The following is a 72,089-nucleotide window of genomic DNA, read 5'->3' as shown; positions in this document are numbered from 1 at the left end:
TGCTTCAACCCACTTCGTCAAGTAGTCAATAGCGACTAAAATGAAACGATGTCCATTTGATGCTTTTGACTCAATCATGCCAATCATATCAATTCCCCACATGGAGAAGGGCCATGGAGAGAAAATGACATTCAAGAGTGTCGGAGGAACATGAGTCTTATCTGCATAGATTTGACACTTGAGGCATTTCTTCACATACTTGCAACAGTCATATTCCATTGTCAGCTAATAGTGACCTGCCCTCAACATCTTCTTTTCCATAGCATGCCCATTGGAATGAGTACCAAAGGAACCTTCATGGACTTCCCACATCAATAGGTCTGCTTCATGCCAATCCACGCATCTGAGAAAAACCATATCAAAATTTCTCTTGTATAATACATCACCGTTTAGGTAGAAGTTACCAGCTAGTCTTGTCAAAATCTTCTTATCTTTCAAAGATGCCCCAAGTGGGTTAATATGACTTTGGAGGAAACATCTGATATTTTGGTATCACGGTTTATCATCCTTGATCTCTTCAATAACAAACACATGAGTTGGCCTATCAAGGCGCATCATAGTCAAATTAGGGACTTCATTCCAATCTTCACCACGATCATGAAAGGTAACATTGAAAGAGCATCTTCCATCCGATTTTCATCTCGAGGAATATGATGAAACTTAACCTTTGTTAAGAAAGTTGATATCCTCCTCGCGTTATCTCTATATGGTATCAAATCATGTTGATTCGTCTCCCATTCTCCTTTGATTTGATTGACAACTAAAGTTGAACCTCCATAGACGTCAAGATATTTAATTCTAAGATCAATGGCTTCTTTGAGCCCCATAATGCAAGCTTCATACTCAGATATATTATTCGTACATTTGAAGGTCAATTTAGGTGTAAATGGAAAATGAGTGCCTTAAGGTGTAATAATCATTGCCCCAATGCCATTACCATATGAATTAACAGCTCCATCAAATACCATGCCTCAACGGGAACCAAGTTCTGGCCCTTATACAAGCAATGATTCATCACAATCATTCATCTTCAAATACAATATCTCTTTATAAGGGAAATCAAATTGCACTGACTGATAATCATTAATAGGTTGGTGAGCCAAATGGTTAGCCAAGATACTACCTTTAATCGCTTTCTGAGTTCGGTATTCAATATCATACTCAGATAACAAATCTGCCAACAGGAAATCCTCCCAATTAAAGCAGGCTTTTCAAATATGTACTTGATTGGATCCATCTTGGATATCAACCAAGTAGTATGATTCGACATATACTGGCGCAGACTTAGCAGCCCAAGCCAAAGCACATGTTTTCTCAAGCATAGAATACAAAGACTCACAATCGATGAACTTCTTATTGAGGTAGTAAATAACATATTCTTTCTTACCAGATTCATCTTGCTGACCAAGAACACAACCCATACTCTCTTCAAGCACAGTCAAATACATGATCAATGGTCTTCCTTCAACAGGCGGAGACAGAATCAGAGGCTCAAGAAAATATTCTTTAATATTGTCGAAAGCTTTCTGGAAATCCTCTGTCCAATCACAAGACTGATCTTTTCGAAGGAGCTTGAATATAGGCGCGCATGTGGAAATCATATGTGATATAAATATTTAAATATAGTTCAAGCGGACGAGAAAACCTCTGACTTGCTTCTTAGTTTTTGGCGCAGGCATCTCTTGTATTTATTTGACCTTGGCAGGATCAACTTCAATACCCTTATCACTGACAATAAAGCCCAACAGCTTACCAGAGAGAACACCAAATATACACTTATTGGGATTCAAGAGGAGTTTATACTTCCTCAAACGCTGGAATAACTTCAATAAATTCTCAACATGCTCATCTTTAGATCTTGATTTGGCAATCATAACATCAACATAGACCTCAATCTCTTTATGCATCATATCATGGAAAAGAGTGGTCATGGCTCTTTGGTATGTTGTACCAGCATTCTTCAAACCAAAAGGCATCACTTGATAACAAAATGTTCCCCAAGGTGTAATGAATGTGGTCTTCTCCATATCTTCGGGTGACATCTTAATTTGATTATAACCGGAAAATATGTCCATAAAAGAGAAGACATTGAACTTAGCTATATTATCTACCAATATATCAATGTATGGAAGAGGAAAATCATCTTTAGGAGTAGCTTTATTCAAATCTCTGTAATTAGCACACATGCGAACTTGTCCGTCACTCTTCGGAACATGCATAATATTGGCCACCCACTGAAAATACTCAGATGTAACAAGGAAATCGGTGTCAATCTGCTTTTCCACTTCTTCCTTTTTCTTCACTACCATATCAGGATGAGTTCTTCTTAACTTCTGCTTGACTGGCGGATATTCTGGTTTCAACGGAAATCTATGCTACATAATATCAGTATCAAGACCTAGCATGTCTTGATAAGACCAAGCAAACACATCAGAGTATTCTCGGAGAAGTTCAACCAAGCCCTTCTTAATCTCTGGACGAAACTGCGACCCAATCTTGACCTCCTTGATATCATCTTCGGAACCTAAGTTGACCAACTCAATTTTCTCTTCAAACGGATGAATAGTTCTTTCCTTGTGCTCAAGAAATCGGGATAAATCCTCAGAAACATCTTCATCATCATTCTCTTCCTCGGCTTCGAACGCAAGGAAATCAAAGTTCGAAGAGGGAGTAGGGTCATTATTTTCAATGGGTTTGAGAAGCAACCTGCATAATGATTTGATATTTTGTTTTTAGAAATATGAAGTGCAACCAAATATTATGCAGATATGGGAAAAATTGTTGTTTATTTATGATTTTTTGTGATTACCATTTTCAGAAAAAGAAAAAAGTAAAAACAACATAAATGTGGATGAATAAAATTGCATTTTATTGATGATAGTTTGAAAAGGCTTGATAATGTTTCACTTCTCCCTTAGGCATAGGAGAAGGATTTTTCTATAAACAATAAGAAATATTACTTGGAACGACGAATAATAACAGGAACATCAACAACAATCCAATTGTTGCAAATTTGTCCATGCGTTACAAAGTTGGCATTATTCCCTTCTTCATCTTCGTCTTCAATGATCGCAGTTGAGTGTTGTTCTTCTTTGTGAATGAACCCTCCACTACGGAAAATTTGTTGTATACCTTGACTTCTTCTTTGAAAGACCCTTGCTGAAATCCCAGATCCGCCATGTTTTTGTTCTCGACGACTTCCACGATACGACCCCACTTATATGTGCCACCAACCTGAACAATTTCTTATGCATCTTTCATGGAAGACATGGATGCCCTAGTCTCCTGAATCTCACCAGCTACAGATAAAGTTTGGAACGGAGTTCCAACAGCTTCTTCAACTTTAACATATGTGAAAGACGACAAATGGCTTACCAACAGGGCTTTCTCACCTCCCATAATAACGAGCTTGCCATTCTAAACAAATTTGAGTTTCTGATGTAGTGTCGACGTGAAAACACCATCCTCGTGAATCCACGACCTACCAATAAACAACTATAGGCTGGGTGAATATCCATTACTTGGAAAGTAATCTGGAAATCACTTGGACCAATCTTAACTGGGAGGTCCACTTCTCCAATGACAGTTTTACGAGAACCATCGAACGCTTTCACAAATACACCACTATATCTCATGGGTGTGCCCTGATAAGATATATTTGCCAAAGTAGACTTGGGTAGCACATTCAAAGACGAACTAGTGTCTACCAAGACATTGGACAAAGCATCTTATTTATAATTCATAGATATATGGAGGGCTAGATTGTGATTCTTGCCTTCCTCGAGAAGCTCTTCATCGGAAAAACTAAAATTATTGCATGAAGTGATATCATCCACGATGTGATCAAACTGATCAACTATAACATCATGTTCCATATATGCTTGCTCCAGCACTTTCTGAAACGCCTCTTGGTGTGCTTTAGAATTCATCAACAAAGATAAGATAGAGATATTCGAAGGCGTTTGGAGTAGTTTCTCCACAACATTAAACTCACTCTTCTTAATCAATCGGAGAACCTCATCATCATCATCCTTAACCTTCAAACCGCTGGATTCACCAGACTGACGGATTGGAGCGTTGATAGGATTAACCAAAGGAACGTCTGACTTCTTACTAACCATAACATCCTCCATAACCTTCGGGGATATTGGACTAGATACTCGACCGCTTTAGGTCGCTTTAACAACATCAGTAATGCTCACTACTGAATTAGCTACGGGAAGAGGAACCTCTTGTCCATCTTTAATCATAGTAGAATTATATTTTTAAGGTACAACTTTATCGGATGCATACGGGACTGGGCTCGCCAACCATATTACCAACGGCGATACCGATCTATGACTTCTTTTGCTGGTGTCAAACTAAATTACTACTCGCTCGGGAGTCTTGAAAATTGGCATAATTACATTCACATCATTACCCAAATCTCTGTCTTGGTTGATATGAATCACACCTTCATCCATCAATTTCTGAATGTCCCTCTTAACAATCATACATCCACGGGAATTAACACTGCAAATAAAACAACCATCATGATCATTCTCACAATCACTGATCAGACACAAAGTTCTATACAGCTCCACCAAAGATCTTTGAATACGTCGGACATCAAAAACCATATGCTTACCAGGACAGCCATCTACCATATTCACAGAAGAGTTACCATGAGCGGGTAACGGGTTAGCTTTGACATTTGGTGCACGGTCCTCAAAGGATATCGTCCCACTTTTTACCAATTTCTGGACTTCATACTTCAATGGATAACAATTATCGATGTCATATCCAGGATCCCCTTGATGATAAGCACAATGTTGATCGGGCTTATACCACCATGGCAGAGGTTTAGGTGTATGCGGAGGATTCTTCGGCTGGATCAAATTCTTGACAACAAGAGATGAATACAGTTCAACATAGGTCCTTGGAATAGATTCAAACATGACCTTCCTTTCATAATTGTTATGCTGATTATTGTTGTAATTTTGATTGTTATGAGTACGCTATTGTTGTTGTTGTTGAACGGGTGCTGATTGAATTGCACGATTATTAGTAAACACTAGAATAACAAAGGATAATTGATGATGATGTTGTTGAGATCTGGAATTCTTCCTCACATGAGGCCTCCTTTGCCTCCCCACAGATACTGAATTGGTTTCTCCCTCCTTATTCTTAGAGAAACTTTCCTCATACTTCTTTCTAGTATATGTTTCCTCTTTAGACAAACAGCCATCACGGGCACCTTCTTCTAAACGCATACCCATGTTCACCATTTCGGTGAAGTCATTAGGAGCGCTAGCAACCATACGCTCGTAATAGAATGAACTCGGAGTCTTAAGGAAGACCTTCGTCATCTCCTTTTTCTTCCAATGGGGGACTAATTTGAGTGGCAAGCTCTCTCAACCTCTGTGCATACTCTTTAAATGTGTCTTTATCCTTCTGAGACATGGACCACAACTGGTCACGATCGGGCGCCATATCTACGTTGTACTTGAACTGCTTGACAAAAGCCTCACCTAAGTCATTGAAAGTACGAACGTTGTCACTATCTAAACCCATGTACCAACAGAGCGCGACACCAGTCAAACTATCTTGAAAATAATGGATGACTAATTGATCATTATCTGTCTGGGTAGAGATCTTGCGGGCGTACATCACAAGATGGCTCAAAGGACAAGCATTCCCGTTGTATTTCTCGAAGTCGGGGACCTTGAACTTAACAGGAATTTTCACGTTGGGTACTAAGCAAAGTTCAGCGGCACTTTTCCCAAACAGATCGTTACCCCTCAGGGTCTTCAATTCCCTTTTCACCTCTTGAAATTGGTCATTCATTTCGTCCATTTTCTCATACATATCAGGGCCCTCAGACGGCTCAGAATAATAAATGGTCTCTTCAACACATGGCAAAGCATGCACAATAGGAGAAGGAGTTGAAAAGACCAGGCGAGATGTCGGCATAGGAGCAACAGTATGAGCATAACCTTCAGTCACAAAATTTGGAGGCATTCCCCACGGGAATCCGGCAGGAATAGCTTGTGCAGGCTAGCTGACAGGAACCACAAGCACTGGCGTTGAGACGACCTTTGAGATGACAGTCCTTTGTTGCGGAGTTGCAGGAGTTAGATCCGCTTGACTCTGGGCTTCAATCAGAGACTCCATAAGAGAGGTGAGTCTAGCAACTTCTTACTTAAGCTCACGGTTCTCTTGTTCCAAATGATCCATCTTTCATTGACGATTAGTGCGAGTATCGTATTGATGAGTCAGCTTTTCTGATACAAAGATGAAGAACAATGAGACATCTGGTCGAAGGGCTAGAAGGCAAGAAACCTACGATGCAAATGATGCATGAATGCAATGTTTTTTTGATTTTTTCAAGGAACATACAAAGTCTTACTTGCAAATATTTCAATAATAATAATCAATAATAACATTTTGAGTTGACCTTAAAATCTCTTTTTATTCATAAAATTTGGAAGGATTACACTGAGTACAATTTCAGAAACCAAAATACAAATACAAGAGAAAAGGAAAATAGCATCCTAAAGATCCCTGGCAACTGAACCAGATGAACTGGCCAAGGGAATGTACTTCCTTCGGATGCATCTGATCTCTGACTCATAAGCGGTCTTTATGTGGGCTTTCTCAATGACAAGCTGATCGACGTTCTTTTTCCAAGCACCGGAAGGTTGAGGAATAATAGAGGAAAATAAAGCTTTTGGATCTCTTTCTCTCTCTTTACTACATGCTCTTCAAGAATCTCGAAAAGTGCATCTTTGTCTTTCAACTCAAGCTACAACTCCACTTGCTTTTGATTCAAAGCATGGAACCGTTCTTCCCAAAGGTCCCTTTCTTGTTTCATCTTAGCTAGTGCGTCTTCCAACTCCTCTACATCTTGGTTCGGGAGAGTTGATGGCTCAGCCACAACCATAGACATAGGTCTTTCGCGGGCATACAACATCTTAAGCTCCAAAGCTCACTTCTTCACCTAACTAGTGTAAGCTTCCAAAGATACACAATTACACGGTCCAAGCTCGACTCTTCCCTTTCTATGAACACTATGCCAATCATGCACCATTCTTCCCTTAAAATGTTTGGGATCTTTACCCTATTGATAAAATAGACCTTCTAACTTAAAGTTATTAGGTTTATCCTTCAAGGGGAACCCAAGCTAGCGACGAGCCAAAGTAGGGTTGTAGTTGATTCCTCCTTGTGTACCAATAAGAGGCACATTAGAGAACTCACCACAACTGTCAATAATCTCCAAGCCATCACATGCAGAATCATACCAAATAATGTCATCATTAGTGAGAGACATAAGTCTCTGAGACCACCATAGACATTACTTGTTCTCCAAGAAGACCGGTGTCTAAGGCAAGTGCGAAATAAACCACTTGTACAGAAGAGGGACGCAACATACAATGGTTCCACCACCCTTAAAATTCCTTATATAGAGAGAGAAATACATGTCACCCAACAAAGTCGGAACAAGATTCCCAATTAAGAAGATTCTAATGGCGTTAACATCAACGAAGGTGTCAATGTTAGGGAACAATGCTAGACCATAGATGAGCAAGACAAAGATGGATTCGAAAGCATCCATACTACCAACTTGAGCAAAAGCAGTAGCTCTCCCAATCATAAATTCAGAAGTCAGACCTCGGATCCCTCCTTTCTTCGTCATATTAGCATTGATCCCAAACTTCTTCAAATGAAGAGCATCAACTATGACTTGAGATTTCAAAATCTTCTCTAATCCACTGAAAGGCACCTTGTCTGATACGGGTATACCTAAGAGATAAGAATACTCTTCCAACATAGGCATAAGTTGATAATCAGAAAAAGTATAGCACCCGTAGAGAGGATCATAGAACTGAACCAATACACTCAAGAGTCCTTCAACCACCTCAGTAGATAGCACAGACAAAAGCTTTCCAAGACGTCCTTTGAAATCCAAGGGATCAACTACAAAGGATGCTAGCTTCCTTAACTCTTTCAAATATGCACATTTGAAACTTTACTTCTTAGTGTTTCTTCGTCCAAAATCTATGGTCTAAAAATTTTTGCAAATATAACCTTTGTTCCTTGAAATTTTATTTTTGTGATGAATGTTATGATGCGTATGTATGCATGGATGCAACAATCACACACAAGGGATCATACACAAGGCAAACACAAACAAAGGTCAAGGGACGGATCAAGTCATCATCAAGATCAATCTTCCATTTTTGTGGATTATGGTTTTCACCTTATCAACACCCAAGTTCCATTGATATTGACGATAACTGATCGGATCAACCGAGAATCAAAGGGTTTTTTGCGAGTCACGAGCATGGAGTCGTGTTAAGAACCATCCCAAAGGAGTGTACTAAGTATAAAAACCTGTAGATCATGTTCTAAAGAGTTCCCAGAGTCATGATCCCATCTATTGGATATTATAGGTTTAGATGACTAGCTCATTAACCCATAGTATTCTCAAGAGAAACTCGTATGAGTGTAGTATTACGTAACAACTGTTATCAAGTCTACACTTGAACAGTCTCCGCACTACGTCCTAAATAGGCCAATTTGGGTTAAATTTTCTACGGTCCTCAGCTTCTCGGACTCCCAAGTCGGAAAAAGTAACGTTTATCCACGACTTACTCGTGTGACATCAGTAATTCCAAAGGGGTTTCCACTGAGTGGATGAATCTCAAGCCAACTAGTTAAAGACTACTCCACATGAGTTGAACATGACTATACCATCCTCCTATCTTAGATTGCACTCAAGGTCAGGTTAGAACTTATCTCACCATACAGAGATCACCAAGCACAACAGATAGAAAGTATCACACATATAATATATACAAATACGCAAATATCAATAATCAACAAATGTAATACACACAAAAGGAAGTCTAAACCCACAGAGGACTACTCTCCAGCAGAGTCGCCACTTTCTTTCTGTAGCGGTAAATTCATAACCATTGAGCTATTGGTTAGCTCAATGTCAATAAAAAAAGTGTCGTCACCGTGCTTTTATTGTTTCCAAAGGAAAAGGAAAAATGTATGAACAAAACCCAAAGATAAGAAGTTTTCAAATTAAAACTAATAAAATGTCAGAGATTATAGGTAAGGGGGTTGGTTACACAAAGGAACGGTATTAGCACCCAAAGTGTCCTAGGTACTCCTACCTTTTTGTGTGTAAGTGTTTTGGTTGAAAAAGATGTTTGCTAAAAAATAGAATGAGGGGATGAGAAAATAATTCATTATTTACATTTTATGTTTGACAAGATCTTTGGTCTTATGCCTACGTACCAACATAAAAATGAGTGATCAAAACCTCGTATTTCGTGGTAAAAAATTCAAAGGTGGGTAGATTAATTTTTAATAAAAGCTTAAAGATATTTTGTTATCAATGGGAGAATAATCAATCAAACATCCACCGATGATGAGGGCTTTACAACATTTAAGAGGGAGGGCTCCAACTAGGATCCAATCAACAAGTATGTCACTAACCCTTAATAAATGGAAAGTCTTACAATCAATATATCATGTAATGGGAGAATCCTATCTGAACCAAAGATAACTCACATCTAAATGCCTTCTTTTGAAAAGTTTAAAAGGAAAAGGTACGAAATTGCCAAAATGATTAGATGAGATTGTTAGTTCTTTTTTTAGTCTCTTTGAAAATAAAGTCAATATGATTAAGTTCATTTACAAGTTTGATTAAGAAAGTATTTTGAAAATCAAAGGCATAAGGCCAAGGTTTCTACTCATTAAAACAAGTATAAGTTGAAAAAATACAAGCAAAGAAATTTTAAAAATGAGGGGGAGATTTTGAAATTAAAGAAGAAGAAGGATATGAAGGGACTATCCTAAACAAAATTTAAAAGTTTAGAGTTGAAAAGATCTAACCAATGGGAAGCATCCATAAGACAATAGTATCAGATAGAAACTCATTTCCTTTGGATTGTTAAGAAAGCAATAAAGCCATAATCATCCAAGCAATTAATAAGAAGACAAATGGTATCAAATAAAGATAACCAAACATCCAAGCAAACACTTAAAAGCAAGCAATCCTCAGTGTCCTTTAGATGTATCATATGAAAAGTCCCTCGAAACATACTCAAAGAGAAAGCATCAAATGATATCAATAAGATCAGAATAAGAATTCAGACAAAGAGAAAAAGTATAAAAGATAAACCAAAGGAGTCTCTTAAGGCTTGTATCAAATGAATGATATTGGCTAAGAAATAATCTAAAATTAATGGCATTGGCCAAGTTCTTCCATAGCTCAGGGATGTTGCCTACTCTAAGTCCATAGGTCCAAATCAAGTCATAGACATAGGTCCAACAGTCCACCAATGTATTTTTTAGGGTGTTTGTTTTTATTAAGTATTTTAAGGTCCTAAGACCACAAACAAAATAAAATCACAAGCACAAAGTATATCACAAGCACAAATACAATGGCTCAAGTGAGCAAAGTGAAAATGCTAAAACATAAACAATTTGCATGAATGTAAATGGAAATGAATGATAAAGTGAAAGAATTTAATTTGCATTAAAGTAAATGACATTAAAATAAAGTCAATGCAGAGAGATGTTAGTGAATGTTAATGGAAAAGAAAAGATTGTTTAAGTCATTTTTTGGAGAAAACTCAACCATCCACTCACAAGCATGAAGATATGAACCTAGACATCATTCATGAGAAGGGATCCAACTTGGATAAAATAAAAAAGTATGCCACTAGCTCTCACAAATGGAAAAGAGGAAAAACATTTATACAATACCATGAGGAATAGGAGACTTACAATCTCACTTACAAAAATGCTATTTCTTTTGGGAAAAATTTAGCATTATGTTAAGCAATCGTAATTGGACTTATGTAGAAGTCACTGTTAGAACAAGATTTTGATTCTGCAATTTAGCCTTAAGTTTTGATGATAACAAAAGATGAAACATTTTGGTACCCTTATAAAGTTATCTAAGTGTGCAGAGCTCTAACGATCAATGCATCTGTAAAAACAAAGTATAAGCATTAAGCAAGTCTAGAACAGCTGAACTAAAAGTTGAACACGTCGCTCGAATGACTCAAGGCTCTGAACTTCCGCATCTGAAAGATTTGTCATCCGAAGTCTCTAAAGCTCACTACATCTGAGGAATGTAAAGTCAAAGATAACTCAAGAGCTCTAATGAAAACATCAGGCAAACATCTGAAGAATACAAGATCTGAGTGAAGTATCTAAACTCCGCGCACTCTGAGTCTCTCCTATCAGATCAGATCAAGATTAAAAATAAACTATTCCAAATATGGTATAAATCTATATATGGATAAAATTATGTAATCTCCTAAACTTCTATGGAAAGGACAACAAACTTAATGGAAATTAAGTTTCATCATTGGCAAAGAAATCAACATCAATACATCATCCAACGGTATCATCTCCAAGCATTATATAAAGGTATAACCTTCATCATAACAAGACACAAAAATACTCAACAAGAATTCTGCTTATCACAAATTCAAATACTCACTAATTCTTGCTTCACTCTTTCACACGAGTTTTTGCTCATCAGTGTGAGATTTAATTGTTCTTATTGTGTTCATTCTGCTTACCTAGAAACATTAAACACCTCTTGTAATTATTTAATATATATTGTAATATTTCCTCAAGTGACTTGTGAAGTCCGTAGACTTGAGAGGGATAAGAGATCTTTGGATTCTTAGATGTTGTTGTGATCTTTCAAGATTAGTGGATTAAGTCCTTTTTGAAGGAGAAATCACCTTGGTCGGGTGGACTGGAGTAGACTTGAATTTTTAACGAACCAAGATAAACTTCTGCATTGTTTGCTTTGATTTTTCGTGTGAGTGGTGTTTGAAAAAAAAATTATTATCTGGGAAAACAATTCAACCCCCCCCCCCCTTTCTTGTTTTTCTCTACCTTCAATTGGTATCAAAGCTTTGGCTCTGTTATTGATTTTCTAATCAAACACTTAACACTGTAGGGAGATCCAGCGTGACAAAAACATCATGACTACCACCAATGAAAGAGACAGCTACAACATCAAACCTCTAGTCTTTGATGGAGAGAAATTTGATTATCAGAAGGATAGAATTGAAAGCTTCTTCCTAGGCTATGACGCTGACTTATGGGACATGGTTACAAATGGTTATGCACCACCTGTATCTGCTCCTGGAGTTGTCATTGCTAGTAACAAAATGAATGATGATCATAACAAAGAGTTTAAAAATCATCATAAGGCCAGAACGATTCTACTGAACGCCATGTCCTATAATAAATATGAAAAGATCACCAATAGGGATAAAACTAAAGAAATATTTGACTCCCTAAAGATGACTCACGAAGGCAATAATCAAGTCAAGGTGACTAAGGCTCCGTCCTTAATCCAAAAATATGAAGCCTTCAGAATGGAGAACGATGAAGCTGTAGAGGTAATGTTTTCTAGATTTTAAACTTTAATAGTAGGACTCAAGGTTCTGGACAAAGGCTACACAACTACAGATCATGTCAAAAAGATTATCAGAAGTATGCCAAAGAAGTGGAGACCAACGGTCACTGCCTTAAAACTATCAAAGGATCTGAACAATATAAGCCTAGAAGAACTCATCAGCTCCCTCAGAAGTTATGAGATAGAATTAGAGGAAGACGAACCTCAAAATAAAAGCAAGTTAGTGGCTCTGAAGTCCAGACCTGAAAGATGCAAGCTAGAAAGAAACAAAGCTCTTCAAGATGAAGATGAAGGTGATGATTCTGAGAAAGTCGACTATGATGACAAAGAAGAACTGTCTCTTTTATCCATAAGAGTCCAACAACTCTGGAGAAAAGGGAATAATAACTTTAGGAGACCCAGGTAGAAGGGAGATCTCTCAGAATCTACTTCCAGAAACAGACCAAGCAAAGAGGTAACCTACTATGAATGTAAAGAACCAGGACACTACAGAAACGAATGTCCCAAACTCAAGAAAGACAGTTCTAAAAAAGAAGGATTCAAGAAGAACTCCTTCAAAACTAAGAAGCGACTCATGGCTACCTAGGATGACTCTGAATCTGACGTCTCAGGATCAGACTCTGAATTAGAACAGACAAATGTTGCATTCATGGCTACCTCACCTAGAAGTATATCTGAAAAGGAATCTGACACCGAAGAGGTATTTTCTGATCCCTCTCAATCTGATCTAGAATCTTTCCTATCAGAATCTCTAAACTCCTATCAAAAGCTTCGACAAAAATTCAAGGTCCTAAAAAGGGTCCATGAAGAAACTGTTGAAGAATGTGATAAGCTTGAGATAGAAGTTTCTGAACTAAAAGGAAACATTTTTGTGTTATAAAAAGAAAATGAATTGTCAACTAAATTTTTTTTAAAACTTGAAGAAACTCTATCCAAGGCTCCACCAACTTCTAATACCATCATATACAAATATGAAAAGGCATTTCAGAAATTTCTGAAAAATGGGCTTGAAAGAAGCAAAATGGCTTCTATGATTTATGGTGTTAGTCATAATAAGAAAAGAGGAACTGGATATGACTCTGATGAAGATGAACAAATACCTTCTACAGAGGATAAGCCAAAATTTCCTTTTTCATATCATGACACACACGCACAGACACAAGGTTTTAACAATGCTAGAAAACCCAAAGTTTCCAAAAACTCTAGGAGAACTAATCATAAAGGACCCAAAATATTCTAGATACCAAAAGATAAAATAGTATATGTTCCAGATATCCTGTGCAGCAGAGTTAAAACACCAATCATGGTACCTAGACTCTGGATGCTCGCGACACATGACAGGAAGAAATCATATCTTCCAAAGCCTGGAACTTAAAGATGTTGCCTTTGTAGGATTTGGAGGAAATCAGAAAGGAAGAATCAGAGCTTCCAGAACGGTTTGTAATGGATATCTTCCCTCTATTTCTGATGTTCTTTACGTAGAAGGATTAATGCATAACATGTTATCCATAAGTCAATTAATTGATAACAGTTATGATATAATCTTCAATCAAAAAATGTGCAAGGCTATTAATTAGAAAAATGGCACAATTCTTTTCACTGGTAAGAGGAAGAACAACATTTACAAAATTAAACTTTTAGATTTAAAAGATCAGAATGTAAAATGTTTAATGTCTATAAACGAAGAGCAACGGGCATGGCACAGACGCTTGGGCCATATTAACATGATGAGGATTTCTCAGCTAAATAAACATGAGCAGTCAGAGGCCAACCTAAACTGAAGTTTTCTTCAGATGCTCTCTGTGAAGCATGCCTGGAGGGAAAATTTTCTAAAACGACTTTCAACAATAAAAATGTTGTCTCTACCTCTAAGCCTCTGGAACTTCTTCACGTAAACCTGTTTGGACCTGTTAAAACAGCCTCAGTTAATGGTAAGAAGTATGGACTGGCCACTGTTGATGATTATAGTTGTTGGACATGGGTAAGGTTCGTTAAACACAAGAATGAGTCACACTCTGTGTTTACTAGTTTCTGCTCAAAAGTGAAAAAAGAATTTAACTCTAAAATCATTAGAGTCAGAAGTGATCATGGTGGGGAATTTGAAAACAAATTTTTTGAAGAACTATTTGATTCTAACGGGATATCCTATGATTTCTCCTATCCTAGAACTCCACATCAAAATGGAGTTGTAGAAAGGAAGGATATGACCCTTCAAGAAATGGCTAGAACCATGATAAATGAAACAAATGTAGTCAAGAACTTATAGGCTAAAGCAGTGAATACAGCGTCTTATATTCAGAATAGAATCTCTGTTAGACCTATTCTGGAGAAGACTCCTTATGAACTGTGTAATGGAAGAAAACCCAACATCTCTTATTTTCATCCGTTTGGATGTTCTTGCTTTATCCTAAACACTAAAGATTATCTGAACAAGTTTGATTCTAAAGCACAAAAATGTATTATGTTAGGATACTCAGAATGCTCTAAAGGTTACATAGTATACAATAAAGAAATATTAATTATGGAATAATCAATACATGTCAGATTTGATGACAAGCTTGGCCCTGAAAAGTCAAAGCTAAGTGATAATTTTGCAGATTTAGAGATAACTCTTACAGGCTCTGAATAAAAGGCTAAAGAATCCGAAGAAGCAGAAAAGAGAACTTCAGAAACTCCTGAAGCCACTTTAAACCAAAAAAGATCAAGGACTAGACAAAAATGTATCTAAAAATTTGATTCTGGGAAATAAAGACGAATCTGTCAGAACATGATCAACATTCAAGGGATCTGAAGAAACATTTCTGGGACTATCTCTGATAGAGCCAACATCCTGTGAAGAAGCACTTCAAGTCAAAGAATGGATTCTAGAAATGAAAGAAGAACTTGATCAATTTGCAAAGAACGATGTCTGGGATCTTGTACCAAAACCCAAGGGAACCCATGTAATTGGAACCAAATGGGTGTACAGAAACAAACTAAATGAAAAGGGTGAAGTGGTCAGAAACAAAGCATGTCTGGTAGCACAAGGTTATAGTCAACAAGAAGATATTAACTACAATGAAATCTTTGCACCAGTCGCCAGGTTAGAATCTATTCGCTTACTTGTATCTTTTGCTGTAAATTATTCCATCAAACTATATCATATGGATGTCAAGAGTGAATTTTTGAATGGATATATCTCTGAAGAAGTGTATGTTCATCAGCCTCCTGGTTTTGAAAACTCAAAATGTCCAGAACATGTTTTTAAATTGAAAAAATCTCTATATGGTCTAAAGTAAGCTCCTATAGCGTGGTATGAAAGACTAAGCGCCTTTCTTCTGGAAAATGATTTTATCAGAGGCAAAGTTGATTCTACACTCTTTCGTAAAAAAATCAGAAATGACCTCATGATCTGTCAAATATATGTTGATGACACAATTTTTGGTTCTGCTAATCCCTCTGTCTGTCAAGAATTTTCTGAGATAATGCAGGTTGAATTTGAAATGAGTCTGATGCAAGAACTAAAGTTCTTTCTGGGAATACAAATCAATCAAACATCAGATGTAACATATATTTATCAAAGAAAATACATAAAAGACATTCTAAAGAAGTTTGAAATGTCAGATAGCAAACCAGCAAAGAAGTTTTATCTTGCTTTAACTGTTTTTGACTATGTCTTTTTGAGTCTGACAAAAAGAGGGAGAAATAATTCAGCATCCTTCTGATGAAACAAACATCTAAGCCTCTTAATGCACTGCTTACATTCCAAAAATATCTTATTGTCTATGTTTTTTTGCAGGAAAGATCTGAGTAAAGCATCTGAGAAACAAGCTAAGCAACATAAGAAGATATGATAAGAACGTGTAAACCCTCTAGTATCAGATTCAGGGGGAGTACAATAAATTTGACTCTATAACTATCTTCCCTTATTATTATAAAGTATCATTTTTTCATCAACAGTCTGTAGTTTTGTCATCTTCAAAAAGGGGGAGATTGTTTGAACAAGATTTTGATTATGCAATTTAGCCTTAAGTTTTTATGATAACAATGGATGAAACATTTTGGTACTCTGATAAACTTCTCTAAGTGTGCAGGGCTCTAATGATCAATGCGTATGTAGAAACAAAGTCTAAGAGTTAAGCAAGTCCATAACAACTGAACTAAAAGCTGAATACGTCGCTCTGATGACTCAAGGCTTTGACCTTCCGTATCTGAAATATTTCTCATATGAAGTCTCTAAAGCTCACTACATCTGAGGAATGTAAAGTCAAAGATAACTCAAGAGCTCTAATGAAAACATCAGGCAAACATCTAAAGAATACAAGATCTGAGTGAAGTATCAAAACTCCGTGCACTCTGAGTCTCTTCTATCAGATCAGATCAAAACTTAACAACGAAGTATTCCAAATACGGTATAAATCTATATATGGAGAAAATTAAGTACTCTGCTAAATTTCTATGGAAAGGACAACAAACTTAATGGCAATTAAGTTTCATCATTGGCAAAGATATCAACATCAATACATCATCCAACGGTATCATCTCCAAGCACTATATAAAGGTCTAACCTTCATCATAATAAGACACAAAAATATTCAACAAGAATTATGCTCATCACAAATTCAAATACTCATTAATTCTTGCTTCACTCTTTCACACGAGTTTTTTCTCATCAGTGTGAGATTTAATTGTTCTTATTGTGCCCATTCTGCTTACCTACAAACATTAAACACCTCTTGTAATTCTTTAATACTTGTTGTAATATTTCCTCAAGTGACTTGTGAAGTCTGTAAACTTGAGAGGGCTAAGAGATCTTTGGATTCTTAGACGTTGTTGTAATCTTTCAATATTAGTGGATTAAGTCCTTTTTGAAGACGAAATCACCTTGGTCGGGTGGACTGTGGTAACTTTGAATTTCAAGCGAACCAGGATAAACTTCTGTGTTGTTTGCTTTGATTTTTTGTGTGAGTGGTGTTTGCAAAAGTTTTTATTGTCTGGGAAAACAATTCAAACCCCCCTTTCTTGTTTTTCTCTACCTTCAGTCACAACTATCTGAGGTCAGGCAATAATAATATTGGTGTTAACGCATGCTAGAGACAAAGTCTCAAGGCCAAGCTCCTAAAGCATACCACACACAAAAATAAAAAGGGATGGACTTATCTCAATCAAGCTCATGTTGATTCATCCGACACAAGGTCATTGATGAATCAACTAGCATTTTGATCTATGAGAAATCATTAGTCAAGAAATGATTGGGTAAGTAGTGAGATGAAGATGAAGAGATAAAGTGATAGAGATCCCAAATTGATCAAGGGATGAACCTCACTTGATCAATACCATTCATTCATCTTGAAGGATGAAGTTCAAACTTCATCAACCCTCTAAATCCAACGCGATTCACCAAGTCAATGTCCAATTCAACCAAGACCAAGGCCAAACAAAAGTTGAGTCAACACAAAGTCAATAAAATAGCTCAACAAAATGTTAAAGCAATTAAAACAATTTAAATCAATTTTTTAAAATGAAGAAAATACATTTTAAAAGGGTCAAAAACCTAAAATCCCTTTAAATCACCAAAGAAATGGCCAAGGGATTTATCATAGGTCAAACAAGGTCAAAGGACCATTGACTAATTTTTTTGGGTATTTTTTGAAATTCAGAAGTATTTAAAAATCAATTAAAATAAGTTAAAAATCACACAATTCACTAAAAATATCAAACTTAATCAAAAATTTAGTTTTAATTCAGAAGTGGGAAGAGGAAATGATTTGTGAAATTTTGGTGGTGGTCCCATAATTTTTGGATTAAAAATAAAATTATAATGAATTTTATAAGAAAATTCTATTTAAAAATTAATTTGGAAAATTAAAATAAGTCTGAAAAAAAAGGGACATCAGATCTCCCTCATTAATAAAAGGTGGCAGATCTGATGGCCACGTGTGTGCTATCCACCATGGGCCTCGGTCAACGCATGCGCAAAAGTGGTAATTAAAATGGATGGACCAGATTAGAACATAGCCACAAGATCAGATGGTTTGGACAGCGCCAACACACCACCAGAGCCCTAGCTCCGGTCATCTTCTCCGGCCAACTTACCAGACTGGTCCAACAAAAAAGTTCATGAAAATGAATGGATCATATACTATTTTAAAGAGAAAAACACGGGGATTTTAAATATCACCTCCAAATCTTCCAACTCTCACTCTATAATGAGAAATATGGAGTTGAAACTTGAGGTTCCATAACTGAATTGCTTTGATTCAACTTCAAAGCAAGTCAGTATCAATGCCTACATTGGTAGGACTTCAGTTATACACAAGTCAAGCCAAGATCTTAAGAAATGAGTGAGAATCGAAGAGTTGAAATTTGAGAAAATTCACCTTCGGGTAGCAGCTTTTAGAGCAATTATTGTTGCAATTCCACTTTGTTCTTCTTCCTCTATCTTGCAAGAGTTGAATTGAGTGAAAAAAGTGATGAATCCTTGGAGTTCTAGTTCACAAACAGAAGTTGAACTAGAAGCTCTATTTCAAAGAAATCCTCAAGGTATTCTCTCAACTGTGGCTATGGGATTGCTTGGTAGAGCTTGGGCAAGGGTTTCTTTAATCTGAGGCAATGGACCTCAATTTATAGGCAATGCAATTCATTTCTACACCATTTCAAATTTGAACCAAAAATAGTAATTTCATGTGCATGGGTGCATGGGCATGTGTTCAGGCCCAAATGATCATTGCAATTTGTAAGACCCCAATTTTGACCATAAGGTCCCTCATGTCATCTCATCATTTTCATTGTCTTAGGGATCACACCTTGGTATCCTCTACACCCCTCATTCATTGGTTTTGAATTAGGAGAGATCACCAAGCATATTTGATTGTATCATACTTTATTTTTCTTTGTTCACTAACTAAAATAGCAAAAATATGTCTAGTATAGTGTTATTTCTTTTGTGGGTAGTGTGTGCATCCATTTATGCCTTATCAAGGTCACATCTAGGGTTTGAGACCCTCAGTGCAAAATATCAATTTATCAAAGGTCCACATTGGTTCTAAACATGATATATGGATCCTCATGTTCTTTATTTGTCATGTTGATCAAGATTTCATCAAACGTTTGTAGCTTGTTTGTCAAGGAATCCCTAATTCATCTAGGTATCTTGTATGTCTTCCTTAACAAGTTTCTTTAACCAATTTTTCAAATATATCAAGGGATAATTAAATTTACATCATTATAAGCATATATGACTCTCCATGATCCCCAAAGAGCAAAGAAACTTCAAGTTTGCAAGTTGGTTCAAAGAGGTTGACCAGAGAAAGCCAACTGGTCAAAACTAGGGTTCCCTATACCCTATCTACTACAATGTTTGTCATATGAAAATTATTCCAATAGAAAGGTTACTCTTTATGACATGAAAAACAACTTTCATGTTGGTATCAAGAGCTAATTTTGCATGGAAATTCACTTTTTATGGTAAAAGATTATAGGTCATTTTTTGTGTGCCCTAGATAGAAGGTTAACTTCCAAGAACCATAACTTGCTTAATTTGTATGATATAAATATTATCCAAGTTTCATGATCAATTTAAAGATGTCTTCTCCAACTTTTATTCTTTGGTAAAGGTCAAATTTCACTTGCAAGGGCATGTACCAAGCGAAAACGTTATAGGTCATTTTGGGTCATCATCATTGAACAAGCAATTTTCCTCAACTTCTAAAATCCATAGCTCCCTCATGAAAGATTAAAATGGTGTCAAATTTGTGACCAAATTGAAGAGGATTTAAATAGATACAAATTTGAAGAAGGAACCAAAGTCATTTGAAGCTCATAGCAAATGTTATTCAAGGTGGAAAAAGTGGTCATTTGACTTTTAACTTAGAAAAATTTCAACTATGTTTGATTCTTCCAACTTCCACACCAAAATTCATCATGACCCAAGCTTCAAATGGTAAAAGTTTCAACAGTAAATTTGTTCCCCTTCATGATAGCTTTCCAAAGAGTCCAAGATCATGGTATTTGGATTAATTTAGTGGGACTTGCACATGGGTGCATTGCATGGCCCTATTTGGAAACTTTTATGCTCAATTATCAACCAACATTGCATGGCTTCATGAAGTGAGTTCAGCATCAAGTGTGCATGAATTTGGACCTTTGGTAATCATCATTTGGGCCTTAATAGATGCCCATGCAACCATGCATACCAAGTTACTTTTTGACCAAATTTTTGAAAGTGTGTGGAAATGAATTCACGAGGCTATAACTACATCTTTACTGCCTCAAAATTGAGGACCCTTAGCCCAAGTTTTGATCTGCAAATTCTCCCAACCTCCATTGATAAAATACCTTGAAGGTTTCTTTGGAAATAGAGTTTTGATTCCCATTCTGTTTTGGAATTTAAACTCTAAGGATTCAAAGTTGTTTGCATCCAAATCATCTCCTGCAAGCTAGTAGAAGCAAGGCCAAGTGAATTGGAATTAAGAACGAGCTTCATCACTGCAAACAGAAGGTGAAATTTCTTGAACTTTCCTTCTTCGATTCTCCCTCAATTCTCCATCATTTATCTTAATTTTTGGTTGGCGAAAGTCCTACTAATGCAGGCAATAAGATTGAGTTGCTTTCAGGTCAAATCGAAGCAACTCAGTTCATCCACCTTATTTTTCAATTCCACATATCTCTTAGTATAGTGAGAATTGGAAGAAATGGAGGTCAGATTCGGGCTCCCCTTGATTTTCTCTTTAAAACCATATGTGGATATTTCATTTTGGTGAACTTTTCAGTTGGACCAGTCCAGTGGAGGCCACCGGAGAAGATGACCGGAGTTAGGGATCTGGTGATGCGCTGGAGAGATCCAGGCTATCTGATCTGGTCCATGGCTTCTAATCTTGGCCTTTGATCTTGATTAACATATTTGATGCGCATTGTTTTTTCTATTTTATTTTATTTTCTGATTATTATTTTAAATAGCTTATTTTTGTTAAATTCATAATAATTTCATTTTTAATCCAAAAAAATGGTACTTTCACCAAAAATATTTAAATAATTTCATCTTTCATATTTTGAATTAAAATCATTTGTTGGATTAGATTTGATATTTTTTGTGAATTTAATAGTTTTTGACTTGTTTTTTAAATATTTTTAAATACTTCTGACTTTCTAAAAATTCCCAATTTTTTTGTATAAGGTCATTTGACCTTGTTTGATCTAGGATAAATTCCTTGGCTATTTATTTGGTGATTTTAAGGGATTTGAGGTATTGCCCTTTTTAAAAATGCATTTTATTTCATTTTTATATTGAGTTTTAATTGGTTAAATGTTTAAAAATATTGTTGAGCCATTTGGTTGACCTTGTGTTGTTTCATCTTCTCTTTGGCCTTGATCATGGTTGATTTGAACTTCCATTTGATCAATACTATTGGATTTAGGGGATTGATGAAGCATGAACTTCATCCCTTAAGATGAATGTATAGTATTGATCAGATGAAATTGCTCCCATGATCAATTTGGGTTTCCATTTCCATTTCCCTTCATCTCCATCCCTCTTCGTTCCCAACCCATCATTGACCAATGATTTCTCTACAAATCAAATGTTAGTTGATTCTTTAATGACCTTGTGTCAGATGAATCAACATGAGCTTGATTGAGATAGGTTCATCTAATTTTATTTTTTATGTGTGGTATGCTTTAGGAGCTTGGTTCTTTGTATCATGTCTCTAGCATGCATTAACACCAATATTTTACTGCCCGATCTCAGATAATTGTGACTTCTACATAAGCCCAATTACGATTGCTTAACATAGAGCTAAATTTGTCCCAAAAGGCATAGCATTTTTTAAGTGAGATTGTAAGTCTCTCATTCCTCATGGTATTGTATGAAGACTTAACCTTTTTTCCATTTGTGAGAGCTAGTGGCATACTTGTTGATTTATCCAAGTTGGAGCCCTTCTCATAGATGACGTCTTGGTTTATATCTTTATGCTTGTGAGTGGATGGTTGAGTGTTCTCCAAAGAATGACTTAAACAATTTAATCCTTCATTAACATTTCACTAACATTTCTTTATTATTATTTTATCATTAAATGTCATTTAGTTAATGCAATTTAAAATTTAATACATTTATCATTCATTTCCATTTACATTTCATGTAACTTGTTTATGTTTCGGTCATCTTCACTTTGCTCACTTGAGCCATATCTTTGTGCTTGTATATATTGTGTACTTGTGATTTTATTATGTTTTTGGTCTTAGGACCTTAAAATTCCTAATAACAAAAAAAACCCTAAAAAAATATGTTGATGGACTGTTGGTCCTCTGCCCTTAACTTAATATGAACTTTTGGACTTAGAGTAGACAACATCCATTTATTTTGAAGGACTTGGCCAATACCATTATTTGAGAATGATTTATCTTGGCCAATACCATTATTTGAGAATGATTTATCTTGGCCAATGCCATTCATCTGAGACAAGCCTTGAGTTTCTCATTTGGTTTATCTGTTATTTTGTCTTTGTGCTAAAGTTGTCATTTTGATCTTATTGTTCATATCTAATGATTGTTTCTATGAGTTTTCCACAAGGAATATTTCATCTGATACATTTGAAGACACTAAATACTTCTTGCTTCTGGATTACTTGCTTGGATCTTGGCTATCTTTATTTGATGCCTTTGATCTTCATATTAATTGCTTGGATGCTTATGCTTGTTGCTTGCTTAAAAGTCCAAAGGAAATGAGTTTATACCTAACACTCTTGTCTTGTGGATGCATCCCATGGGTTAGATCTTTTCAACTCTAAACTTTTTAAATATTGTCTAGGATAGTCCCTTCATCTCCTCCGCCTTCTTTAACTTCAAAATCTCTCCCTCATTTTTAAAACCTTCTTTGCTTGACTTTTCAACTTAGACTTATTTTAATGAGTAGAAATCTTGGCCTTATGCCATTGATTTTCAAAACATTTTCTTAAATCAAACTTGAAAATAAACTTAAATCATATTGACTCTAATTTCAAAAAGACAAAAAGAACTAACAACCTCAATTAAACCTTTTGGCCACTTTGTGCCTTTTCTTTTAAACTTTTCAAAAGAGAGTGTTTAGATCTGAGTTATCTTTGGTTGAGATATAATTCTCCCATCCCATGATATTTTGATTATAAGTCTTTCCATTTATTAGGGGTTAGTGGCATACTTGTTGATTGAATCCAAGTTGGAGCCCCCCTCTTAAATATTGTAAAGCTTTCATTATCGGTGGATGTTTGGTTGAGTATTCTCCCGTTGATAACAAAAGATGTTTAAATCTTTTGATAAAATCAATCCACCAATTTCTTTGAACTTTCTACCACGAACTACGGGGTTTTGATCCCTAATTTTTATGTTGGTATGTAGGTATAATACCGAAGGTCTTGTCAAACACAAAAATATAATAAATGAATTCTTTTCTAGTCCCCCCAATCTATATTTTTTAGAAAACATATTTTCAATTAAAACACTTGCACACAAAAAGGGATCCCTAGGAGTACCTAGGACACTTTGAGTGCTAATACCTTCCTTCTGTGTAACCAACCCCCTTACTTGTAATCGCTGACATTTTATTAGTTTTGATTTGAAAACTTCTTATCTTTGGGTTTTGTTTGTATTTTTCCCTTTTCCTTTGGAAACAATAAAAGTGTTGTGGCGGCTCTAGTTTTATTGACGTCGAGTTAACCAATAACTAGATAGTCACAAATACACCATTACACAAGCCAACCAAATTTGTGCATAAATGTTGTTGATATCATAACATGAAGCCATGAAAAGTTGTGTAAAAATTGATTTCATATGTTGCCAAATTAAACCATGCAAAGAAACAATGCGCAAGTCCCTCAAATCTTGTCCAAGTTGAATGATCTTGGACTCTATGGAAAACTACCATCATGGGGAACAACTTTGATGTTGGTACTTTTTACATTTGAATCTTGGAACATGATGAATTCTGTCCTTGAAGTTAGAGGAATCAAACATACTTGAAACTTTTCTAAGTTAAAAGTCAAATGACCCCTTTTCCCACCTAGAATAACTTTTGCTATGAGCTTCAAATGAATTTGGTTCATTCTTAAAATTTGTAGATATTTTAATTATATTAAATTTGGTCACAAATTTGATACCATTTATAGCTTTCATGATAGAGTTATGGATTTTAGAAGTTGAGGAAAATTGCTTGTTCAATGATGAAGATCAAAATGGACCTATAACGTTTTCTCATGACACAGGACCTTTCAAGTGGAATTTGACCTTTCTAAAATAAGAAACATTGAATAAGACACCTTGAAAATAATCATGAAACTTGGATCATCTTCATATCATAAAAATTGAGGAAGTTATAGTTCTTGGAAGTTGACCTTCTATATAGGGCACAAACAAAATGGCATATAATCTTTCATCATAAAAAATGACTTTACAAGAAACATTAGATCTTAATTCCAACATGAAAGTTGTTTTTAATGTCATAAAGAGTAACTTTTCTCTTGGAATAATTTTCATATGAAAAACATTGTAGGAGATAGGGTCTAGGAAACCCTAGATTTGACTAGTTAACTTTTCTGGTCAACCTCCTTGAACCAACTTGAAAACTTGAATTTCCTTTTCTCTAAGGGGATCATGGAGGATCATATATTCTTATGATGAATTAAAATGAAGTATCCTTTGATATCTTTGACCAAATGTTGAAGAAACTTGAGGAAGGCGCACAAGATACCCAGATGAATTAGGGTTTCCTTGAAAAAGAAGCTTCAAACTCTTGATGAATTATTGATCAAAATGACAAATAAAGAACATGGGGATCCATATATGATGCCTAAAACCAATATGGACCCTTTCTTGCTTGATCTCTTGCATTGAGGGTCTCAAACCCTAGTTGTGAGCTTGATGAGGCACAAGTGGACACACACTACCTACAAAAGAAACAAAGCTACACTAGACATATTTTTGGATTTTGGTTAGTAAAAAAAAGAAAATGAAGTATGATACAATAAGAAATGCTTGATGATCTCTCTCAATTCAAACCCAATGAATGATAGGTGAAGAGGATACCAAGGTGTGATCTCAATGCCAATGCAAAACTATGAGATGGCATGAGAGATCTTAGGGGTCAAAATTGGGGTCTTACAGTGTGCCCAATCCACCTTGACCCTAACCTATATCCTCAAGCATCCCTACAAGCTTGTATAATCATTCAATTCATATCACTCACTCTCCAAACCCAAATTGGATGGTAAGTCCCCATTGAAGACACATGAATATTCATCCAGTCACTCAAGGACCTCGGCCCTAGTTCTTGACCCTCATTGGCTTGTACAAGTCATGGTTCACCTTGAGCTTTCAACATGCCATTTAGGATCCCTAAAATCCAAAGCTTTTTCATACCCCAAACCTTTGAAACATCCCAATACATTTCCCACATCACAAAACCCTAATTTGTCTGGAGATGGTTCTTGATGAAACTTGTGATTCAAGAAACCCTAATTTGGGCATCCTTTGATCCTTGGCATTGTTTCATTTGATCACCCTATAATACCACCATTAATTTACCATCAGTTAAACTCAAGTTCAACTACAAATCATCATTCAAACACTCATTCAATGCATCTTATAAGTCATTTGTTTGGTCATGAGTTTTGAGCTTTCAAGGCATTGGATTCCCCATGAACATAGCCTAAAATCACTTCACAAATCTCCAAGCTTAATTGTACATCATGATATGATCATACGAGCTTCAAACATCCACCATTGTGCCTTAAAAATCAAAAAATCTCAAATTCACATTTCTAGGTCAAGTTGGTTGGTCACATTTTGGCAAGAATGGCCTATGATTTGGTCCAAAGTCTATAACCTTTTCATATTGCAAGCTTTTCAAGATATTCTTTAAGATAATTGTCCTAATTAAGTTCCTCTTCAACTTTGTTTCAAGGTACAAGACCTAACTCATTGAGAAAGGAATTTAGTTTTTGTATTGTCCAACCTGATCCAATGTGTCTAACATGCCCTAGAAACATGACCAAGACTACCCCTTTACCATATTTCCATTTTCAAACCACAACTCCTTTTGATCTGGTTCTTTTTTCATATAATCAAGAACATGGCAAGGAACATTTGGTACAAATTTCATGCAAAATGTAAGAGCCAATTTCATTTGGCCCTAGTTCAAAAATTGGAAATCATCCTGATGCACAAACCAGACCTACATCAGCTAGAATTTGCATATGGGTGCATTAAGTCACCAAACTTTTTTGTTTTGGTCCCTTATGATCCCAAATGTATTTCAAAACATTTCATGACATATTTGCAAACAATTTGGAGTGTGATCAAGGTCACATATGGACAAACTGGTACGAAAGTCAAAAAGAAAGCTTTCCAAAAATGGCAAAAAGCAAAAACCCCATCATTTTTCTTTGGGACCACTTGTGTCTCACCTAATTGATGCAATGTGCAGAAAAAACTGAGTGAAGAGGAATTAGCATGCCATGCTTAGCCACCATTGCCCATTAAGTTTCACATTTTGTCTCATTTCGAGTCTCACCCTTTCTGAAGCAAATCACTCTCATTCTCTCTCCAAATCACTCCATCTCTTTCCCTATAAATAAAGGAAGGTGTTCCCCTTTGAAACCAAACTTTGAAATCCAGAAATACCATGCCCTAAAACCAAGTTGTCCCTTAAAAATAGAGATACGACTTTTGAGTTTCAAAGCTTTTCAGTTCAAACCAACCACCCAGAATCCTTCCCTGAGCCTCACTGGAGCTTTTCCAAACATTAACTCACCTTCCTAACACCTCACATGAGCTGCACCAAGTCATCAGAGTTCATACCTGAAACGGATTCCGATCAAGTAGTTACACTTACACCCTTCGTTCAAAAAGGTTACCAATAAACTCGAAATCATCCGTTGATCATTAACCCCAAGTTTTGAGTTCTAATTGATCAATATCCTTCATTTTATTTTTATTTTAGGTTAACTAGTTCTTCTGATTTTTGGCAAAACACTCCATACTCATAGCCAATCAATGGTTCATGAGTGTGGAGGTTAGTTCATAGTTATGCATAGGTGATGATTCCATATTTAAATCCCATGAAAAACTCGTGTTTTGAGTATTTGGTTTCAGCGTCTCAAGGTTGAAGACAACTTGGCTTCACACATTTTGAATTTGAAATATTGTGCTGGCTCATTTTGATTGGCCAGCTAGCGCGCATCCCATTTTCCTTTTTGTTTTATTATTTTATTATATTGGGGTGTTTGTGAATCACTAAAGGGCGCTTAGCATAGAGGAGGAGGGAGTTGACCCCCCATGACCCCAAGGTCATCGGTTCAACCCCCAACGTGTGCATTTGTCCCATTTTATTTCTTTTTCCTTTATTTTATTTATTTTTCGCCCCATTTATTTTCCATTTCATTTGATTTCTTTTACCATTTATATTATTTTTCTAAAAATATTTCCAACACAAATTCATATTATTTTTGTCTCTACTATTTTTATCATGCTTTAGTTTATTTCAAAATTGAGTAATTTATGATGGACTTATGAGGTCTTGAACTTGGGTAACTAATGAAGTCTATTAGGTCATGATATTGGTTTGATTAGGGATGTTTGAACCTTCTATGCTCCAAATCTACTAATGAATGATCAAGATCTCATTCATGGTACTTTGAAGTATATATAGGTTGCCTATACATCAACCAACTTAGATCATTTGACATATGGATGAAGCTTTGTTTGTACATATCTGAAGTTGTGATTTCATTTGATTCTTTATGTTTCCATTATTATACTAACCCTTTAACCATTAATACTAACTTGTTTATATTGTACATTGATCATTATAACTTATCTAACCTAATCATTTAATTAATTTATTAAACTTTAACCCTTGAGTTGGTATAGTCTTCATTTTGTCAAGCTATTGATAGATGCACTTGGGGTTTACATAACTTTCATTCTAACAAATCTATTGTAAGTTGATCATTTATCATCTTCAATACTTTGCATCAGTGATAAGTTACCCCCTACTGCACCATATTTTGAATCTTTTGATCTAAGGATAGATAATCCTCAAGTGTTGGATTTGTATATACTACTAACCATGCTTAACTTTACTAAATTTGATTACCACTAACCATTGTTATTGTTATTATCATTGTTTATTTTGTTATTTACTTTTTACGATGTTAAATTGTAATTTACATGCAAGTACTCATCATCATCATTGTATAAACTCATCATGCATATTTATTATTGTCATTTATCTTTATTGTCATCATACATTAAAAACAACAAAAACATGATAAAATGATAAAACCAAAATGATTCATTCCACTTGTAATCAACTTGGACTTAGAGGATCTCATCTTAGGACCTTTTCTTGGAGGACCTTTACTTACTTTGTCATACTTGGTTTTTAACTTTGGATTTCATCTATAACTTACATATCAGTTGTAATAATGGCATCATGACACTATCCTATGGAGACATGTTTGTAAGACCATTATCCTTTGTTAGAATATGTCACTTTTGCACACACAAGGCTTTCTCTTGGGTTACCTTACAATGAGAACCTTTACTTTCTTGTTGGTTACTTTGTATATCCATTACATTACCCAATTTCATAATCAAATAAAATAAACCTTTGATTCAACGTCAGGTGGAATTTTCTTAATCAAATTAAAAATACAATAAAAATATGGTTAGTATTGTGCGCCACGAGCCTTAAGTGATAGAGAATGAGTAAGAATGGAGTTTTCCTACCCTTACTCTGATTATTTTGGACACAAGATGCTTAGCTTGTTTGTCTAGAATTTTCACCTCCGCCCATAGACTTTAGTAAAAATAATAAATAAATAAATACTTTTCTCAAAGGTAAAATCAACACAATCCATCAAACTCATTTTTTGTGCCTTAGGGAATCCCCCCCCCCCCCCCCCCCCCGAAAACCCTTTTCCCAAAGGTAAAATCAACCAACACACAAACATCTTTTACTCCAAACTACGGAGCTCTGATTCCTCATCACCCGATGAGTGATACGTAGGCACAAGGGCCACAATCCTTGGAGAGCACAATAATAAAAAATCTAAAACCCTTTCTTTTAGACTCTTTTTGTAAATAGGAATAAAAGTATAAATAAGCGAGATAAATACCCATGTACGCGGACAACCTAAATGGTTCTCATGGAGTACTATGGACGTGAGGGGTGTTAATACCTTCCCCTTGCGTAATTGACTTCCGAACCTTAGTCTCGATTGTGAGACCGATTCTTATCCGTAATTTTGCACTTCCCGTGTACACCCTTTTCTTCTAAGGGTTTTATCAACTATTTTCTCTCTCCTCTCCCATTGAGGAAATCCAATAAAATTTGGTGGCGACTCTTTTGATTTTACCTTTTCTCTTTGATGAAGAAATTCTTTTGTTCAGTCCCGGTTTCTTATACCGATCTCCTAAAACCCCAGTTGCGACGGAGTGTTATCGTATTGATTTTCGTATCTTTTCAAACCGCCTTTGTGTGTTATATTGGTTTATGCGTGATTTAAGAAACTTCTCATTGGATTGCCTTTCATTTCATTTAAAATACAAAACGCATCATCTCAAGTTTTGCCATCATAAAAAATGGGGAGTATGTGAGTGCAACCTCCTTAGATGTGTTTTGCATGATGTCAAAACTAGAATACTTTAGCGTTACTGTATATTGGACGGTATCCTCTGATTCTCTATGTGCATCTTAGCATTAGGAAGCATAAAAGCATTTGGAAACAAGTTGGAAAAAGTCTCATGCATAACAAATGCATGAAAAATATTTTTTGCAAAAAGTTACATTATAGGTCGGCAAATATGACTACAGGTCGACCTATAGAAAAAACATTTTTGTTATAGGTCGACACATCAATTCCATAGGTCGACACCCATGATCCATTATTAAAGCATGTAGGTTTTGTTTCATGTGCCGCCTTGAGGGTCGACACATAGACAACACATGACCTTCACAGGTCGACGCATGACCTTATTCAGGTATGCCTATGCGTCAAATAGGTTGGTAGATGACTTTCATAGGTCGACCTATGCAACGAAAATTTCTAAAATTTCACAATTTTTTCAAATCTTTTGCATTCATTTTGCCTCAAAACATGCATGCATACAAATACTTCATACATGCATCATTTACTAGTTAGGTTTCTAGTGAGTAAAACCTACACGAAATCGGAATTTCAAAACATTCTCATCATCTTCAACCTCTCTTCTATGCATACACATAATCAAACTACAAATAATTATTTTTTGATTGCATCTCATCTAGATTAGGGTTGATAACGTCCAATTTAGGTTTGTTGCACCGTAATATTGGGTTGAGAACTTTGAGGATTTCAAATCAAAAAACCATGGTGGGATTTTCCTTCAAGATATTTAGGGTTTGAAGATTTTGGACAAAATAACGCATTCCGGATCCGACCGAGTGAAGTCTTTGAAGAACAAGAGGTTCTTGGCAAAGGAGTAGCGTGAGACGGTGGATCGCATTGATAAATCTTGGGTTTCAACAAGTGTGCATTTGGAATTAATTCAACCGAATGACTCAGTGATGTGATGGAGAAATCTGGATGGGTCAGATTTGCTTAGATTTAAGGAGATGCTTGAGGATTGGCTAAGAGTTCACCAAATAATTTATAAATTTTAAAAGATTAATAATAACTCATTTGAAATTCACATGATATAACACTTTTATATGTCATCTAAAATTACTTAAATTTAACTTCAACAAAAATATCTTATATATTTCTATTATTTTAATAACTCTCCATATTCTTTATCAAAAACAATAAATTTTATTTTATCATAGTTAAATATTTTAAATATATTTTGTGATTGAATAGTTTTTAGATCATTCACAATAAAAAAGAATAATACTATTACCTTCAATAGTGTTGATAATAAAAATGTGGTGTCAACGTTTTTTATGATCGCTTCGTTAGTTGTTGTCAACAATGCTTTCTTCAACTATCGTACACATAATACATACAATTGTATCATCTAGGTTGTTTCTCCGAAACTTCATAAAAAGTACACTGCTGTAGCAACACATGAAATTGATCTTACATGTTTCAGAAAATCCATGGAAATGATGACATTGATTAACACTTGACATCCTCAAACCCTATTACACATCTAAAATAAACAATTCTCCACACATACATGTACGTACCACATTGATATACTACATATTAATTAAGAACAAAAAAAAGTGTACTCTTCATGCCCACCATTTTGGTATAGAAAACTCCAAAACAATATTACCTCTTGTATAGGTAATCTATAAATTGCAAGAACTCAAATGTCTAACGTGTATATGGAAAGGTCTCTCTCTAAAACCAGCAAATAGAACTTCGTTTGCTAGCTTGTGTCTTATTATGAGTACTTTATTAGACGGTATATGAACCATTAATTTCTCAATGCACGTTATGTTAAACTCATTTAATTCATTGATGATAACAAATTTGAAACCATGCTCTCTCACTATCTCAAACGTCAAACTCCAAGACTAGTTGGTATTAACCCTAAAACACTAATTGCCTTTACATGGGAAATCATAAAAATGCATAATATTGTCAAAATGGCTTGACTTAGCGTGTGGTATAGGTTCATACCCTACACACACACACACACACATATATATATATATATATATATATATATATATATATATATATATATATATATATATATATATATATATATATATATATATATATATATATATATATATATATATATATATATCGTCATTTCTATAGGTATTATCATGAAATATTCACTTAAAACATATTGCTCCTAAAGATCTCATATTTGAGAGATAGTGTACTCTCTGAAGATCCTAGTCGGATTTGAACTCGAGATAACATAATCCACTCCGACTTTGTTCTTTTCATCGAGTCACTCCTAATTGGTAAAGATGAGCATCCCGATCCAGATTTAAATACAACTCACTTCTAATCAATGCCCTTTATATATGATGAGCATTTAAGCTTTTTTTTAATAAGCAAAGAATGTATTGATCAAAAGAGTATTAAAGGTACTTTTTAAAGAAGTTTAAAACAAAAAATAATTTTTATACCAATCATAAAATTTACAATTATGATTGGAATTAAACTCCCCACTAAGTCAAAACCAAGACAAAACTTTAATATTAAAAGTAATCTCATTCACATTGGCTATAGCACCTTCAAAGATAATATCATTCCTTCTATTCTAAATCAGCCAACAATATGTCATCCAAATAATACTTAGTCATTTGCAGCAAATCTCCCCCAACCAACATGTTCTCGAATTGAGAAAATGATCTACGATGTTGACTTGCTCACCTACATCCATACATGTCCATAAGCAAATATTAAGTCAAGTCAAACAATCTTCACGATAGGTAAGTGGAGGAAGAGATGTTCTTGATCTCCATCCTGATGAAAACAGAAAACACACCCCAAGTCATGTGGATCATGTAAAACATTGTGAGCTATAAGTTGCAGACGAGTTGGAAGTTTGTTTTGGAGAAACCTCCAACCGAAACTTTTGATTTTTTCTGGAAGTTTTGTTTCCGATATAAACTTCAAAGCTTTCCTAATTTAATCATCAATCAAAACTGCATCTACGCCCTACATGATTTTTGCATAGTAATCTTTAACATAAAATGATTTGTTCCATGCATTAATTCATACCACACGATTAGAAACATCACAAAATGGAGAGATTTCACTCAGTAATTGATTCAGTCCCACTATTTCTTCCATGACATAATTTGCAAGAACACCTTGATCAATAATATTATGATAAACATCCCATTTTCAGACCTGCAGAGTCTAACTTCTCATCTTTCCAGCCTTTATATTCTTGTTAATTTGTAAGTGATATAAGCGAGGGAATAAGGTTGTCAATAGAAAATGACTACGCCATTTTGCAAACCAAAATGGTATGTTCACTCCTGATCCCAAATTGAAGGATAAATTATTTTTGAAATCTAGAGAAATATAATTACCATTATTTCTAATCATGTCCAGCCACCATAGAGAACATTTGGACCTTCTACATTGTAGTATATTATACCATATTAAAATCTTGAGATTACCATATCTATGCTTCATCAATTGCTTCCAAATTGGATCTTCTTTATTTAAGAAATCTCCAAAACCATTTTGACATTAAGGCTCTGTTGAATGCTTTGAAATCTTTAGTACCAAGATCCCCCCCCCCCCCCTCAGCTTTTGTCTTGCATACCTTCGACTACTTTATCCAACAAATTCGTTTCCCTGATGCAACTCTATGCCAAAGAAAGTTCCTTTGGATTCTTGTTACCTCATTTAATACTTTGACATGAAGTTTGTAAAATGAGAAATGATGTACATGTACATTATTGATGACTGAATTGATGAGAGTAGCTCTTCCAGTTAGAAAAACATTTTCCCATTCCATCCTCCAAGTCTAGCTCTCAAGATTTTTAACACTGGCCTCCAACTTTCAATTCTTTTGTAATTTGCACCTATCAAAATCCCTAAGAATTTAAAGGAAATACAATTAATTTTTCAGCTCAAGAAGTAGGATGCAGCCTGAAGAAAATTCTCCCTAGCACCAATACCATAGATCTTATTCTTCGATATACTTATTCTTAGCCCATAAATCATCTCAAAACCTCTCAAAATAGACTTAATAGCCCACATATTGGACCAAGAGACTTCCCCCACAAGAATTGTGTCATCAACAAATTTTTTTAGGTTACATGCCACTTTTTCATTTACTTGGAACCCTTTGAATAGTCCAGAGTTTGTAGCTTGTTTTACTAAAACAACCAAGCCCTTCACAACTATTGCAAATAATAAAGTGATATTGGATCACCTTGTATAAGGCCTCTACCCACTACAAAGTCCTTAGTAGGGCTTCCATTTATCAATACAAACATAGAACTACTAAAAACACCTGCCTCCATCCAAAGTATCCATTTAGCTTCAAATCCAAGTTTCCTCATTATGGATCAAAGATAAATCCCAACTTACACAATCATAAGCTTGTGCAAAATTCAATTTGAACAACATGCAATTCTTCTTTTGTCTTTTGGCATAATCCAAGAATTAATTAACTAATAAAATTCCATCTAGCATTTGTTTGTCAGGGATAAAAGCATTCAGAGATAATCATCCATATAGTTAAGTTTGGTTACAACTTTTTCAACTTTCAAGTCCAACCAACCATACACTTCTTTATTCCACCACCTAATTCTTTCTCTCAAAAGTTTGAATTTTTTCTTAATAATGTAGGCCTTCTTACCAACAATATTAAAAGAATTCCATTCAACTTTAACAAATTCCATGAACCTGTCATTTATTAGCCGTCCTTGAATGGCTTTGAATGGCTTAGGACCCCAATTTAAATTACTTGATTTAGTCCAAATTGATATGTGATCAGAGATATATCTAGCTTCTATATATTGCCTCACAATGTTCCATGCTTCTATTGCTCCTTCTGATAATAATATCCTATTTATCCTATATGCAACCCCTCCCACTGCATTAGACCAAGAGAAAATATTTCCTATAGTAGGTATGTCAATAAGATCCGTTTTTTATATATAAAATCACCGAACTCCACCATCTCCCTAGTCATTATATAAGCAATCTTTCCAAACTTCTAAGTAACATTTTTACTGCATTAAAATCCCCACCACCAACCATTCACCAAATTTAGCTTTGATTTTGAAATTTAACAGATTAGTACATAGATTTCTCTTATATGCTATGTTGCATGGTGAATAAACAATGACAAAATAAAAATTTATCCCTTTCCATGATGCATTGATTCTAATGAAACCTCTTCCCTTAAAACTGTAATTGGGAATGATCGAGTCAGGTTTCCACACAATAAAGACTCCCCCCAATTTTCCTATTGTCCTTTTTGCCGACCATCCCAATGTCTAATATCCCCATAGTCCCTTGACGATCTCATCATTCATCTCTTGTATTTTTGTTTCTTGAAGGAAGCATATATCTATACTTCCTTTTTGAATTAATTGGCTTATCCTTTTTTCTCTTTGAGGCAATGTCACACCCTCTGATATTGAAAGTCATAATCTTCAATAACCATCGCCTTACTTGCATTTTTCTATTTCGGGTCTCTTTCTTCCATTTCTTTAATATTTTTCACATGAGCCTCATTATCTTTAGTAGCAGATATTCCCAAATCCATGATGTTCTTCCGCATCCAATTTGAAATATCATTCTCAATTTCGTTTCAAAATCGACTATTACCTTGACGAACATCAGAGTCAGTATACAATTCACAATAAAGGAGAGAGCCTCCAGAAATATGAGATTTGATTTATGTTAAGAGTCTCACATCCAACAATATATAACTTGAACATGTGTTTATAAATGGAGAAAATCTTCATCCTATAAGTTGATTTTGTAGGGATGGGTTAGGTTTAAGCATTTTATTAACATGGTATCAGAGTTTGGATTAAGATTCGGTGGGACACCTACTATCAGGTTCACACTATCAGATCATCCACCATTTATTTTCACACTCCAAATATCTAGCCTTGAGCGTGAGGGTGTGCGTTAAGAGTTTCAAATTAGACAATATATGACCTGAACATATACTTATATGTGGGATATACTTATATGTGGGGGTATTCATCATCATACAAGTCAGTTTTATAGAAATGACTTCAGTTTTATAGAAATGACTTCAGCTAAGCACATTAGACATTTATCATAATAATCAATCAATCATAAAAGAATCAAAGTTGAGAACTTATATAAATGTAGAAATACTTTTTTTTAAATTGTGTATTGATTTTATCCAAAATTCATAATTAATTACTTTACTATTTTTTATATAAATTTTTATGTATAAATTTCTTAACATGTACTCTTAAAACACAAAATAGCATTATCCAATATAAAAATAAACTTTTAATATGACTACATTCAGATAAAATATTTCTGACTCTTATTAAGTTCGAAATGATTGAAGTATATAGAGAATTATCAATTAGTATATAGAGCGTGTACATAATAAAATTTAAAAATCGAGAATGATGTGTATCATATCATGTTGAATCGGTATTAGATAGTAAATTTATATATCATTGTTATATATTCTTGCCCTTTATTTATTCTAGTATGCATTCTTTTTATGATATGTAGTGCAATATTCGTATTTCTAGAGTTTTTTATTTAAAAATTAAAGATATAGTCTCCCTGAAATCGTACACTTTAAGTTAAAGGATCATGTTGGTAACAACTTTTTTCTCTATGGTGAAAAGTGTCGCAAATAATTGTATTAATTAATTTCCTAAAAGAGACAACCCAAATTAGAGAAAGATATCATATACAAAATAGAGTAATGATTTTGTTCACGTACTCACAATGGTGCTGTCGTATTCTAAAGAATAGTGCAAAAGCAGAGAAAAATAGTGTGCAAGCACCTTAGAGCATTCAAGAGATTTTTGTCGGTGGATATCCATTAATTTAAGATGATGAAGGTGTGAGTAAGCTGTTAATTTTATTTGACACAGTTATGATTATATATATAGAGAGAGAGTATATATACAGAGAGAGGATGGTGGTCAATTAAATTTTTCATTATGGATCATCTTAATATCAGCTTATAATTGTATTCATATGCAGTTAATTAATTAATTTTTTTAATTTTATTTAATGACTTAATCGATTAAGTTTCTTAATTTTATAAATAGATAATATAATTTATATATATATATATATATATATATATATATATATATATATATATATATATATATATATATATAATTATTGAAATATAATAATTAAACGATATTTAAATATTAAATATTTCTACCATCTCCCATTTGAGGAATATTTCTTAATAACTATATCATATTTTTTTAGTTGTGCATCGGAATGTTATTTATATTTAGATTTCAACTTTACAATTTGGTATACCTGATATCAATGTTTTAAAAACCGTCTAAAGATCGAATCGGTAAAATTTTTGATTTAAGATTTAATTTGTTTAATTAATCAAACCTACGGTCGAACCGTTTGTTAAATAAATTAATAATGTAAAACTAAATTTTATAGGTATGTCATATTCAATCATATATTCACAACTTAATACAATACATATTTCAAAAATTTATTACAAACTTAATATAACAATATCAATACTACATATATTTACAAAACATAGACGTACATTTAATTTCAACATTAATTTAAGAATAATTTGAACAAATTAAAAAATTACAATAAAATAAATTAAACAAATTCAAACCACAATTAAAATAATAGAACATAATCCCTAAAATAAAATTCAAATAGTTAAGAATATCTAAATTAAATAGGATAGAATTATAAAAAAAATAAACAAAACAATATATTTAATTGAACAACAGTAAGTAAATGTAAGTTGAACAACGACTAACAATTCATAATTAGACAACATTATATAATATTGAGTTGAACGACAATCAATACTGAATTGGACAGTGTGACTATGTTTGAAAGAGACACTGTGATGATGATGTAGTGTAGTTGAAACAAAAACTATAACGGATCAATAGAACTTAGAAATTTGTATGATTTGTAGCAAAACAAAGTAATTTTTTTTTTTGTAAATGGTGAATCTTTTAAATTTTGATATTGAGAGGTTAAAGTTTTCAAAATAATAAAAAGTAATGGCTAATTTGATACAATTTTTTGAATTGGGCAATTTTGCAAAATTGACTTTGGTTCTTTCGCTCGAACGATTTTGGACGGTTCAATTTGATTTTTCCAATTTTACTTCAGTTTTAACCCACAAGCGGTTTTAAAAGGTTGATCGGGTCGGATTCAACTCCGATTCCCATTCCAACCGGTTGAACTGTTCGGTTTGGTTTGGTTTTTAAAATATTGCTCATACATCAATAATTGGACCACCGCGACTATCGTCATTGACATATAACGTGATAGAACACTGATGAGCACCACATCAATGTACTTGATGATATAGATCAATATTAATGAGTGACATGTGTAACACCCTAAATTTGATTAATTAATTTAATTGTATTATTTGAAGATTTATTTAATTAATTGGTGCTTTAATTATTTGTTATGTGATTAGGGGGGGGGTATGTTTATAATTAATTATAATTTTTAATATTTAGAATAAATAATATTTTATTTGACTTAATTATTTAATTAGTAAAAATAATGGAATTGGATCATTGGTGAGAATTGGAGAAAATAAGTGGTAAAAATAGAGAAGTTAGTAATGAGATGGGTAAAGTTCATAATTAAGCAAAGTGTTGGGGGTATATATTCTAAAAGTAAGAAAAAAGTTAATTTTTTAGAGAAACATCAGATACATAGAAAAGAAGTAAAAGAGGAGTGAAAAAACAAACTAGGAAATTCAAGAGAGAACTCATAGAAGCTGCACAAATCATCATCAATTTGCTTAAAATCTAAGGTAAAGGATGAGAATAACTTTAATAAAGGGGGTATATGCATGAAAGGTAAGGTAGATGCGTTAGTAACCTCCAATAGGGCATGGAATTGATAAGGTTATAAAATATATGATTTAATTGATGCATTATTGGTAGTGTTTAACTGATGAAATGAGATGCTAATTGATGAAAGTATGATGAGATTACAGCAGGAAATGCATCTATAATGTTAGAAATTCGAAATAAGTTGTTTCGATATGTTAGGGCATGTTTGGATGGGGTCTTGGAAGGGATTTAGAATGAATATTTTCATCATGGGTTATGTGGTAATCTATTACCACTGAATGATAATCGATTACCAGCTTAAAAATTAAGTTTTTTTGGGTCGGTAATCGATTACCATGTACTGGTAATCGATTACCGTACGCTGGAAGGGAAGTTTTTTTTAAGGTAAAATATAAAAGGCTGTAACTTTCCGTAAGTCCAAATGAGACCCCGTTCAAAGGTTGGAAAGATAATGCGAAATAATATCAAATGTTAATGTTTTTAGAGGATGAATGTGAGAGGATGACCTGAATAATTGACAAAAATTACATATGTAATCATCCAACAATTCACACCATAACTTTTGATCCCTAGGTCTAAATGACGCGCCATTTGAAGTGTTAGAAAGCTACTACCTATAGTTGCATTATCACAGTGTTTTGTGAGATAGTTGAGAGGTAGTCATATGCCTACTATAGGGATGTTTGTTCTAACTTGTATAATCGGTTAGCGAATCGTTACGTTTATATTATGATGTGTCATTGTGTTGGTGAAATAACATGAACAAATGCATATGAAGTTACAATTGTTGAGTTGCTACTATTTGTTGTTATTTGTTGTTGTTGTAACATTAATTAATTGTTGTTTATGGTGAATGATGTGGTGCATAATGGTGAGATGTGTAAGGTGAATCTTTTGGTGATAATGCATGTTGTTGAGAGTCATGCATCATGGTGTATGGATTTCAGTCTAGTTTTGGGGAGCCTTGATTATATGGTGTGGATCGAGTGCGAGTAGCTGGTTTCAGTGGGAATCGCTGAAGAGTTACCTATGGTGATGGTAACGATTTTGGTGTGCTCTAGTCAAATAGGGAATCTAATCATATGGTGGGGATCGGGGAGCGAAATGAACCTGGATGTTCATATTTGGTACCACATGCATGACGAGTCAGTGTTGAGTACATTGCATAAGTGTTGCATTTGTATTGATTGTTGTTGATGTGTTATTAGATGAGAAAACTTAATATGTTAGTGTTGATTAAGTAATGTGTATGTTGTTGTTATGTCATAATCTACTCCCGCTTATTTTCACCATCAATTATTGAAGTGTACTCTCACCCCTTTTGTTTGAATGTTGCCTTTATATGAACATCCTTTAGATACTCAGGAGTAGCATCGTTGAAGTAAGTGGAAGATTGCTCTTAGAGTTGTTTCCATTAGTTAATCCTTTTTTTAGTAGGGTCTTGCTCTGATCATGTAACATTTGGCTATGAACGTTTTATTTCACTTGTTTTGTTTTGTTGAAGTTACTATTTATATTTTGTTGAGATCTCAAAGTTGTGGCAAGTTGAACAACACAACTCCTTTTGGTTGCGTTATGAAAGTTGAAGTTCATGAGACCAAATATCATGGGTTGTAATGTTGTGTTAATTTAATTTAATAATGTTTTCACTATGATGATACCCTAAGTGAAGGTGATCATGCGATGTCAGGTGCTAAATTGTTATGTTATAACCTGTGTTATGGAGCATGCTATGTTTGATTGTACGTGACACCCTGAATGATGGTATTTTGTTTAATTAAATATCATATTAAATAATATGCGGGATTTAGGTGGTTACAACATGAAGATCTATGTATATTGTATCTATGAATAATATATCCCCCTCTCAACCATCTGCAAGCAACTAAGAGCATTCAAGAGATTTGTGTCGGTGGATGTCCATTAATTTAGGATAATGAAGATGTGAATAAGTTGTTAATTTATTTGACAAAGATATATATATATATATATATATATATATATATATATATATATATATATATATATATATATATATATATATATATATATATATATATATATATAAAAGTTATGATCGGATAACGTCATTTATCAAACTTAACACATTTACATCTCTCAATAACTTCGTTTAAAGGATAAATTAAATAAATTTGATCATTAAATTGAGATATATTATCACATAGGTTCAGTCTATAAAAATTGTAAAATTTTAAAAATAGTTTGATATTCTAATACATAAATTATTTCGTCGTATATTAAATTATTTAAATATAAATATTAACAATTAAATGTGTGTAAATTGTGTTGGGTCAAATAGTATATTTATCCAAGTACTACATCGGGTAGTAGAAAAAAATAGAATTGAAGTATTAATATAAATAGAGATAGTTAGTTTCAGTTTTGACACAACAATAAAAGATAGTCTTTTGGATGTATTGAAGATTTTGGATGTATTGACACAACAATATTAAATTATCATGATTTAGGTACCTTATATCCGTTTGTACATATTTGTTTTTGTTTGTAAAACCTAGGTTTGATTAGAATTAGTCTACTAATGATTAGTTTGTTGATTATTCTGGAAAAGTTGTATTCTATAATATTTACGGGTTTAATCTATATAATGTTAGTATCTCATCCTCATTGGTTTGTAATTATTGAACCATTGAGTATAATTCATCCAATTATGCATTATTTTATAAAAGGTTTTTCAAACAATTTTACTTTTGCGAAAACTCTTATTTGCAACTTTTTAAACCGATAAAATCTATTCACCCCCTCCCTCTAGACTCTTATGTAGCCATATACACTGACAAGTAGCATCAAGATCTTGGTCCTTTGTTCAAGGTCTCGCGACCGAAAACCTATGAATATGGTGAAGGAAGATCATAATTAGGAGTATAATAGAGATCCTATCTTTATGGGAGAAAATCATGTTTAATGGAAATATTTTATGCATGTACATCTCATGTTCGTTGACTTGCAACTTTAGGTTGCAGAAGAAGAAAGACCTTTTATATGTAAAGGATTGTCAACGACGTCTCTATAAAGAAACCCCCAAAGGACTATGACGATTATGAGATAAAGAAAGTGTTTTACAATTTGAAGGCGAGAAATATACTTATCTCTACTTTAATTGTGAATGTGTACTTCTCTATATCACATTGTAATATTGAAAAAGCAACATATGGTGGGCTTCAAGTTATCTATGGGAACTAAAGACGTTAAGAAATATAAGATTAATATTTTGACAAAAGAGCATGTAATCTTTTGCACAGAGCCTGGAGAATCGGTTTCCTCTAAGAAAATGAGATTCTCTCACATAGCTAACAAACTATAAAATTTGGGAAACACTACTTCTAACCAAGATTTCACTAATAAAATTCTAAGATCTATATGCAGATAATGAAAATATAAAATAACTTCCATAAAGGAATCTAAAGACCTAAATATCTAAATACTCTTGACATGACAACTCTTTTTCAGCAAGTTAGCAGAACATGGACACGAGTTTAAGAGACTTGAAACAAGTGAAGGAAATGTCAAGAGGAAAGACAAGATCAGGGAAGGGAACATAAGCATATCCTTGAAGGCCTCTACTTCCAAGGATAAAATTTAGGATCATCACGAGGACACTAGTGAAGACTCCTCAAAATATGAATAAATTAGATTGTTTTTTAGACACTACAACAGATATATAAAGAAAAATGGTCTCAAACATTTCGACAAGAATCTAGTAATGTTTCATCCTTGCATACACCTAATCCAGTCTCTGATGGTAAACAAACAAAAATGTGTTCTAGTTTTCCACTCTAAAATTTACATTGTCCTTTTGTACTGAAGAAAAGAAAAACATAAGTCTAAAATACTTAGAAATAACCATTAACATGTACAAACTAATTGTTTCTTCTTCTTTAAATGCACATAACTCATAAGGATTATAAAATCTCCAAATCAACGATCTTGAATTGATTCACCTTAATAAAGAACAAGCACTTCAAGCTATCTTTATACATAAATATTAACTCAATTCTACCACGATTTACCTTTTCCAAGTCTTAGACCTTATGGAAGAAGCTAGAAACTCCAAAACCTCTTTGGAGAAGACTTCTTATTTTTTTCTTCAATGAAGATCTCTTCTCACAGATACATTAACCTAACTTTCAATCTTGAAAGAACTCACAAAATCATTAGTACCTCTAATGAATCACATTACAACAAGAACTCACACTCTCTTCTAAAGTTGAGAAATACTCATACTCACCAATGGTGTTTATTGTTTTAGGTAGAAGATGGAGTTTCAGAAAATCCCACACAAAACAAAGTTTGGCTCAAGAAATTGAATGTGTGAATGTTGAACAATTTTTTTTATCAAAGGTTATATATGAAAGATAAAGGTTTATATATGTGTTATAGATTGGGCATAAAAATCATGAAAAATAACTATTTTACTCAAGTCAAGTTCATAAGATATGATTCAAGTCAATAGATAAGAAGACTCAATTCAAGTAACAAAAATTGAAAATATTTGAACTGTGATTCAAATCATGATTCGAGTCAGGTGATTCAGATCACACCAAACCATAATTTGAATCATGTTTCCAGCATCAAATTCATTTTCAAAAATAAGTTTTCATGATTTGAATCATGTGTTCCCAAATTCAAAAATTATAAATCATGAAAGGTCGTGACTCAGATCAAATTTGCTCATGGTTCGAATCACACTAAATATTACTACATAAAGTCATACAAATCTTTGATTCAAGTCAACTTTGGGTAGAAAAATGGAGATTTGCATCAAAGAGACTGATATTACATAGGCCTTGATAAGTAAGCTCTTCTACAAAGTAACACAAACCACCTAACAAATTAATTGATGAGTGGATGGAATCAATTGGAGAAGTCACCAAAGCTACAAAATGATCTTATCGCAACTTAGCAACAAATTTAATGTTCTCTTATCTCCCCTAAGCATCTGCTTTAATGCATTCTTCTTTCAGTATATCATCATGAATAAGTTCTTCTTCCTCTTTAACAACCAATGGAGAGTTACACTTCCTTGGAACATACCTAACAAGGGCTAAAGGAGTGGGCTTGGAGTGACCTTCATAGATATGACATGAATGATCTCTATAATGCCGAATTTTGTCTTTATCTTGCTAATAATTCATTTGCTTGACAACATGATCATCAAAACCCTTTGGAGCATTAAGGAGATTTATACCTAGTTGACATTTTCCTTCTTCAACAGCATCCACATAAAAAATAAATAAGTATTATCTTCCCTGGAAAATTTTCTACCCTTCCTATACAAAACTTTAACCATAACCCATTGAATTATCTACATCTCACATTTCATCTGACTGATGTGGAAATGAGTATAATCCAACCTTCCATAAAATAGGGTACTAGAAATGTCTTCAGTGAAAAGAAATTAACAATACTCAGATGACTTATTTGAATGGTTAAATTCTAGTCCTTTGTTTTATAGCCCAAGAAATTCTAGAAAGTAAACATTTGTTAACTTGAATTTTTTTACTTATGATTGGAAATTGATATTGTCACCTCCTTTTTCCTTGTGAACATTGCATTAGAAAGTCTTCACATGTTCAACATTGGACTTGACACTCAAGTTTGTTCTTCTAAAAAAATCAAAGAAATTCATTTCAGATGCGACAACAACTTCCTTAGTGATAAAGTACTCTGGTGAAGTTTCCTTATTGTAAAACTTTTCCCTAAATTTGCGATACTCAAAGGTAAAAATTAAGTGATTCACTTTGCGAAGTTTTATTTTGAGGTCTTGAGACTGAGTAAATTAAGATGGAATTTTTTTTCATAATATCACAAATCATCCACACGGAAATCTAAACAAACACTTCAAAGATTCTTGATCAATGTAGAACTAATATGCTTGGATGAACTAAGAAGGAGGATCTAGAGTTTAATGATGATTGTTGAGTTTTAGCAAACATACTCACACACACACACACACACACACACACACACACACACACACACACACACACACACACACACACACACACACACACACACACACACACACACACACACACACACACATATATATATATATATATATATATATATATATATATATATATATATATATATATATATATATATATATATATATATATATATATATATATATATATATATATATATATATATATATATATATATATATATATATATATATATATATATATATATATATATATATATATATATATATATATATAGGGGTGGCAAAACGGGCTCGGCCCGCTGGGCATGCCCGTTTTGCCCTCACTTTTATGCGGGGCGGGCCAGGGATTTAGGCCCTCACCCTCAAATGCGTCCGCCCCGCCCGCCCCGTTTTTTTCGCGGGCTTTTGCGGGCACGTGTGTTTACATAAATTTTTGCATTTTTAGGCTTAAAGAGTGTCGTGCTCGCGGGCTTTCCCCGCCCCGTCCTCACTTTTTGCGGGGCGGGTCTAAGTTTTAGGCCCACATCCTCAACTATGACCGCCCTCGCCTTATTTTTTTGCGGGCTTTTGCGGGGCGGGCATGCCCGTTTGCCACCCCTATATATATATATATATATATATATATATATATATATATATATATATATATATATATATATATATATATATATATATATATATATATATATATATATATATATATATATATATATATATATATATATATGTGTGTGTGTGTGTATATATATATATATATATATATATATATATATATATATATATATATATATATATATATATATATATATATATATATGTATGTGTGTGTGTGTGTGTGTGTGTGTGTGTGTGTGTGCGCGTGTGCGTGTGAGTATGTTTACTAAAATTTAAAATCCCAAATGATGATTAAGGATTTTCAAAGGATTTAAGGTTTATTGCATGGTTTATATCTAGCTCATAGAGGGAGGTGAGAAGCTTTATGTATCTAGTATTCCCATCAATATGAGATTGTCCTTCTCAACTTATAGGTTGATATATTTATAAGAGATTTAGGGCCTGGATTCTAGAGGTCTAAGAAGTAGGAACCCCTTATGAAAGAACATGGGAGCGGATTATTAATCCCCTGTTATTTAGGAGAGTTTGGTTAATGTCCCCCTGACTTCTTCTATACTATTGTGGACTAGGGACATGTTTCCCATATTTTCCCACTTCAGGAAAGTTATCCCAAAATTGGGAAACATATTTGACAAAGGGGCGTCACATCTAGTAAATGGGTGGTCGGTCTAGGAAACGAGAAATTAGGAAGGCATTATGGGTGAGGGGTTGCATCCCTTCAATCCCATGTTACCTCTTGTGGGTCCCTTAAAAATACACCAATACATAGTCTCTCAAGCATGAGGGCTCTGAAACAACGAAGTGGTTTAGTCTTGTTTTCTTCCCCTTATCAGGATGAGACCATCAAGCATGACATGAGTCCCTCATACATGGGGAGAGTCCCTCATGTATTAGATGAGTCCCACATATATGGGGCAACTCTAGGATAAGTCTCCAGGTTTCAATGATGTGATCCATATGTCAACAGAGGGAAATCAAATGCCAATCATTAGAAGAAAATCAAAACATCAGTTGAGGAAAACATGTGTTGCATTGAATATGATCGATGATGATTTTCCATGGGAATCCAAATTTGACTTTACTCATTACGTGTGTCTCTGACGCGAGGAATCTTTTCCATTTCTTATAATTGTTGAGGTGCTCAGTGAACGGTAATATGCTACCCCTACGACTGGGCTTATCATTCCTATAAAGGGATCTCAGCACTCCTACTTTGACCTTTTTTTTCCTTCTTTTCTTCTAAACTTTCGTCCTTTAAGAGTTGTTATAGGTGCATATTACGTTCTTTGTACACGTTCTTGATCGTGATTGCAGGTATGGTTATATTCTTTGTTGGCTCAATATATTCTTAACGGTAATTATTGTGGATCTATGTGCTTGCAAGTATTTCCTGTTGGTGTAAGCCCTAGAGGCCAATACTTTTGGTACTTGTATCGAATTATTTATTAATAATAAAAGGCTTTTTCTTTATTACGTTTGTTTAATAAAGTCCCTAGAATAGCTAGTCCGTTTAATGTATCAAGTGTGACTTGATCATGAGATCACATTAAACATAAGGACACTATTCTTACAGTATCCGTAGTCGAGCTTTATTGTGAAGTGGGATAACATTAAAGCATTAAGACTATTATGTATATAGACTGATGATCACATCTCATGGATCATGGATAAGGAGTTATCAAGTCTTAAACATAGGTATGAATGTTAAGAGTAATATTTATACTGGATTGACCCGCTATGAGAATACTATATAGAAAGTTATGCAAAGTGTCATAAGTTATTCTCATGGTGATAATGATGTATACCACTCTTCGACCTGAAACCACTATGGACCCTAGATGTAGAGTCGAGTGCTTTATTGTTGATCAAACGTTGTCCGTAACTGGATAACCATAAAGACAGTTGATGGGTACTCCACGAAGCATGCTAAGGGACATGAGTGACCTAGATGGAATTTGCCCATCCTGCGTAACAGGATAAATGTCTATGGGCCCAATATTGAACTGGACAAGGATGACACGGTTTATGCCTTGTGTTCAATATAGACATAAGGGAAAAAGGGTAATTATACACATAAGTATTATCACAGAAGGATTTGTCAGATCACATGACATTTTCGTGTCTTGGGTAGCAGTGATGTATTACTAGATACCGCTCACTGTTTATTATGTTAAATACTGATTTAATATAATTGCCAATGCCGCGAAAACCTACAGGGTCACACACAAAGGACGGATTGATGAGAGATAAAGTAACTAAGGAACACCGTAAGGTACGGTGCACTTAAGTGAATTATAGAACATCGTAAGGTACGGTGTACTTAAGTAGAATACGAAATATGGTAAGTTACCACACGCTTAAGTGATTTTGGGCATATTATAAGATATGGGCCAAAATACACTTAAGTGGGTTTTTTAGCTTGAAGCCCACACAAGTGGTTCTATAAATAGAACCTTTATGCAGAAGCATTCATTGCGGTTGCATTATTTTCATTTTCTCTTTCTCTCTCTCACTCAAAGCCTTCATTTATAGCAGCTAGCACTGAGATTGAAGGAATTCGTTCGTGTGGACTGAGTAGAGACGTTGTCATCGTTCAACATTTGTGATCGCTCTGTGGATCTGTATCAAAGGTTTTGATCGTCACAAGAGATCTGCACCAAAGGTTTCAATCGTCACAAGAGGTAAATATTCTATCACTGATCATGACCATTCGTAAGGATCTCTAAAGGAGAAAGTTTTAATTTCCGCTGGGTTTTGGACCACAATTCTCCTTCATTTCCAAGGTGAACTAAGGTGGTTAAGTTTGTTTACAAAAAGGATGCAAGCCAACTGAATAACTATATGGTTTTGATGATGACAACACTTGATATCAAACGATATCCAGTGAAGTCCTTGTTTGGTGAAGATATCTCTACCAGACTAAGATGCTCAAGATGGTTGATTAATCTATCCTCTTGAATCAAGATATCCTTTTGAATATGTTATTAAAGAACAAGTCATCTCTTTGAAGTCAACATTATGGTTAAACAACATTCAAGTGAAAACTTTTGTTTCAAGTTTCACTTGTGTTTTAATATCTCAACTCTCAGATGATGGTAATCAACATGAAGACATCTCATGCCTAATTAATATGATTAAAAGTTCTTGTATAATACTAAACTCAAAGATAATGATTCTAAAACTTGAAGCTTCATAGTTGTGAAAAAGAGGATGTGTGAAAGCTCCCATGGACATGTCCGTTTGAGTGACCAGTGTCTTATAAAGATACAAGGGTATTTCTAGAAATACTAAGGAAAATCATACACACACTAAAAACCCTTGAGAATATTATCACATTTTATTTAAACCACATGTAAATGTTTTTAGTTCCTAGTCAACTAGTTAAGAGAGTGTTTAATTGATTGGAAGAATTTTTTCAACTTAATAATCGATTAGACCTAATTGATTATTTTCAATTGTTATGTCTAAAATAGATTGGGATAGTCTTTTAACTATTTATGGATTGAACAATTGATTATCTAAACTAAATAATCGATTGGCCTAATCGCTTATGACATTGATTTTTCAGATGGATTATTTCCAAATTTAAGCCACCATTTGGCCTATAAATAGAGAGTTTCTTTATCACTTTTCAATAGTCCAGAAAATGGGCTTTGGTCTCACTTTCACTTCTCTCATCATTTGTACTAAATCTCTCGGTTTTCTCACATATATTTACTCATGGTTCTTCGAGAGTATTCTTGAGTCTAAATGAAGATTTGTATTTTGGGTGAGGGCTTAATTATAATTTACCAAGAGTGTATAATCTCTTTAATAAATATTTATTATGTAAGAGAATATTTCGTTGCAAGCTAAACCAGTAAAATCATTTATTTATTTATTTGGGGATTGTCTTAGGAAGTATTCATTTGGTTTGTGAGTTTCTCCAATAAGAAAATCTCTCTTTTGGTTCATGAGATTTACCAAGAATAAAAAATATTGCTTGGTTCGTGAAGATCAGCCATAAAAATCTTCACAATGATTCTTGAGCTCAACACGGTTAAAATCTCACTCGGTTTGAGATAAGCCTATGTAAAATCTCAACTAGGTTTATGGTCGGCTTGTGTAAAACCCCAGTTGGGTTTGAAGGATATCCAACTCAAACTCCATTTTGGTTCAAAGGATAGCCAACTCAAAAATCTACTTGGTTCAAGATAAGCCCTTGGAAAATCTCGGTTTGGTTTGGAGGATAACCACTATAAACGTTGTTTATTTTTTGGTTGGAAGTTAGCCTTAAAACTTTATTTCCTTGTGTAAGTAGGTTCATGGGAACCTCCTTCTAAAAGCTCTCAAGTTTATAGGTTACTTTCAAGAATTACTCTTGGGGACAAGAGTGGGTCAATTTAGGTAAAACCTGTATAAATCTTGGTGTTTCTCTATATCCATTATCTCTTTATTTTATTGTATTTCCTTTGGTTTTCCGCTGCATATTTACTTGTTTGTCTTACAAAATGTTTTCAAACTCTGATTTTCCAGATGATTTTTTTTCAACCAAAGTTTTTTTCAACAAGTGGCATCAAAGCCTAACTCCTATTTAAAGATTAATCGTCTCAGAAGGAAGATAACTTCCAACACTTCTTCTAACAAGATGACTTTCATAAACACACCTCTACCATTAATTGGTAATAGGTTTGAATTATGGAAATCTAGACTTAAAATTTGCACTCAAAGTATTAATCCTGAATTGCGGGAAAACTACTAAATGGTTTGTTTCTTTCTAATCACTATGTTAATGGTGAATTAATAGATAAACCTAATTTTCTTTGGACCGAAAAAGACAAGAATTTGATTTTAAAGCTAAAAAAATTTGGTTATGTATTTAAGTGAAAATCAACTTCTTTATGTCCTGAAATGTATTTTTTTCCATGGATATGTGGGACATTCTTGAAATGATCGGTGAACTCTCTCCAAGTATTGAACAAGAGTGAATGAACACACGAGGCAAATAAGTTGAAACATCAGATGAATATGAATATTATTTTCACAAATATTGTTCAACTATTAGAAACTTTGGAAGCCATCTTAGAACCTCTGTAGCTAACAAATATATAAGGGTTAAGAATTGGAATCAAAAACCTGGTCTAATCCTTAAATAGAGAGATTGGAATGTTTATAATTTTCAATAAAAATCCAAGAAGGAAGAAATCATCAGAAAACTTAACAAGTTGATTAAAGTATAAAAATATGAAGGAATGAGCTCAAGAATCATATAAGAATCTTTAGCAACTTCATTAAAGAGCTCTTTTCAAGAAGAAGAAGAAGAAGAAGAAGAAGAAGAAGAAGAATAAAAATCAACTTCAACAGTTTCATTTGAAAGAAAAATCTCAATAGATGAATGATCCTATAAATTTTCGTCATCTGAAAATGGAGAAACTTCATCAAGAAGAATATATGAAGAATATTCAAAAGAATAAATGAGAAATAAATCTCAATAAGCAATTTCCTTAGAGATTCAACGTAGAGAAGAAATCTTGAAGAATCAACTTCTAGTAGAATCTTCAAAGAATCTTCTTCCAATAAATATGAACATGTTTGCTTGAAGGTCTCAAATGAAAAAGATACTAATGGGTAACAATTTTATCATACAATAACATTTTAAAATTAAATTCTAAGTTAATTTAGAAACATGATAAGTTTGAATAGAGAAACCAAGATCTTAAAGACTATATTGAGTTTCTAGAGAATAACAATGAAACACTAAGATATGAAATGGATAATGTCTCGATGAAAAAGGAAGTGAAAGAATTGCATGAAACCCTAAGTAAGTTTACTAAATTTGTTTCTAACAAATCAAAAACCTTCCTTAAATAAAACTCGACTAGGTTTTAAATCGAATAGATCACTAGTAAAAGCTTACATAGGATGAAATTGAATCGCCTTATTTATAAATGCTAGTTTTTTTCTAATCTTTACCACCTAGAGCCTTTTTGTTATAATAAACTAAGAAGGTATAAAGGTAAAAAAAATAGACCTCTTGGAGCCAGTAACGCACTAGGAGCCAACAAGATTTGGGTACCAAAGGTGAAAATCTAATTTGTGTTGTATGGATTCTTTGTTGCTTTATATGAAGCCTTAGTGCATATTAAATAGAGCTATGCAAAGTAAGATGTATACCTTTGAGTATACAAGTAAAAGTCATCCCTGATGGGGTTTGATGATCCTGATGCTTGTGATACAAGTATGTTCGCTTATGGTATATTTCAACATACATGTTCAAAATACTTCTATTGAGGATACCTCTCTACATTTGTGATGATCATTTAACCTGTTAGTAGTTTGATATGATAATTATGTGATGGATTTAACAATTGCATTGTTTAACCCAATTCTCGAATCAAACAATCCATAGAGACGAATTTACGACAATTTTGTCGAATTAGGGGGTTTACTCAAGAAACTTTAGGTTTCAGGTAGTGCACTTCTTTAGAGGTTGTAAAAAAAACTCTGATTAACTTGATAAATAAGTGGTTTAATAAATCCTTAATCATTTAAAATTGTTTCTACTATTGATTTATTTGAGTTTTAAGTATTTTTGAAAAATAGGGTGCACAAAATGAAGAAAGGAGTGCCAAAAGAAAGATATTAAAGCCTAACCTGAATTTGAGGCCCAAAATAAAAATATCAAGCAAAAGTTAATCAATTAGACATAATGGTATAATCGATTAGAAGAATTTAAATTTTAAATTTTTTTGCACTCTAATCAATTAGACCTAATGGCATATTCGATTATAGCACTGGGAATCAGTGAAATGTCCACTTCTCAATGGAAAACCAAACACATTTAATGAATAATTGATTATGATTCCTTTCTAGTCGGTTATTCAGTGGATATTTAATTGTATCCTTCTTCCTCTCATCTCATCTCATTCTAGCTTCATCTCTGGTATTTATTTTGTTATGAGTTTTTGTTTAGAGCAAACAAATTCTTCTCTTCTACTTATCATCATCAATGGCACCAGAGAGATCCCGCACACCGGAAGGCTCCACCTCATACTACTCATAATTATTTTTTTCCAAGATCAAGAAAATAATTTCTACTGGTATTATGAATTAATGGAGGCTCTTTAATTGACCCTGCTTGGAGGAGAGAATTTTTAAAGATTATGTTTTTTTTCAAGTTTTTGTTAATGAGAAATTGAAAAGCTTCATCTGTGAAGTACCTAACGAGAGGTTTCCTACATTGGTGAGGATGTTTTACTCAAACCTCAAATACGTAGATGGGGGCTCACACTTCTATAGTAAAGAAACATCAGATCCAAGTTGACCCTTAAAGAGTTTGCAGACATCTGCAATTTAACCTTTCACGCACCGACTCCAACTATGATGAAGATGAAGAAGGTAACAACTTTAACTTTTTGGATGGTTCTATTTTATTCCTCACATATCCAAACATAATCATTCATTATCCATTCATCATTGGCATAATGCACCTGAATATTCGTCTGATTCACCATGAGTTCAACCATGTTCTTTTCAAAATAAAAAACAACTCTAGCCATTTAAGAAAATTTGACATAACTACGATATGGTTTTCGGAAAATAGAATTGAAAATAACTAGGCTAGTACGGTGATCCATCACATAATGGGAGCAAAAAAACATGCTTTTACCATATATAGGATTAGTCATAAAAATACATGAGCATGTTGGCTTCAATTCAGAGGAGGAAGAATCATAAGTTAATCGCCCATGAATAGGAAGAAGCACCTTAAGTTTGATGACAATAAAAATAGGAAATGGAGTACTAATTCGTCTGCCTCCAAAAGCAACAAGAAAAGTTCCTAACCAACAAGCTCAATAAGTAGAGAGCACAAATATAGAGGATTCCAATTATGAAGTCGCTTAGACTTCTTCCTCTAACATGTGGATCTATGCGCTTTTGCGGTTATAAAGATGATGATCCAGATGACAACTTTCCTAAGTATTTTGATGATGGCAACGCCAATACATGTTGAAGTCAGTGGTGATATCTTTTCAACTCTTCAATGATGATGATTAACTTGAAGATATCTCAAAACATGTCAATTAGAAGATTCAAGGTTCTAGTAAATTGCTTATATGAGCGATACATCTGACAAATGAAATTGAAAGCTTCAGAGTTATGAAAGAAAGGAAGTGTGATAGCTCATATGTCGTGTCTGTCTGAGTGACCAGAGTCTTTAAAAGTAGAAGATTAACTCCTAAGTTTCTAAGACAACTCTCTCTCTCTCTCTCTCTCTCTCACACACACACACACACACATTTGAAATAATTTTAAGGCCTCTCTTTACTTAACAGAATCACCTAAAAAAGTTTTCAAGGCCTAGCTAATTGATTAAGTGATTGTCTACTTGATTAGGACAATTTATTTATCTGCCTAATTGATTAGAATATATATGCCTAATTGATTAGATAATGCCTAATTGAGTCCATAATCAAAACCTTCCATTTTGGCCCAAAATAATCAATTATTGAAAGCACCTAATCGATTAGCTAATCAATTATGCCATTAATTCAGCCCATGGATTGTTTCCATTTTGAGCCAATTTTCTCCTATATAAATGATGCCCCTCCTCAATTCATTTTACACCAGAATTCAGAGTTTTTCTAACTCATTACAATTTATCTATCTATTCTTTCTCTTAAATATTTTCTTTCACGATAGTTATCTTAGTTCCTTGTGAGTGAAAATTGATTGTGATGAAACAATTGTACTGGTGTCGTGCCATCATTGTTATTTTCAAGAATGTGATACTCTTGAAGAATTGAGTTTGGTTCTTGTGATCATCCATATGAAAAATTTAGGTTTGGTTATAGAATTCAACATGAAAAAGTTTTGTTTAGTTATTAAGATCAACTTATAAAATCTCTACTCGGTTCATGAGTTCAACTCGTGGAAAAACTCACTTTTGGTTGGGGATATAAGGTAGCGTAAAATCTAGGTGTTCAATTGTACCAAGGGATCACTGTCATAACTGTTATACATGTAACTTCACACACAAGAAGGGATGAATTAAGTGTTTCATGAAAACTTGAGTTTGAAAAACCTTTTGGATCAAAATCAAAGTTTAAAAACAATTTAGAAAAGTTTTTGAAACAAGCAGCGGAAAATAAATTGCAAAAGATAAAATGCTAAAAAATAAAGAGTTTAAGGGAAGAGAGAAGAACACCAGGAATTATACAGGTCCAGTCAAAAGCGACTTAGTCATATCCCCAAGATTTGATCTTGAAAGTATCCAATAAAATTAAGAGCTTTTGTAGTAGGTTGAACTATCGAACCCCCGTATACAAGGAAAATGAAGTTTGTGGCCAACTTCCAACCAAACATCAAAATACGGAGAGAAGCGGCGAGTCTTCCTTCCAAACAATGGATTGAAGAAGTTAGCCTTTTTTCCATATGCAACTTAGAACGATTAGTCTTCAAGCTTCAAAAAAATATTTTGCACGAGATAGTCTTGAACCTTGGAGAGCTTTTAACACCAGGTTGAGCTTGCGAACCAAAACTTTATTTTATAGCAAGCTAACCAAGAACCTATGAGATTTTACCATCAGGCTGATCTTGAACCAAAACAAGATTTTAACACCATGATAAGATTGAATCAAAGCTAGGTTTTATACCGGGAAAACCACATACCTATGAGATTTTACCACTGGGATGATCTCAAACCTTTGAAAGCTTTTGAATAGGATGAACTTTTGAACTTAAACAGAGACTTGATCACACAATCCCCAAACTAAAGCTTTTCATAGGTTTAGATTCAAACCCAAATAAATAATCCCTAAATGGATGAATTTCTCAACCAAGGAAAAGACAAAACTTCCTTGGTGAACTTACGTATCTCCCCTTTCATATTTTCCTCACTAGAAAAATGACTTTCTCGAAAGTGCTACAACTAAACTTTAGTGAGAGAAATTAGACACAAAGATTTTTAGAGAGAGTGAAAAATGATGAATGAGAGCTCATATTTCTAGATGTGAAGATATGTGGTAAGGGTCCTCTATTTATAGGCTAGAGGTTGACACAAAAAAGGAAAAGTTTTATGGAAAATAATGATTAGCCAATTGATTGGCACAAAGCTCTAATCAATTGATAGGCCTAAAATTAGTCGATTAATAAGTTCAAAAAGGTAAGAAAAGATATTTAGTCGGTACGATTCACTAAGGTATTAAGGCATATTTTTTAACTACTCTAAACTATTGGACACAAGTATTAAACAATTGGCAAGAGGAAAAACGTCCCCATGGCTTTTCTGATAGTCCTTAACTTGTCTAGCACGACTTCAAGGAATTTTCAGAAGGGTTCTCTTGAGAAAAACAAGTTTGAAAATTTGTTTTTTTTTATGTGTGTGTGTGTAGCGGTGTATTCGTTACCATTGGAGATATTGACTAAATCCAAGGTAAATCATACAAAGTCGAGTCGCCACCGCACTTCTATTTATCCAAAAGAATGGTTAGAAAGCGAACAAAAACCTAAAAGTTTTAACAAAAACTAGTAAAAGAAACAGAGATCTGGGTAAGGGGGTTGGTTATGCAATGGGAAGGTGTTAGGCACCCAAAACATCCTAGGTACTCCTAGGGAACCCTTTTCATACTTGTGAAGGTTATTTGTTTTGTGAAAATTTTTATTTATGCAAACATGATTGAAGAGATGAGAAGAGAATATACAAGTTATTTACATTTTTGTGTTTGGATGGATAAACCCATTGCCTATGTACCCTCTTATAAAAAGATTAGGATCAAAACCTCGTAGTTTGGGGTAAAAATCTCAAAAACAAATGAGTGGATTGATTGGTCCAAAAGCCTTAAGGTCTTTTGTTATCAAAGGGAGAAAACTCAACCTAAAACCACAAATCCACCATGTGAGGATAACTTCAACATGCAAGTGAGGGGTTAACCCTATAATAAGCATGGAAGACTCATTGTCCATCACTAAGGATAAAGGCGAGTATTACATCTACCACAAAGATAACTCAAACCTAATAGCTAAAGGTTATGAAAATTTTGATTAAGAAGTGATCATTGAAACCACAAAAGAAATTTGAATGGGTTATATTTACCAATTAGAAGTATATACAAAAAATGGTCAAAGTTGACTTAAAGATTCAATTCAAAATGAGTGTTATGAAAAGAAAGTTTGAAAATCAAAAGCATAAGGCTTAGGTTTCTAATTTTTGAAAACAATAGTCAAATGTTTGCACAAAAAGGTTTTGGCTTGGGTTAGGGTGGAGAAATGAAGAAGGAGGGGTAAACCCTAAGGAAAGCAAAAAGGTGAGGGTTAAGAAATGAAACCACATTAGGAGTTCCTCTCTTGAGATCATATAGATGATCCAAGTGGGTCCTATCCTTTGGAATAAGCAAGCACAAAGCATAAGCAATCAAAACAAGTCTCATAAGAGATCCTCAATGTATCTTGTATCTTCCACTAGGATGAACATGGTAATGATCCTCAAATAAGCTCAAATGGAAACTCCTAAATTCAAGAGCACACACATCAAAAGTTCACAAGTAAACAAACATCACACACTATATACATACAAAAGGCTCAAAACAAGGGGTGGGCTTTAGTCAAGAGGGGTCATGTCAACCTCGACAAACAAGCCAAACTGTAATGTGTAATCTGTAGCTCTTAACCACTAACATTGAACGTTAGGGTGAAGCTGATCAAAATGGAAATGAGGATGAGACCTCATGCTCTTAACCCTGGCCTGGGTGAGCTCATGACAAAGAAAGCGTGGGGATCCAGAAAGTGGGATCCTATTCCACTTGACAGACACTGGACAAAGATCTTGGGAACATGTTCAGAAGCATCAGCATGTAGTGCGAGCATAAAGAACGACCTACTGAATAACGGGGGATTGGCTACTAATCCCTTTTATCAGTCAATTGCCTCTACTCTTGGAGGACTTATCAAGTAACACATGCCTCGTCTTGGAGGTCTTTGAGCACAATTGTAAACAAACACAAACAGAGCCTCTGAAGGAGGACTTGCCAGCAAAATGCCTGCCAAAAAGGTGACAGGACTTCCAGACTACATGAAGTAAGAAGATAACTACCTAAGTGGTGTATCAACCATAACCCAAAGCTCAAGCAAGAGCTAAAGCAAGCAAGCAACTAAGGTACCTGTACAAAGACTAACCAGTTAGTACTTCAGTCATTAAACCAACAGACAAACAGTGAAACCACTTAACAGTTACACAATTCAGTGCATAAGTGTCCTAGCACTCAAATGAGCTTATGTGTTCATCACATCAAAACAAACCTACAAAACAAACATATATTAGAACTCAAATGCATTTGCATCTCACAAGTGAGAACAAATCCACCATCAATGCTAAATGTCCAAACCTGAAACACAAGACAAAGTTAGTTTATGTACAAAACACTAGTTCAAAGACTAGATTCAAAACCAAATCAAATGACCAAAACAGAACCCAATCTTTTACACAATGCACATTCAAACAATCCACAAAATGTCCTCAAAAAGAACAACATCAAATCAATAAGCAAGTACCTCTAATGATCTATGCCATGCAAGGACCAAAAAATGTGCACAAAATGAACTTCCAATTTAGAAAATTCAAATCAAAACAGAAATGCATGCAATGACTTTGATATTTTTTGTACAAGTTCCTCATGTCATGAACGTTCAATATACAAAAGATCAAATCCAGAAAGGTTCAAATGATATATGAACAAAAATGCAACAATTCAATGTAAAAAATGTGACACAAATTGTCACACTTTTCTCTATGTGTCAAAAATGATGATAACATATGAGAAAAATTCCAAACCAGTGACCAAAAATTCACATCATGTATGAATATCAAGCATGCAAAAAATTGAATCAAATGGCTCAACATAGAGAATTTCACAAGGCATTGAACACAACATATCAATTTAGCATAATGTTCATTCAAAAATTCACAAATAAAAAACCAGACATCCACAAATCATGAAATCAACACCAAAAAATAGTAGAGGTCAAAACAAAACTATGAAAAAAAATTGGGATTAAATTGGATCATTTTGCATTTTTTATGAATTAAATGAAACAAGCAAAATAATTGGAAAATAACATGGAAATGGAGGGAAATTAAAACATTTGAATAAAGCCAGAAAATACATCATCCACACGATCTTGGCGTGCAATCAGATCCATGGTCCACGTTTAAAAGATGAAACGCACCATTTCATTAAACACGGTCAACACACACATCAGCAGTCAAAGGCACACGCGGCTTGGTCAAACAATCCACAACCAATCAAACAGACACGCAGCAAACACATGGCAACACACATGGACAAACCCTAAACAACTCAGACGCCAGAGCTACAGTCTCCGGTCGTCTTCTCCGGCCAGCTCCGGCGAGTTTAACACAAAAAAATTCCAGAAATTTGCAAGGCATACATCATTCGAACCGCCTTCTCACATACATTCCAAATATGCTATCAAATCATCCTAATTCTCAACAGGTTTTCCATATCGAAGAGAAACATTATTCAGATCTAAACTTACAGTTCATCATACATGCTTAATACTTAATCATTTTCAATTCTAAACACATCTACATTCTCTACTCAACAAGATCTACACATTTATGATCATAAAACAGCAAAAGGAGAGATCGAATTTCAACTTACCTGAAATTGGAGCTTCTTGAATTCACGATCTCACAGGCTATGAAGCTCCAGATCTACTCCTTTGACCTTGCCTTGAAGCTTTGTGCAAACAGGAACACTTGAAACCACTTGAATCTTCTTCAATTTTCAAATTCCATCAACATGAGATTACACATGAACTGCTCGAAACCTAGCTGAATTGCTCAAAACAGTGGTTGATTCTTGCTCAATGAATCATGATGATCAAGAATCTGCAAGAATTTTTTGTGTTTGTGTGAAGAAATTGAAAATTCAAAGAGAGAGAAATTGGAGGGAGTTTTTGAATTTGGATCTGAAAATGCTTCTTATCTGCAGTTAGGATTAGGGTTTCAGCTTATATACTCCATGCTAATGACCATGCTAATCACATTTTCCCTTGGCTAATCATGATTAATGAGATATGAAGCAAAATGCAAAAATGCAAAATTGGCTCTCATGCCCATAATCCACGTGTACAGTCCCATGCTAGGCTTGGAATTCACTCAATATCAACCAAGGATCATCATTGGAATGTCAATTTGCTTGTATCATAAGCCAACAAGGAATGATGAATAATTTCTTCAATTTGAACACATGTGAAATAATGAGCATTTGGCCATGATTCCTATGCATAATTGAGCCAAATGAGGTCATTTTGAGATGTCTTGCACATAAGGAGCATTTTTCAAAAAGAATGGACCAATTTGGAGCATTGTATCAAAAGTTATGCCATTTTGAATTTCCATGCACAACTTGTGATCAAATGACCATAACTTCTCAACCATTCATCATATATACATGAACTAGGACTTTTCGGAAAGGGGAGACAAAGATCTACAACTTTCATGTTCACCAAAAATCCATTTGAAACTTCTTTGACATTGAAAAGTATAGTTGAATGTGGACCAAAAACTTGCCAAATTTGGAAACTTTGAATTACAGGTCATTTTCCATTTTTAGTAACTTTTGCCATGACCTTTGAATCTTCAAGATGGATGTTTAGAATTATGAATAGACCCTATTTGAACATGATTGAGGTGTCTCAACTCATTTCCCCCACCTCATAGCCCTCAGTTGACTGCACAGTTGACTTCTGGTCCTCAGATGACCTTGAAATGTCTTGATGAACTTGAGCTTCTATCACTTGATGAAATGGCTTCAAAATGAAACCCTAGCTCATGTAAGCTCCTTATAATGATCATGTGATCCTCATCTCAAGAAAATACCTCATCTCTTGCACAAAGGATCTTCTTGAAGCCCTTGACCTGGTGATTGCTTAAGCTACAACAAAAGATGTTAATGACATATTTTTGTGCTTTTGGTTAGTGGATAAAACAAGAAAAGCAATGATATACATTTCAAGCATGCTTGGTGATCTTAAACCACTCACAAGAGATCCCTACCCAAAGGGAAAGGGAGCCAAGATGCTCAAAGATCCTTGAGACTATGCAATGCAATGCTATGATGCCATGAGGGATCTTAGGGACAAAATTAGGGTCTTACAGATGCCCCTATTTAAGGTCATTCTAGCCGGAGAAGTGAAGGTTAAAATCTTCGTCTCGACGAGGTAGAATGGGCTTAAATAATAACAAAGAGACAAATTTTGGTCCCTAAGAGACCTCATAATGCAAATGAATGTATGCAAAACAAACAAACTCTGTGGGGATATGTGTCCACAAAGAAGAAAAGACATCGGGAGACATTGACAATCCATAGGAGTAATATACTCACTAGGGATAGAGACTCTATCGGGGACTCTTATGGGGATAGAAAAGAAATGCGTGAGCAGGTCACGACTTAAAGTTGGGGAAAAGAGTTTCCAAAGGGAATAAATCCATTGGAACGGCATCGAGCTGACTCAAAGATGCATGTATTGGGGAATATGCCAACACAACAAAACTATCCGCAATGGATACTTCGGATAAAAATCCGGACTCAGGCTGGGGAAAGATTTGAACAAAACATCCCTCCCGGGGAAAATGCATGTATTGGGGAATATGCCAACACAGCAAAACTATCCGCAATGGATACTTCAGATAAAAAATCTGGACAAAAACAATCCACTAAGGGACTTCGCTGGGGATGTCTTAAAAAAGACTCTCCTGGGGAAGCAGCGGGATGAGGTGTTACCGGTTACTGGGTAACAAGCTCAACGAGACATGTGATTTGATCACCGGTATACGGGTGAGAGAACAACAAGCTCGGGAAGAATGAATATCTAAGACCGGTATAAGGGTGAGAGATATCAATCAACCAAATCATCTGAGGAAGACCTAAAAGGTATATCTCAACTCAGGAAAATCTGACTCCACAGGGGACCAAAGTCATAATAGGGAGCAGAAGGAAGGAACACCAAGGATACCGGTTACTGGGCATATAATAGGTGACCAACCAAAGCATGAATTCGGGAATATTCCCAAAACACTCATCATCCAAAAAGAGGGCAAAACGCAAATTCGATTATGGGATGGACATTCAATTCCAAAACAGGGAATACGAATCTTACTCAATTGGGGAAGAACCAAAGGCTTCGACCAAAGAGTGCATGAGATATATTATCTATTACCGTCAGAACGTAGATAATATACTCGCATGGAAGATTATCCACAACCAGTTACTGGGTTAATAAAGGATAAATCGACCAAAAAGAAAAGGCATCGGGATACCAAAACTAGGTATATAACGATGACCAATTCAGGAGAGAAACAATCGTTACCAACAGCAACAGGGTAGACGAGAGATGACTCGCTGGGAATAAATTGCGTAATCTGAGCAATTATCCAAGCAAATGGGGGGATATCAACACCGAATATTGGATGAAGATAACCGTCAAAGAGGGGATTACATCTACCGGATACTGGGTAGAAAACCACGGAAGAGAACATTCGATTCCAAAACAGGGATACGAATCTTACTCAACTGGGGAAGAACAAAAGGCTTCGACCAAAGAGTGCATGAGATATATTATCTATTACCGTCAGAACATAGATAATATACTCACATGAAGATTATCCACAACCGGTTACTGGGTTAATAAAGGATAAATCGACCGAAAGAGAAAGGCATCGGGATACCAAAACTAGGTATATAATGATGACCAATCAAGGGGAGCAACAGACATTACCGGCAAACGGTAAATGAAAAAGGACCCGCTGGGGAAAAAATTGCTTAATCAGAGCAATTATCCAAAAGAAGGAGGGAATATCAATACCGAATATTGGATAATGATAACTGTCAAAAAGGGGATTACATCTACCGGATACTGGGTAGAAAACCACGGAAGAGTAACCGTCATCAACTAGGATGAACAACAATGGTTAACTCTGCAAAGGGGGAAAAATAGGATTTACAACTACCGGTATAAGGGTAGAAAACCACAAACTCCGCTAGGGGAAGAAAGTAGGATTTACAACTACCGGTATAAAGGTAGAAAACCACAAACTCCGCTTGGGGAAGAAAGTAGGATTTACAACCACCGGTATAAGGGTAGAAAATCACAAACTCCGCTGAGGATAAGGTGAATAATTATTGGTTACTGAACAATTATTCATTTACCACAGGGAAACACCAGAGACAGTCACAAGAGGCCAATTTAGGATCAAACCAAAAAGGAAAACTGAATCGAGACTCATCCTAATGAGGATATAACTCAATAGGGGAACCCATCCCAATATATGTGTTGGGAGGAAGCAAAAACAATCGTCGTCCACGAGGATATAACTCAGTGGGGAATGCGGAAGGAAAGACGCTTTCTGCTTATGGGGCTGACTCTATATGGAGAGATCAGACACACACAATCTGCTTGGGGAAGTATATCACCAAATAGCAGGAGATAACAAATAATGATATATGGCAAAGAATGCAACATGAATATCTGAATGTTATAACTATGCATGTATATGCGTGATTTATGTATGATGAATGCTGACAAACAGACATATCTAACACAAACAGGTCCAGGAATCAACCACCCGGTACTACATCTCAAGAGAGAAAGCCAGGATCACCGGAGAATATCCAATCTGCCGGGGATCAGAGACAATAAAATCTCTGCAGGGATGAATCATCAGTCTCAGCTGAGAAAAAAACTCATAGCACAGGCAGAAACTGCCACAAAAACAACTCTACTGGGAAATCCATCTGAGGGATATAAGAGGAATCTGGTGATCCAACACCAAGTACCAAACTCACCAAGGAAATCACATCTGCTGAGGAGAAAAGATCGCTCTTCCGCTGAAAGGGAGAGTGGTGAACATCTCAACAAGCATACCACTCGGGGATGAACCATCACAGATGAAATCCACCACACCAACAACTCTACAGGGGATCAAAGATGCCAGGAAACAGAAATATATCTGCAGGGGATCAGAGATGCCAGGAAACAACAATATTTCTGCAGGGGATCAGAGATGCCAGGAAACAACAATATTTCTGCAGGGGATAATATCATCACAGATAAAATCCATCACACCAACAACTCTACTGGGGATTTATCTGAGGAAATGAAGGAATTTTGGGGATCAACCACCAAATACCGAACCTTCCAAAGAGGACACTTCTGCTGAGGAGGGAAGACCACTGCTCTGCTGAAGGGAGGGGAGGTGAATAACCTCAACAAGCACTCTGCTCGAGAGATTTAACCACAACACATATTCTAGGAGAAGAGGATACAGTCATGCCAGGAACATGAACAAATGTCTTACCCTGTTGGAAATCATGCTACCCTTGGGAGAGCACTGAGGATCTCCTAAATATCCTTTCATCATTGTGAATGTTCACTTTGTTTAAAAAAGCAATTTGTGAAAAATTTGTTCATTTAAGACAATGATATTTTATCAATTAAAACATGCAAAACATTTGTTGAATAGATACAAATAAGAGTGCAAATAATTGGATAAAGGCTCAAATTTATTTGATGGAATGGTAGCCTTCAAATGGAAAGACTCCATAGATCTTTACAAGTTTGAAATTGGTGATATATATTGGAAAAGGGCTACATTGAACATAATGACCATATCTCCACCAATTCCGAATTCGACGTATTCAAAGCTTTGGTTGACGACGAATGAACAAGAATCTCTGACGGATGACAGTTGTAGAACACAGTCTTGTCAGAATGCAGTTACTTGCCAAATCCCTAATTTTTGCCTAGATTACCCCAGGATGAGGTACTCAATCTAGCGGGATACAATCATTTTTTTTTCATGTCTCTAACTTTTGCCTGGATCGCCCTTACGGGTTTTCAATCCACCGAGACGCTCTTTTTTGCCTAAGTCGCCCTTTCGGGTTTTCAACTTAGCGAGCCATTCTGTTTTTATTTTTAGGCGAAGTATTTCTTGACTGCATCTGAATTCACAGGACGAGTGAAAGCCTCCCCATCCATAGTTGTGAGTATCAAAGCACCGCCTGAAAAGGCTCTCTTAACAACATATGAACCTTCATAGTTTGGAGTCCACTTGCCCCTGGAATCGGGCGCGAAAGACAAGACTTTCTTGAGCACGAGGTCACCTTCTCGGAACACACGGGACTTGACCTTCTTATCAAAAGCCTTCTTCATTCTCTGCTGATACAATTGACCATGGCACATGGTAGTCAATCTCTTTTCTTCAATCAAATTCAGCTGGTCATAACGACTCTGAACCCATTCAGCATCAGTCAACTTGGCCTCCATCAAGACTCTCATTGATGGGATCTCCACCTCTACTGGGAGTATGGCCTCCATGCCATAAACAAGAGAGAAAGGGGTTGCCCCTGTTGAAGTGCGGACAGATGTACGATATCCATGCAAAGAAAATGGCAGCATCTCATGCCAATCTTTGTACGTGACAACCATCTTCTGGATAATCTTCTTGATATTCTTATTAGCAGTTTCAACAGCCCCATTCATCTTGGGTCTATAAGGAGAAGAATTATGGTGTGCAATCTTGAACTCACTACACAACTCTTTCATCATCTTGTTATTCAAGTTAGATCCATTATCAATAATGATCTTATCTGGCACACCATAACGACATATGAGTTGATTCTTGATAAACTTCACAACCACCTGCCTGGTCACACTTGCATATCATGCCGCTTCAACCAATTTCGTGAAGTAATCAATCGCTACGAGAATAAACCTGTGTCCATTAGACGCTTTTGGCTCAATCATGCCAATCATGTCAATTCCCCACATGGAGAAAGGCCATGGTGATGAAATCACATTCAGAAGTGTCGGAGGAATATGAATCTTATCTGCATAAATCTGACACTTATTGCATTTCTTCACATATTTGCAGCAGTCAGACTCCATTGTCAGCCAATAGTAGCCTGCTCTCAACATCTTTCTAGCCATGGCATGTCCATTGGAATGAGTACCGAATGAACTCTCATGGACCTCAGTCATTAACAAGTCTGCTTCGTGTCTATCCACGCATCTGAGCAGAACCATGTCAAAATTTCTCTTATAAAGCACTTCTCCATTGAGGTAGAAACTGCCTGACAATCTTCTCAAAGTCTTCCTATCTTTCATAGATGCCCCAGGCGGATAAACCTAGTTCTGGAGGAAGCACTTGATGTCATAATACCAAGGCTTATCATCTTTCACTTCTTCAACTGCAAATACATGAGCTGGTCTATCCAAGCGCATCACGGTGATATTGGGAACTTCATTCCAATATTTAACCACAATCATCGAAGCAAGCGTAGCAAGAGCATCCGCCATCCGATTCTCATCTCGAGGAATATGATGGAAGTCAACCTCAGTAAAGAACGTTGAAATCCTCCTCGCATAATCCCTATATGGAATAAGACCAGGCTGATTCGTCTCCCATTCACCCTTAATCTGATTGACAACGAGGGCCGAATCACCGTATACATCAAGATGCTTAATCCTTAGATCAATGCACTCCTCCAATCCCATAATACATGCCTCATACTCAGCCATATTATTCGTACATTTGAAAGTTAGCCTTGCTGTAAAGGGAATATGTGTGCCCTGAGGAGTAATGATCACTGCCCCAATACCATTTCCATACTGATTTACAGCGCCATCAAATACCATACTCCATCTAAAACCAGGCTCTGGCCCTTCATCGAATGTAGGTTCATCACAATCTTTCATCTTCAAATACAGAATCTCCTCATCTGGGAAATCGTACTGAACTGACTGATAATCCTCAATCGGCTGATGTGCCAAGTGGTCAGCCAAGATATTACCTTTAATAGCCTTCTGAGCTCGATACTCAATATCATACTCAGACAACAACATCTGCCAACGGGCAATCCTCCCAGTTAAAGCAGGCTTCTCAAATATGTACTTGATTAGGTCCATTCTGGATATCAACCAAGTTGTATGATTTATCATATACTGGCGTAAACGCTTAGCAGCCCAAGCCAAAGCACAACATGTTTTCTCAAGCATGGAGTATCAAGACTCACAATCACTGAACTTCATACTCAGGTAGTAAATGGCATACTCTTTCTTTCCTGATTCGTCTTGCTGACCCAGGACGCAACCCGTCGAGTCTTCAAGAACTCTCAGATACATGATCAAAGGTCTTCCTTCTACAGGCGGAGACAGGATTGGAGGTTCAGACAGATACTCTTTGATACTATCAAAAGCTTTCTGGAAATCCTCGGTCCAATCATGTGACTGATCTTTCCGGAGGAGCTTGAATATCGGCGCACATGTGGCAGTCATGTGGGATATGAATCTGGAAATATAATTCAAGCGGCCAAGAAAACCTCGGACTTGCTTCTCAGTTTTGGGCGCAAGCATCTCTTGTATTGCTTTGAACTTTGCAGGATCAACCTCAATACCTCTTTTGCTGAAAAAGCTTCACCAAGTGCTCTACATGTTCAACTTTCGTTCTCGACTTAGCAATCATATCATCAACATATACCTCAATCTCCTTGTGCATCATATCATGGAACAAGGTAATCATAACACGTTGATACGTGGCTCCGGCGTTCTTCAAACCGAAGGGCATCACTCGATAACAGAATGTTCCCCAAGGTGTGATGAATGTTGTCTTCTCCATATCCTCGGGTGCCATCTTAATTTGGTTATATCCGGAAAATCCGTCCATAAATGAGAAGACTTTGAATTTAGCTGTATTGTCTACCAACATATCAATATGTGGTAGAGGGAAATCATCTTTCGGACTAGCTTTATTCAAATCTCTATAATCCACACACATCCGGACTTTTCCGTCTTTCTTAGGCACGGGCACAATGTTGGCCACCCATTGAGGATATGTAGAAGTCACCAGAAACCCCGCATCAATTTTCGTCTGAACTTCCTCTTTGATCTTCACTGCCATATCGGGATGAGTTCTTCTGAGCTTCTGCTTCACAGGAACGCACTCAGGCTTTAGAGGCAGGAAATGTTGCACAATATCAGTATCTAGACCAGGCATGTCTTCATATGACCAGGCGAAGACATCGGCATATTCTCGTAGCAATTCAATCAACCCCTTCTTAACAGATTCTTCCAGGAGTGCCCCAATCTTGACCTCTCGCACACAATCCTCAGACCCCAAGTTGACTGTTTCCAGATTCTCAAGATGCGGCTGAATGATCTTATTTTCATGCTCAAGTAGACGGGTAATCTCATCAGGAATCTCTTCAACATCATCTTCCTCTGCCTCAAATATAGGGAACTCAAAATTGGGAGATGGCGTTGGATCATTATGTTCAATGGGTTTAGAAATCAACCTGCATAATGATTTTGGATATGAAAAGCTTTTAGAAATCAAACAAGGCAAATCATTATGCAGATGAAAAGATTGATTTTATTCTATTTTTAGGGTTTTATGTGATCACCAATTTCATGCAAAAAGCGAAAAGGGAAAATAATTGGAAAAACAAACATTTAACATGAATTTATTGAATGAAAATATCATTGCATTTATGTTGCCAACAATGTCATCACTTCTCCTTTTGGCATGGGAGAAGGGTTTTCAAACAAAGTGATTATTACTTTGACTTGTGAATAACTGTAGGAATATCCACAGCGACCCAATTGTTGCAGATCCCTCCAGGGATAACGAAATTGCCATAATCCTTTGCATCCTCTTCCAAGACAGCAGCAACTTCTTCATCCTGACCGGTGTGGATAAAACCTCCACTCTTGAACAACCCTTTCTCATTGAAGACCCCAGAAGAAAAGCTTATGCCAGCCCGAGACTTATTGTCTTCCAGCTCAATCATTTTTCCTAGACCAGCAATTGCACCACACTCAATGGCCAATTTCGCACCTCTATAGGAAGCAAATGAAGGAGTTCTCTTCTCAATAGGCTCAGCTATAGATAAAGCTTGGAAAGGAGTTCCAACTTCATCCTCAACATCTATGTATGAGAAGGAAGATAAGTGGCTAACCAGGAGAGCCTTTTCTCCCCCTACCACTACCAGTTTTTTATTCTTCACAAATTTCAGCTTCTAGTGTAGGGTGGATGTCACGGCGCCTACCTCGTGAATCCATGGTCTGCCTAGGAGAAAGTTGTACGATGGGTGAATGTCCATAACCTGAAACGTAATTTGGAAATCACTTGGTCCAATCTTGATAGGGAGATCAACTTCCCCAATCACAGTCTTACGCGACCCATCAAAAGCTTTCACAACAACTCCACTCTGCCTCATGGGAGGCCCTTGATAAGACAATTTTGAGAGAGTGGATTTCGGCAATACATTCAAGGATGACCCAGTCTCCACCAGCACATTGGACATGGCGTCGTCTATGCAATTCATGGATATGTGTAAAGCCAAGTTGTGGTCTCTTCCCTCCTCAGGGAGATCAGAGTCACAGAAACTCAAATTGTTACAAGCAGTAATGTTTGTAACAATGCTATTGAATTGTTCTATTGTGACATCATGATCTACATATGCCACATCCAAAACTTTCTGCAGAGCCTCTCTATGCGGTTCTGAATTCAGAAGCAATGATAACACGAATATCTTGGATGGCGTTTATAGAAGCTGGTCTACAACATTGTACTCACTCTTTTTGATGAGCTTCAGCGTCTCATCACAGTCTTCTTTCACATTGCCACTAGGGCTAACAGAAGCAGGAGTTAACAATGTAGAGGAGGATTTAACAACAGGTGCCGGATTAGGAGAATTCACTGCATTCCCAACCGAGCGTTCAACAGAATCAGCATTAGCCTGAGGCTTCGGAGGTGCTGAAAACACACGACCGTTGTGGGTCAAACCACCTACATCTGCAATATTCACAACAGAGGAAGATGGCAAAGTCACCTCTTTCCCATCCTCTACAGCAACAACGTTGTAACGGAAAGGAATTGCTTTCTCGGAAGAATAAGGCATTGGACCGGCAGGTTTGATGATCAGGGAAGGGGAAACCTTCTGCTTGCTACCATCATACTTGATGATAACAGGTTCGGGTATCCGAAATACCGGGGAAATTACGTTGACCTCAGGTTCATCTTCGTTAACATTTCTATTATGAAGGATCTCAATAACTCCTTCGTCCAGCATTTTCTGAAGATCTTGGCGCACCTGGCGACAACCCAATCGGTTAACAGGGAAGATTCGGCATTTATCATGATCGTGCTTATAGTGACTATAATCACACAACAAATGATGCAACTCAACCAGAGATTGTCGAATATGACTGACATATTTGACTTTGTACTTGCCAGGGCAACCCTGGACCATGTTGACAGATTTCCCATGCTCGGGCAATGGGTTCTTCTTAACATTAGGACCTACATCCTCAAAGCACAAAATGCCACACCTCACAAGGTCTTGAACCTTGGTCTTCAAAGGATAGAAATTCTCCACGTCGTGGCCGGGAGCACCAGAGTGATAAACACAATGTGATTCAGGCTTATACCACCACTGAGGGTTAGCAGGTATAGCTGGTGGGTCTCTCGGAGTAATCAACTTCCTCTATATCAAAGAGGGATATAGTTCTGAGTATGTCATCGGAATCGGATCAAAAGTGACCTTTTTCCTCTCGTAACTCTTGCTGGTTTGATTACTGTTTCGAGGCTGATAGGCCTGCTGTTGAGGACGATGCTGTTGTTGCTGATATTGCTGAGGTGATTGTTGATTATTATTGTGATGCTGATACTGTTGATTGTCTCTGAAAACAGGTGCTATATGAGCCACCTGGTGCTGGTTACCGGCGGGACGCACGTTCTTCCTCTTCACAGAGGGTCTTCTAGGTTTCATATGGGAGGTTACAACATGTGCCTCTCCGTCTTTCTTCTTTGCAAACGCCCCATAACGTTTGGCAGAAGAGCCTCCTTCTTTGGTTAGACGTCCTTCTCTAACCCCTTCTTCTAGACGCATCCCCATATTCACCATCTCGGTGAAGTCAGAAGGAGCGCTAGCGATCATCCACTCATAATAGAATGAACTCAAGGTCTTCAGAAAGGTCTTGGTTATTTCCTTCTCTTATAGCGGAGGCACGATCTGTGCTGCCAACTCTCGCCACCTCTGGGCGTACTCTTTGAATGTTTCCTTGTCCTTCTGGGACATGGCCCTTAGCTGATCCCTATCGGGAGCCATATCCATATTATACTTGTATTGCTTGACGAAGGCCTCGCCAAGGTCTTTGAAGGATCGGATGTTCGCACTGTCCAGCCCCATATACCACCTCAGGGCAGCACCGGAGAGACTGTCCTGAAAGTAGTGGATGAGCAACTGGTCGTTATCAGTCTGAGTTGACATCTTCCTGGCGTACATGACCAGGTGGCTGAGAGGACAGGTGTTCCCCTTGTATTTTTCAAAGTCAGGGACCTTGAATTTCACAAGAATCTTCACATTGGGAACCAAGCACAGTTTGGCATCAGACTTGCCAAAGAGATCCTTTCCTATAAGAGTTTTCAATTCCTTGCGCAGCTCAAGAAATTGATCATTCATAGCATCCATCTTCTTATGAACATCTGGGCCCTCAAATGGCTCAGAATGATAGATGGTGTCGTCTACCCTGGGTACGGTATGCACGACAGGAGGAGGAACAACAAGGACCGGGCTAGATGCCGGCATAGAAGCAAAAGTTGGAGCAGGGCCCTCAAGCATGAAATTGGGAGGCATCCCCCACGGAAACCCGGCTGGCATAGCTGCTGGAGAAAAATGTGCACTGGCTACAGGCACAGTTGAGGAGACAATCTCAGAGATGACTGTCCTCTAGGGAGGAGTTGAAGGTGTTGGAGAAGACTGGCTCTGGGCAGCCAGGAATGATTCCATCAAAGCACTCAGTCTGGCGACCTCTTCTTTGAGTTCACGGTTCTCTTGCTCTAGATGATCCATCAGTCTTGCAGAGTTGGCTCTAGTGTAGTACCAGTGAGTCAGCTTGTCTTCAAAATAAATATAGAGCACAGAGTTAGACCACAGGACCAGAAGCCGGGAACAAAACCTGCTTATGCATATGATGCATGCAATGCTTGTGCATATGATTTTTTTTTTTATTTTCAAAGGAACTTTTAGGGTTTTATTTACAAATTTTGGAAATATTAACTGTTTATCACATATGGAAATATCTCATCAAATTATATCAGGGAAAAGAAGTACAACATTGTCAATCGTATACAAGAGGAAAGGAAAATAATCATCCTATGGATCCCTAGAAGCTCGGGACACAAGGAGATAAGATGCACGAAGCTTCTTCACTTCTCTCTCGTAGGCTGCTTCCATATCTGCCGTCTCTTTGGCGAGTCTGTCATACTTCCTCTTCCAAAACTTGGAAGACTGAGGAAGTAGAGAAGTCCATGCATCATTAGGATCATCAATAACCTGATGCTCGAGGAACTCTATCAAAGCATCTTTCTCCTTAATCTGCTGAAGCAACTCTTCCCTTTCACGGATCCAGGCACGTGATAGGTCTTCGTCTCTCAACTCCTCTACTCCTTGGTTAGGGAGGGTTGAAGGCCCAGCCACAACCAA

This window comes from Lathyrus oleraceus, chromosome 6 (assembly GCF_024323335.1).
Source record: "Lathyrus oleraceus cultivar Zhongwan6 chromosome 6, CAAS_Psat_ZW6_1.0, whole genome shotgun sequence".
Taxonomy (NCBI): Eukaryota; Viridiplantae; Streptophyta; class Magnoliopsida; order Fabales; family Fabaceae; genus Lathyrus; species Lathyrus oleraceus.
The sequence above is the reverse complement of the archived record's forward strand: the minus strand, read 5'-3'. Positions refer to the sequence as shown.